This window comes from Nycticebus coucang, chromosome 5 (assembly GCF_027406575.1).
Source record: "Nycticebus coucang isolate mNycCou1 chromosome 5, mNycCou1.pri, whole genome shotgun sequence".
In the NCBI taxonomy this organism is placed as follows: domain Eukaryota; kingdom Metazoa; phylum Chordata; class Mammalia; order Primates; family Lorisidae; genus Nycticebus; species Nycticebus coucang.
The window spans coordinates 18,728,263-18,800,351 of NC_069784.1; the positions used below are offsets into that span (position 1 = coordinate 18,728,263).

Consider the following 72,089-nt stretch of genomic DNA (forward strand, 5'->3'; position numbering starts at 1 on the left):
CAACATAGATTCAAATAGGGATAACAATTCTTTGTGGAAAATAAAAGCATCTTTATATTTATTTGAGTAAACAGAAAAATAGCACAATTGAAATGATTTCCCACCTGCCAAACAAAACGGTTTTCTTTTGTAAGCCATGTTCCATACAGGAGGGTGGTAAAAACCCAAGGTTGCACAAAGGGAACCATGATGTATTCAGCTAGAGCACTCCCCGCAAGAGTTCACTGCGCTCTACCCTGTTTCCCCGAAAATAAGACCTATTTACAGGAAAGATAAGACGTCCCCTGAAAATAAGACCTAGTGCATCTTTGGGAGCATACCTTAAAATAAGACACTGTCTTATTTTCGGGGAAATGGTATTATGTTCCACCTCCATGAAAAAGGGTCATCCTGCAACCACTGGACTACAGGCTCCACTGCATGGCAAAAGGTGTCAGTTCTCTTCTCCAATAGCCATGTTTTCCCTGGGAGTTAATCTGTGGGCATTCATGCTGGTTGAATTGGGCCTAACACTGAAGCAAAACTTTAGAGAAGCTGTGTTATAGGCTAGGTCAAACCAGAGATATTTTTTGCAGCTTCCATTTTCAGTCATATGGATTCTGTCTTAGGGAAAAGGCAGAATTTTCCACTGAAAGTGTGTGCTTGGATCTTGGGAGACTGGTGGTAAGGACCTACAGCCTTCTTTTCTTTGCTGTGGTTGTCTTTAGAGATCTGGCAAAGCTGACCCAGACCCATGAGTACTCTGTAGGAGAAGCCCCAGGGTGCTCTGGAGGACAGGAAGCTGGCCTTCTACACCCTCACACTTGTATTATTCCCACACTATTTTTCTCATTTCTAGGGCTTTTCAGGCCTACTCAGGGGCTTCTGGGTACATCTCCTGGCTCCCTGGGCCCTCCAAAATGTCAGTAAACCTAGGCCTACCTTGATTAAAAAAAAAAAAAAAGGAGACAATTAATGACAATTAAGGTTATGTGGGGGGATGAAAAGCAGAAAGAGGGACGAAGGGAGGGGGGTGGGGCCTTGGTGTGTGTCACACTTTATGGGGGCAAGACATGATTGCAAGAGGGACTTTGCCTAACAATTGCAATCAGTGTAACCTGGCTTATTATACCCTCAATGAATCCCCAACAATAAAAAAAAAAAAAGAAAAAAAATTGCATGTAATAAAATCCATTGTTTTAGGTAAAAAAAAACAAAAAAGGCAACAACAGCAGTAATCACAATCACAGCAACTACCATTTTTTGGCTTTTACTGTGTGCCTGACACTACGCTGATCATCTATTTTACATTAATCTTTATGACTATGTGAGCCCAGCAGCTACATGAAGCAGCTATATGTGTAGTGAATACTATCGGTACCATCTGTAGTTCCTTGCCTAGCCCAGGTGGTCATCCATGGGCCAACTGACATGACAGCTGAGTCCCTCTGTGTGAATGGGTGCCCTGGCTTCACTGGACAGTGGTAATTCAACAGTTAACTAGACATGCTGGGGAGTCCTCAGCTCAGGAGCAAGAGATCCATTGAGGTACAGAAATTCCTGGAAACATATCCTGAGTTCTTCACTTGGTGGGACAATTCTGAGGCAGGGTCCCACAGACTCCCAGAGAGCCCTCCAAGGGATTGAAGCTTTTGCCTACAGTGGTAACCCCGGATCAAAGCTACTTTGATTTCCTTCCCTTCCCATCTCACTCACCCATGCTCTCTCATTGCTCCTTGGGATTACTGCCTGAGCTTGCTCCTGATCCTTGTCTAAGGATTTGTCCTCATGGCAATCCAAACCAAGATACTGCCAGATGGTTCTCATAGAACAGAGGAGAAGCAGAGGCTCAGGGAGACTGACTTGCCTGATGATGTGCAAGCTGGTCAACGGCCCACAGAACCTGCATAAGGATGGACTGTCTCTCAGCATTACATCATTCTGCTTCTATAAGAATTGTTCTAGGCCTATTTTTCTAGTTAATTAATTAAATTAATTAATATTTAGCTTTTTTTCAAAAAGGACTTAAGCTTATTTCCTCCTGCTATCAAACATATTTGATCTATGTCTCATTCCATTGAGACTCGGGATTCAGCTAACAATATAATTAGAGACAAATTTAATAAATTAATGACTACTGCAATGCTATTGTCTGAAAGTGGATAAATGAAGTATGACTCCAAAGGTATTTATACTTTACAGGGGGCTTCTGAAATTGCAATGCCTAAACTTAAAGAAAGGACTCTCAGTGGAATTTCAGGCATTTGGTGATCAAGGGAACCTTCTCTGCATGCACTTCAGTGACTTTTCCAGAGCCCTTTATATCAGGTATCTGGCCATTTACTTACTCTACTGACACTGATGCTCTATCTAATCATTCATAGGCTTCCTCTTGAACTGGAAGGCAAAGTTCAACACTGAATGTGTGCTGGCCTGGCTCCTCCTGAGTGACAAAACCATGCAGCCCTCTCTTCTTTACCTCCCTGGCTCACCAGGGGATGTGGAAGACCTGTTTATCGTGCCTTGGTTTCCCAGTGTTTTCCTGGTAAAGGAAGATAACACTTGCTCCAATTTGCTTTTCAGTCGTTGATGTGAAGATAAAGGTCTACAAAGTTCTCCACATCCTTGGTTGAAAGGTTTTACATGTAAATGGAACACAGCCCTAATATGAGTCAAGTTTAATATAGTGGCTCTTACACCCGTGTAGAGAGTGCAGTCTGGCTGGAAGGTAGGGAAGCTGGGCTTTCCCCTCTAATCATCATCTGGGTGGGCTCACCATCCATCAGCCTCATTTTAGAAGTGCCCATCTATTGTGCTCATTCAATTTGGTTTCAAGAGGCCAGTTAATACAGTTATGTTTTTGCCCTTCACATTCTTCAGATTTGGAGTCATATTTAGAAAACACATACGTACAAATGTTTCTGTGCCACCTAGTTGATGACCCAGCTCCTGGAGGGCCTGGATCTATAACTAGACATTTAAATATAAGTTCTGTGCTGAAAACAATACTCTTGACCCTCAGCATGTTTATATGTGGCAAGATACACAGTCAAGCATCACCCATTTTCAAAACAACAAGCTATACGGTTCTCCTTTTTGTGACAGAATTGGAACTACTGAATTTCTCAGCAAAAGCAAAACAAAACAACCACAGAAAAATACCACCTTCTCTTTCCCAAATTAATTCTTTCAGTTTATGCTCCTAACTCCATAAAATTGTGGTTTAGCTTTTGAAGTTTTTTTTTTTGTAGAGACAGAGTCTCACTCTACCGCCCTCGGGTAGAGTGCCATGATGTCACAGGGCTCACAGCAACCTCCAACTCCTGGGCTTATGCGATTCTCTTGCCTCAGCCTCCCAAGCAGCTGGGACCACAGGCGCCCGCCACAACACCCAGCTATTTTTTTGTTGCACTTTGGCCGGGGCTGGGTTTGAACCCGCCACCCTCGGCATATGGGGTTGGCGCCCTACTCACTGAGCCACAGGCGCTGCCCCGCTTTTGAAGTTTTTATTAATATTTATCATGCCCTTTTGGTGCCCTTGAACCTGATAGAAACACCTATCTTCTAAGTGGATTGTAGTATACCTAAAGTCAACCATAAACTTTGAAGTTTATATATATATATATATATATATGTATGTATATGTTTGACTTTGCTTTGTTTCTCCTGTTTCTTGTTGCAGGAGTTTATTTTAAATACCTTTTTAAGATATAAATTTTAATAACTTACATTTTGATTTCAAAAGTAATGCATGCTTGTAAAACTATACTGATGTGGATATAGAAAAGAAGGAAACATTTCTTCTTCCTGCCCCATCTCTAAAATCCTGATGCCGAGAAGTAATCTGTGCACTGTAAACCCTTTTAAATCTGGGCCCTGTTAGTCTGAAATCACCTTAAGAAGCCGATAACATTCAGAAATAAAACAGAGAAATGTAACTACCCTGTTTCTCCGAAAATAGCTCCCAAAGATGTGCTAGGTCTTATTTTCAGGGGACGTCTTATCTTTCCTGTAAGTAGGTCTTATTTTTGGAGGATGTCTTATTTTCGGGGAAACAGGGTAGTTACATTTCTCTGTTTTATTTCTGAATGTTAAAGCAATAAAAACTAAAGGATTTCAAAAATACAGAAAACTATAAGAAATTAAAATCACTCATAAGCCCATTATCAAAAGGTATCGATTTTTAACATTTTAGTGTATTCCTTCCAGAATTTTCCTCTGCTAATATGAATATACAATGGTACCCAATCTCCCCACCTTCTCCATATTATATTGTGATAATTTTCTAATGCCAAGAAACACTTTTCCAAGGAATGTAATTATGAATAGCTGTAAAATATTCCATAGCAGAACCTCTATAATTGAACACCACCCCACACTGACCACCTCCTTAAGTTGACCTAATTTTCATAGACCCAGACATGCACCACATGTAGGTATCAGTATAGTAGACTTGGTTTCTTATGTTGACCACCTCCTTATGTTGGCCAGTTTGTTACAATTCCATGGGTGGTCAACTTACAGGGCTTCTACTGTACTTCATACTAAATTATTTCCAGATGATAAGGTGAGGTGGGATACGAGAATACTTAGCCTTCTCACCTCATGTTTCCATGGTGAGCAAGGGGTTCCCCTTCAGTGTCCAAGAAGGAGACAGGTAAGGGGAACAGTTGTTTGTCACCTCTCTGGATCTGTCCCTCCTTTCCTCCTAAGGCAGAGTTACTACTCTGGCCCCTGAAATGGGAGAGGTACTAACTAAACCATCCTGTAAAGCCTGAGACTCTGGGGATGATCAACTTGAAGTTGCTGGTTGGTCTCTAGTACATGGCCAGTGTCTCTGTCCTACAAGACTCACTTATTCAGGCATGCTCTTGCTGCTGCGGTGGGCAGGCCTGCAGTTGGGAGCAGAGGTGTTTAATTCTGAAGGAAGAGTAGTAGGCTTGTGGCCATAGGTTGACCTGCTTTTCTGGTCCAGTTTAAGCAACTTTTCAGACTGTATTATGATAAATGCTCATCAACTGGATTCCTGTCTTTGTCTTTTGACTTGTTCCTAACATAGGGGAGGAAAATGAGTTACGAGCAAAAATGTAATAAATTATATCCCTATTCCTTACTTGTTATTACTATAGTTAATATTTATTTAGTGTTTATTCTGTATCAGGCTATATTTTCTCATGTAATTCCCCCAACACCTGCTGTGAGGATGTGATATTATTATTACCATTTTACAGATGATAGAACTGAGGAATGCTGAGAATCTCTAGCAAATGATGGAGCTGAGATTTGTTCTGGCACTCTTAACCACTCTACCCCATTGCCTTTTATTTGTTTCATATTATAACACATGAACATTTTGTACATCCATTGTAGCTTGAGCTTTCAAACTTTACCTGATGCTGTCTGCTGTTGAATGAATACATCTGTCATTTCCTTTACATTATTTTATTATAGTTATTGAATATCTTAATACCATTTGTGGTGACTTTTTGAGTATACAGAAGATTTCTTTTTTTATGCACTTGGATCTATTCTTACTTTCCTGAATGACTTATTTCATTTTAGCTTTGTTGCTCAGAAAGTTCTTGGCTTACAGATTTTCACCTATATTTTATTCTAGATTCCTATGATTTTATTTTAAAAGTATAACTTATATCATCCAGAAATTATTCAGGAGGCATAGTAAGTTGTCTTGTTTGTTTTAAAGAAAAAAAAATCACTTGGCTTAATACAGGCATATTTCTGCTGATCCATGACATGTATACCTGGCCTAATACAGGCATATCTCTGCTGATCCATGACACATATACCTGTCTCTGGTCTCTTGTGTTCTCCATTAGACTGTCTGCTGATTTTTCTGTCATTTACTCTATTTTTATTTGTTTGTTGAAGAGTTTACTACCTTTATGGTATATTTTAATATTTAGAAATAAAATTTCCTCCTTGTTACTCTTATTTTTAGAAACTTATTTTTTTTATCATCATGTGATCATCTTCCAAATGCACTTAAAATTTATTTTATCAAGTGTTTGCCTTAAAAATCTTAATGAAAATTGAATATAGTTTCATTTTCAATTCACTTTGTAAATATTTAATATCTTTATAACATTTCTTTTTCCATCTGTGAACATGTGTTTTATTTATATTTAAATATTTTGTGAGTGTAACAGTAAGGGCACATGCTGTGGTTCATTTTAAGAGATTCAGGTTTCCTAACCTCAGGCTTTCTCTCCTATAATGTAACCCACTGAATGTGCAGGTGTCCACTTGGGCCTGTTATCACATCACCCCCCTGAGAATGCATTGGGGTGGGTCAGGGCACTGCCATATGTACTGATGCTCATTCTGTTTCCTGTGCTAAGAGTAATAAAATCCTTTGTCTCTGACCCCAAAGTCTCATTTCTTCTGCCACACAAAACTGTGGCAGGCTGACTTGTTAGCTTGCAAGTAGGTTAAAATCTCAGATCCTTTATCATTCTTACTATTTAAGAAGTTATTGTTGATAGTTTTCTAGAGATTTACTTATGAATTTATATCTGTACTCATATGTAGTATTGGCTTTTAGTTTTTATCCATTTTATCTTTAAGGTTATATGGCTATGCTAACTTTAAAAGGAATTTGAAAGTTTTCCATATTTTTCTGTACTGAAGCAGTATATGTGATGTGCAAAGTATTCTTTTAAAACTTGCAAAGACTGGTGAAATAGTTTTAACTTAGGAACTTCGTTGAAATTAATTCTTTTTTCACCATTTTCTATTGACAAAAATCTACTTACGTTTCCTACTTCTTTTTTTTTTTTTTGTAGAGACAGAGTCTCACTTTATGGCCCTCGGTAGAGTGCCGTGGCCTCACACAGCTCACAGCAACCTCCAACTACTGGGCTTAAGCAATTCTCTTGCCTCAGCCTCCCGAGTAGCTGGGACTATAGCTGGGACTATAGGCACCCGCCACAACGCCCGGCTATTTTTTGGTTGCAATTTGGCCGGGGCCGGGTTTGAACCCACCACCCTCGGTATATGGGGCCTGTGCCTTACCGACTGAGCCACAGGCGCCGCCCACGTTTCCTACTTCTTATTGAGTGAATTTTAGTCATTCATATTTTCTTGGATGATCAATGAATTAAAATTTAAAAAATATGGTATTGTCTTATAATTTTAAGAGTTTCTCATATCTGTAGTTACATCTCATGTCTCTTTTATTATTTGTTGTTTTAAACTCCCTCCCTCTCTCTCTCTGTTTTTTTTTTTTTGGTGGGAGGGGACTTGCCAGAATATACCTGAAACATATTTTTTATTGTTTGGTTTCCTCTTTGCTTTAAGTTTTGTTATTTTTTCCTACTGCTTTTAAAAGGTATTTTCATCTTCTTCTTAAATTTCATTAAGCTTCTTTTATTTATGGAACTTCTCTAATAAAGCAAGCATACAAATCTGCTTCTCCTAAATAGTTTTAGTTCTATCTTGAAAGATTTGACATGTAATGTTCTAATTATTATTTTCTAAATTTATATGCATAATTTTTATCTTTTCTTCGATCCAAAGGTTTTATATATCTGTATATGTTATATATGTTTTCTAATTTACAGATAAACATTCTGTTATTTTTTTAAATTTTTATTTATTTTTATTGTTAAATCATAGCTGTGTACATTAGTGCAATCAAAGGGTACAATGTGCTGGTTTCATATACAATCTGAAACATTCCCATTAAACTGTTCAATGCAGCCTTCATGGTTTTATTTTCCTAGTTATTGTATGTAGACATTTGTATTCTGCCTTTAGTAAGTTTCGCCTGTACCCATTCCAAGATGCACCGTAGATGTGCCTCCACCCATCACCCTTTCTCCACCCTAACCTCCACACTCCCTTCCCCTTCCTTGGCCCCTTCCCCAAAGTCTTGTGCCATAGTTGGGCTATAGCCTTCATGTGAAAGCCACAATTTAGCTTCATAGCAGGGCTCAATACATTGGATACCTTTTCTTCCATTCCTGAGATACTTTGCTAAGAATAATATGTTCCAACTCCATCCATGTAAACATGAAAGAGGTAAAGTCTCCGTCTTTCTTTAAGGCTGCATAATATTCCTTGGTATACATGTACCACAATTTGCTACTCCATTCATGGATGGATGGGCACTTGGGCTTCTTCCATGACTTAGCAATTATGAATTGGGCTGCAATAAACATTCTGGTATGGATGTCTTTGTTATATTGTGATTTTTGGTCCTCTGGGTATAAACCTAGTAAAGGAATTATAGGATCGAATGGCAGGTCTATTTTTAGGTCTCTAAGTATTCTCCAAACATCCTTCCAGAAGGAACGTATTAGTGTGCATTCCCACCAGCAGGGTAGAAGTGTGCCCTTTTCTCCACATCCATGCCAGTATCTCTGGTTTTGGGATTTTGTTATGTGGGCTACCGTTACTGGGGTTAGGTGATATCTCAAAGTAGTTTTGATTTGCATTTCTCTGATGATTAAGGATGATGAGCTTTTTTTCATGTGTTTGTAGATCGTGCATCTGTCTTCTTTAGAGAAGTTTCTCTTCAAGTCCCTTGCCTGCCCTGAGATGGGATCACGTGTTCTTTTCTTGCTAATACATTTGAGTTCTCTGTGGATTCTGGTTATTAGATCTTTATTGGAGGTATAACCTGCAAATATTTTCTCACATTCTGAGGGCTGTCTGCTTGTTTTACTTACTATGTTCTTGGCTGTGCAGAAGCTTTTTAGTTTGATCAGGTCCCAGTAGTGTATTTTTGATACTGCTTCAATTGCCTGGGGAGACCTCCTCATAAAATATTCACCCAGGCCAATTCCTCCAAGCGTTTTCCCTGCACTTTCTTCAAGTATTTTTATAGTTTCATGTCTTAAGTTTAAATCTTTTATCCAGTGAGAGTCTATCACTGGATAAAAGATTTGGTGTGGTGTGGGTCCAGTTTCAATCTTCTACAGGTTGCCAGCCTATTCACCCAGCACCATTTGTTAAATAGGGAATCTTTTCCCCACTGAATGTTTTTAATTGGCTTGTCAAAGATCAAATAACAGTAAGTAGCTGGATTCATCTCTTGGTTCTCTATTCTGTTCCAGACATCTACTTCTCTGTTTTTGTGCCAATACCATGCTGTTTTGATCACTCTAGATTTATAGTACAGTCTCAGGTCTGGTAGCATGATTCCTCCTGCTGTGTTTTTATTGCTGAGTAATGTTTTGGCTATTCGAGGTTTTTTCTGATTCCATATAAAACGAAGTATTATTTTTTCAAGATCTTTAAAATATGACAATGGAGCTTTAATAGGAATTGCATTAAAATTATATATTGCTTTAGGAAGTATAGACATTTTAGCAATGTTGATTCTTCCCAGCCATGAGCATGGTATGTTTTTCCATTTGTTAACATCTTCAGCTATTTCTTTTCTTAAAGTTTCATAGTTCTCTTTGTAGAGATCTTTCACATCCTTTGTTAGGTATACTCCCAAATATTTCATCATCTTTGGCACTACTGTGAAAGGAATAGAGTCCTTGACTGTTTTTTCATCTTGGTTATTGTTGGTACATATAAAAGCTACAGATTTATGGGTATTGATTTTGTAGCCTGAGACATTGCTGTATTCCTTGATCACTTCTAAAAGTTTTGTAGTGGATTCTCTAGTGTTTTCAAGATACACACGATCATATCATCTGCAAAGAGTGAATGTTTGATCTCTTCTGACCTTGTGTGGATACCCTTGATCGTCTTTCTTCCCTAATTGCAATGGCTAAAACTTCCATTACAATGTTAAAGAGCAATGGAGACAATGGGCAACCTTGCCTGGTTCCTGATCTAAGTGGAAATGACTTTGATTTAACTCCATTCAGTACAATATTGGCTGTGGGTTTGCTGTCGATGGCCTCTATTAGTTTAAGAAATGTCCCTTCTATACCAATTTTCTTAAGTGTTCTGATCATGAAGGGATGCCGGATATTATCAAAAGCTTGTTCTGCATCAATTGAAAGAATCATATGGTTCTTATTTTTTAGTTTGTTTACGTGCTGAATTACATTTATGGATTTACGTATATTGAACCAGCCTTACACCCTGGGATAAATCCCACTTGATCGGGTGAATAATTTTTTTGATGTGTTGTTGGATTCTGTTTCTTAGGATCTTATTGAGTATTTTAGCACCAATATACATTAGTGATATTGGTCTATAATTTTCTTTTCTTGTTGGGTCTTTCCCTGGTTTAGGGATCAAGATGATGTTTACTTCATAGAATTTGTTGGGTAATATTCCTTCTTTTTCTATATTTTGGAAGAGGTTTAGTAATATAGGTACTAGTTCTTTAATGGTTTGGTGTAATTCTGACGTAAAGCCATCTGGTCCTGGGCTTTTCTTTTTAGGGAGATTTTGTATAGTTGATGCTATTTCAGAACTTGATATAGGCCTGTTCAACATTTCCACTTCATCTGGCTACGTCTTGGTAGGTGGCGTACTTCCAGGTATCGGTTGATTTCTTTCAGATTTTCATATTTCTGAGAGTAGAGTTTCTTGTAGTATTCATTAAGGATTTTTTGAATTTCTGAGGGGTCTGTTGTTATTTCATCGTTACCATTTCTGATTGATGAAATTAGAGATTTTATTCTTTTTTTCCTGTTTAGGTTGGCCAAAGGTTTATCTATTGATCTTTTCAAAAGACCAACTTTTGGATTTATTGATCTGTTGTATAATTCTTTTGTTTTCAATTTCATTTAATTCTGCTCTGATTTTGTTATTTCTTTTCTTCTGCTGGGTTTGGGGTTGGAGTGTTCTTCCTTCTCCAGGTGCTTGAGATGTCCCATTAAGTTATTAACTTCCTCTCTTTTTGTTTTCTTGAAGAAGGCTTGCAGTGCTATAAATTTCCCTCTTAGGACTGCCTTTGCAGTATCCCAGAGGTTCTGATAATTCTTGTCTTGATTGTTGTTTTGTTCCAAAAATTTGGTGATTTCCTTCTTAATCTCGTCTGTAACCCATCTATCCTTCAGCATAAGGTTGTTTAGCTTCTATGTTTTTATATGGGTATACAGGTTCCTGTTGTTACTGAGTTCAACTTTTATTCCATGATGGTCTGAGAAGATGCAAGGAATAATTTCTATTTTTTTATTTTGCTGAGGTTAGATTTGTGGTCTAGGATGTGGTCGATTTTGGAGTATGTTCCGTGGGCTGATGAGAAGAATGTATATTCAGTTTTGTTGGGATGAAATATTCTGTAGATGTCTGTTAATTCCAGATGTTGAATGGTTAAGTTTAAATCTAAAATTTCTTTGCTTAGCTTCTTTTTGGAGGATCTATCCAGCACTGCTAAAGGGGTGTTAAAATCTCCAAATACTATGCAACTGGAGGAAATCAAGTTGCTCATGTCTGTTAGAGTTTCTCTTATAAATTGAGGTGCTTCTGATTGGGTGCATAAATATTAATAATTGAAATCTCATCATTTTGAGTATTACCTTTAATAAATATGAAGTGTCCATCCTTATCCTTCCTTATTTTGATTGGTTTAAAGCCTATTGCGTCTGCGAATAGGATTGCAATGCCTACTCTTTTCTGCTTTCCATTTGCCTGGAGTATAGATGACCATCCCTTCATCTTGAGTCTATATTTGTCATGTAATGTAAGATGCGATTCTTGTATGCAGCAGATATCTGGCTTTAGTTTTTGTATCCAGTCTTCCAAACTGTGCCTCTTTAAAGGACAATTTAAACCATTCATATTAATTGAGAATATTGATAAGCCTTTTGAGAGTCTGGTGGACATTTTAATCTTTTTGCGACTGTGGAAGGTGGAATTTGATCAAAATTTTCTGGGTGGATTTACTTTTGTGGTGGAGGATTATGCTGGTCTTTATGGAGGATAGGTCTGAGAATATCCTGGAGAGCTGGTTTAGTTATGGCAAATTTCTTCAACGTGTGAATGTCATTGAAGTATTTAATTTCTCCATCATAAATGAAAGTCAGTTTAGCTGGGTACAGGATCCTGGGTTGAAAATTATTTTGTTTTAGGAGATTAAAAGTTGATGACCATTTTCTTCTAGCTTGAAAGGTTTCAGCAGAGAGATCTTCAGTTATTCTAATATTCTTCCCCTTGTAGATGATTGTTTTCTTTCATCTGGCTGCTTTCAGAATTTTCTCCTTCATATTAACTTTAGTGAAATTAATTATGATGTGTCTAGAGGATGTCTTATTTGGGTTGAGTCATTCTGGAGTTCTAAAACTGTCTGCTATCTGAATTTCAGAATCTCTTGGCATGTCTGGAAAGTTCTCCTTCATTATCTCATGGAGAAGAAACTCTGTGCCTTTGAAGGCATTTCATCCCTTTCAGGGATTCCTGTAATACCAATATTGATTTTCTTCGAATTATCCCAGAGCTCTCTGAGAGAGTGATCTGTTTTTGCCCTCCATTTCTCTTCCTCTTTGAGAGTTTGGGACGTTCGAAAGCTTTGTCTTCAGTGTCAGAAATTCTTTCTTCTGCTTGCTCCATTCTGTTACTGAGGGATTTTACTGTGTTTTTCGGATCTTTGAGGGCTGCAACTTCTTGTCTCAATGTGTCAAAATCTTTGGTCATTTGGTCTTTGAATTCGTTGAATTCTTGAGAGATCTTTTGGGTTATTGCTTGGAATTCTGATTCAATCTTATTTGCTATCCAGATTTTGAATTCGATTTCTGACATCTCAGCTATTTGTTTGTGCATGGGATCTTGTGCTGTGTCTACCCCATTGATCCTTGTGGGAGTTGATCTACTCTGATTATTCATATTGCCAGAGTTTTTCTGTTGATTTCACCTCATTATTGTTTTTTACCGTTGCCTCTGGCCGTCTTCAGAGTTGGGGAGGTGTCTCTCCAAGATTAGACCCCAGCGGGATCACTCTGTTATTGCTGGATCTTCATAGGGAGTGACCCTGTGTAGTTCCTCTGGGGCTGCCCCAGCCAGGGAGTTCTGGTTGTGGAAGCAGGTCCACAGTGTGACACACCCGGATCCAGCAACAGGGCCGGAGGTGGTGCGCACGGTTCTGGGAGTGCCTGGCACCCAGTGACTTTGGCACAGAGCGCCCAAGGCTCCAGCAGTCTCTGGCCTGACGAAGGGCTCTGCACAGAGGCAGGGAGGCCTCCGGAGTGCACGCAGCTACCAGAGTCCCTGGCCAGAGGAGTGGGCCAGTGTGGAGGCAGGGAGGGTACAGGAAGGAGGACGCAGGGTTGCGCGGTTCATGCAGTTCCTGGTCAGGGTATGCAGAGGCCCGGCGAATTAGGGGTCCCGGCGCAGCTCTTATGGAGGTCCAGGTGGTGCCAAGCGCAGGAGTTTGAGGTTGCTATGAGTTGTGAGCCTGGGCACTCTACCGAGGGCAATAGCCAGAGGCTCCAGTGTGCCAAAACTGGTCTCACTCTACCCCTGAGGGTTAAGACTGTAAGGTAGCTCAGTCCATGCCTTTTGGCTGCTCAGTCACTAGGTTACTAGCTCATGCCCGATCATTGCTCTGTGACCCTGAGGGCGGAGCTTGCTGGGGCAGTTCTCTCACAATGGCTCCCTGCAGCCCACAGCCGTCCGCCTCAGCGGCTCAGTCTGGGGCCCTAGACAATGCCCAAAGTTTTTGCACTCCTGCTCAAGCTCTCCCCAAGGCAGTTCATCTGAGTGCCAAGTCCAAAAACATGAAACAGTTCACAGGTAAGGCCTTTCCGGTTTGCAATCTCACTGTTGCTTGTACTTATGGCCACTGGTGGGATTTGGTCGATCGGACGCACGCAATCACTTACCAGTTTTCCACTGCTTTTGTCCTCCTCTTGGGGTCCAAAAGTCCCTTGCTGACTCCCTGTATCCTCAAAGGGATGATTAGAGGCAGATCCTACCTGCCAGAGATGTCTGGAGTCTTATCTCCTCAGACTCACCGTGCCCAGTTGCAGGGAAGCTGTTATTCGGCTGCCATCTTGCTCTACCTCTAATATTTTGTTATTTTTAAACTCTTGTTACTATTTTCTAGTTTATTTCATTACAATTGTAGAATGTCAGCTTTTTTCCTTTATGGAGTTTTTATCAAAATTTCATTTTTGTTCTATTACATGATTAACTTCTGTTATAAAAATATTTCAGAGATGTCTGAAATGTATATTTACTCATGGAAGGATAATAACTGTAAATTATAATAATGTATTAGCTAAAATTATTGGTTCAATCTGTGTTATTTTAGGCTTACTTAATTTATGAAGGAATGAAAACACTGTTTGAAGGCCTCAGTTGTGTGCATACCTGTGTCTTTTAACACCGAAAAGCTATGTAGTTCATATATTTTAATACTAGTTACTAGGCATGTAATGGTTTCTACCCAATAAACTTTTATTGTGAAGTCAAAATTTTTTAGCACTTCATATTTATACTTTTGCTTCATCTAGTGTATTTTGCTGATATTTTGTACTATTGACCTTTTTATTTACATACTCCTGGAAGATCTTTGCCTATCTTTTCACTTTCAATTTATAGATGCAATTTTTAATTCAATATATAGTTGGATTTTATTTCTTAACCCAAGTTAAGTCTTGATCTTCTAATAAAGAATTTTAATATATTTATATTTATTTTCATAATTAATATTTTTGCTTTTATTTTATCAACTGTTTTTATGCTTTCTGTCTCTCTGCTTCTTTGTTTCTGCCTTTTTTTCTTCTTTTGGTATATGGACTAATTTTTCTTTGCTCTTTTTCCTCTTATGATCTTATGATTGGAGTGTTTATATGAAATCTTTTTTTTTTGAGACAGAGTTTCACTTTGTCACCCTCAGTAGAGTGCTTTGGTGTTACAGCTCACAGCAACCTCCAAGTCTTGGGCTTACACTATGTTCTTGCTTCAGCCTCCAGAGTAGGTGGGACTGCTGTCACCCGCCACAACACCCGGCTATTTTTTGCTGCGGTTGCCACTGCTGTTTTAGCTGGCCGGGTTCTAACTGGTGGTTGGTTCTAACCCACCACCCTCGGTATATGGGGCCCGTGCTCTACCCACTGAGCCACAGGCGCCACCCTGAAATCTTAATTAATATATGTAATCCCGCATTTCTCTAATCATGCAAAGAATGAAACAATCTCTTGACCTCTTACTTTGTTAAGTGATGAAATTAGCATGCATCAACCATTTTTATTATTATCTATGTTCTTGAAAAAATAATTTTGTTTTTAGGTGTTTATCATAGATAGCGCTAAGATTTTTGCTTGATTTCAGGAGCTGGCCAATATTGCTAAAATTATAGAAATTGTTGCTAAATCTTCAAAATCATCCATTCCAAATGCATTATTATAGTAAGAAACCACCAAAGCCTTGGTGATAGTATTATATCTAGAAGTCAAGTCTCTTAACAAAACTAGTACTGTGTCTACTATATTATATACTTTATGAGGAGTAGTTGAGACAGTGAGCAAGCTTGAAGCTATCTGGGGTTAGGAAAGAAGTGGGTAGAAGAAGAGCTCTGAAGCTTACAGAAAGGACTGGATGGGGGAAGAAGAGTGTGTTTGATTTAGAAAAGGAGATAATATATGGCTTTTGACTTGAAAGGAAATATAACAAAGATACGTGTTTTCCCTGCCTGCCTCTGTCACCTCAGAAAGAGTTTACAGTTGACAAAGAGTGCTCTAATGTGATAATAAGTCTTAGAAGAGAACTTAAGTCCAGCCTCTTTGGGTTATTTTTGGCTGCTCTTGTGCTCTGGATTTTCCTTCTGTTCATTTTTATTAAGTTATAATAAGAAGCCATCTGGTAAAATATTTTGGACTTAGGTTGATATTTAACATGTAAAGCAGCCTGGTTTCAAGAGCGAATACCCAGCCACTGAATAAAATAAAAAATAAAGAAGACAGTTATAACCCAAATAGCATCACACTTTAATGTGTCCTGGTAGACATGAAGATGCCGGTCAATTATCTTTTGGTCTAGAAATGTTATTTTGAAGGGATGTCAGAAAAGCTCTGCCATGAGGAAATAGGCCAGCTTTTCTTTTCAACATCAAGGGTTTCCAAACTCAGCCCAGTAGACTTAATAAAATATACCCTAAGGGAGGTGGAGGACAATGAAACTAGAGTTCAGCTTCCCTGAACAGGGATACACCCTTTGATCCCTCTGTTTTCATATGACCCTCTGGGCACAGCAGTCAGGCATCTGGTCATCTATGCAGGACCCAGTTTATCATTAAATCTTTTTTCCTTTTTTATAGTATACAATAAATACCTCATGAAGTATTGAGATTAGAAGATCTAGAAGACAGCCATGGCTGATTCTTACAGTTTCTAAACCTTTTATGGGAGGATGTACGGGTGTTTATCCATTTCACTCCTCACATGCCTGTTTCTGACAAGGATTTTAGTGTGGCTGAAGATTATAATTAAGTAATTGTCAAACATTCTATATAGATAGTGCTATTAAGCCCATTTTGAAGTTAATGCTCAAAAAAGAATTGTTCAGGGTCATATATACACTGTGTTTCCAAATTGGAAAATGATCTGTGTGTGTTTACCTGCTGGCTTGCATCGTCCTTAAGTTTTAGAAATGGTGATGCTGGATTACACCGATCTAACCTTTAGCTTTGATAATACGTATTTGCTGTTATGGTCTGGGTGATATTCATGCTTTACAATGTGACCCATTCCTTTCTGGCTGGTGGCATCCTTTCCAATATATGTATGATGTCATATGGGTTTGACAATAATAAATAGCTATAACTCATTTCTTAATATTGGTGTTACTGTGTTGTCTTTGGACTCTCTCCAATATATTTTGCCATTCATGTTCAATGTCATTAATTGCTTAGAAATTATGTCATGATTCTAGCTCAGTAAACCTAGCTCCTGGGGTACAGATTTGGTGCTCATGTACTAAATATATCTTTGGGTCTTATTGACTATGCTTTTTCTTGACTTTAGGTGCTTCTCAAGTTGAATATGATTATCACTATTGGGGATGCCACATTCTAAATGGGTCAATTAAATTGCTTTCTAGACTTCTAATGCAGTTTTAAAATTGACACATAATGATGGCAGCATGCCTTTTTCTTTGGGAAAGTCATTTGTAAAGATTTTTCCCCATTTGTACATCATGTGATAGTATATGGTCAAAAAAGTCAGACCAGTGCATTACAGCTCTACATCATTAATGAACTTGCTCTGTGGGCTAGAGGCCTTGATGTAGGCTTTGGTCACCCTTGTGGTCACAAGGCATGCTGATTTTGCCAAAACTGCAAAGTGGTCCGAAGCAGTGATTCCCAAGGCTCACTATTTATCTGCAGAAGCTGGGAACAGTTCACAAAATACAGATCTTAGCACTTCAACCTGATCAACTGAATCAGAATCCCAAGGGTTGCAGAACATGAGTTTTGAGACAGCTCCTTAAGCAACAGCGATGTTGATGGGTCCTCAGTGGGAAGAACCACTGGCCTGGAGGCTCTCTAATTCTGCAGGTGTGTATGCGTGTGTGAATCTGAGGCACTAAATAGTGGCACCTTAGAATCAGAAGAGACCCTGGGAGCTTTTCTCTCACTTTGTGGGGAGGATGTAGAGGTCTTTGCAGGCCAAGGTGAATTGCTAAGTGAACACAGCTAGTCAGTGGAGAATTATGAAAAGCAAAGGCAAACAAAAACCACGTTTTGGTTTTCGTTAATCCTAATTTCATAGTCTAGACTCATTTTGCTTAAATTATCTTTGATATTTTCATCAAGTGCTATACCATCTATAAGATAAATATTTTACGTAGGAGAGATAAGTTAAATATCTTTCTCCTGTGAGGATTAGAACATAAAATAAAATTTGAAAAGCAATGAGTTAAGTCTACAATGCAGCTTCATCACATTAGTAGTTGACAAATGTTAACTGACTATTCAGAAAGTTATAGGTTAACGTAAGCTGGTGTATCAAGATGGACAGAGACACAGATTTTGGAATCTCATAGGAGTGGGATAGAATCCTGACTCAACAGTGTGATTATAGGCAATCGTCAGCCTCAGTTTCTGAGCTATCAAATAGGTGAAATATTAAGTTGGTGTAAAAGTAATTGCAGTTTTTGGATTGTTGAAAATTTCCATTTGATACTGGAATACATTCTTAAATGTGTATTTCTCACTTTTTTTTTTTTGCTAATGACTTATTTTTTGCCGTTTATTTTATATTTATTTTGGTCTATGGATATGATGTTAGACAAAAAACAAATATGAGCAATTTTCTTTTTCGATTTCGAAATGAGTGGCAAAGCAGTGGAGTTGCAGCACCAACGCATGTGGCCCAGGAATTTGCTACTGAATGTACAGTGCAGTGGGGGTTCAAGAAGTTTTGCAAAAGAGAAGAGAGCTTTGAAGATGAGTGTAGTGGTGGTAATTGGAAGTTTACAACCACTTATCGAGAGCCATCATCAAAACTGATCCAACTTCAAATACATGAGAAGTTTCCAAAGAAGTGTAGGTCAACCATTCTATGGTCATTCAGCATTTGAAGCAAATTGGAAAGATGAAAAAGCTTGGTAAGTGAGTGCCTCATGAGCTGACCACAAGTCAGACAATTGTCATTTTCATATGTCATCTTCTCTCATTCTATGCACAACAGCAAACCATTTCTCGATCAGATTGTGACCTGTGACAAAAAGTGGATTTTATGCGACAACTGGCGTTGACTGGCTCAGTGATTGGACCTCTAAAGCACTTCCTCAAACCAAACTTGCACCCAAAAAGGGTCATGGTCACTGTTTGATGGTCTGCTGTGAGCCTAATCCACAGCAGCTTTCTGAATCCTGGTGAAACCATTGCATGCAAGAAGTCTGCCGAGCAAGTCACTGATAGGCACTGAAAATTGCAATGTCTGCAGCTGCATCAATCAGCAGAAAGGGCCCAATTTTTCTCCACAACGATGCTCGATTGCACATCACACAATCAGGGCTTCAAAAGCTGAACTAATTGGGCTACAAAGTTTTGCGTCAGCTGCCATACACACCTGACCTCTTGGCAACTGCCAGTTCCTGAAGCATCTCGACAACTTTTTGTAGGGGAAGTGCTTCCACAGTCAGCAGTATGCAGAAAATGCTTTCCCAAACTTCATCGAATTCCAAAGCACAAATTTTTATACTTCAGGAAAAACAAACTTATTTCTCATTGGTAATAATGTGTTGATTGCAGTGTTTCCTATGTTAATTAATAAAGATGTATTTGAGCCTAGTTATAATGATTTAAAATTCATGGTCCAAAACCACAAGTACTTTTGCACTGGCTGAAATATCTTTCTTTTGTGGTTGTTATTATGTTAAATAAATTAATACATAAATGGTCCCTGGCTCATAGTAACTAGTAATAATCTCTAGTTTATTGGGTGCTTATTAAATTCCTTCCACTTGATAGGTTATTGAAACTCACACTGACACCACAAGTTAAGTGTTATAATTATTCCTATCTTGAAGATGAGTACTTGAGACTCAGAGATGTTCACTAACTTGTCTAGGTCATGGAGATAGTAGAAGCTGAGACTGGAGTTTTACCTGTCTTAAATTCCCCAGAGGTAAATACAACGTCTTTCAATGAATGACAGCCATTATTATTGTCCTTATCCTCCCTCAGAAGCCAGAATAATTCAGTGGTCATGCCCATGGCTCAGAAGCCAACCTGGGCTGTAAGTGCAGAGAGCTGGGTGCTCCTTTCCTTTTGATAAATGACAGCTTTGTGACCTTGAGTGAGCTACTTAATAGCTCTATTCCTTGGTTTCCTCATTGTAAAGTGTGGATGATAATCCAATTTATGAGTACATGTGTCAAGTTGTTTTGAGGAGATACAGCAAGCTTTTGATATTCTGTTGCTTTTAATACACCAGCCAGTCCCACATACTAAATGAGAGTGAATTCGGGTTTTGTCTCCTCTTGGCCATGTTTTAGAAACTTGTACTAAATTTTGTTTGCTTCATTTTGTTTATGCACTTACCCTGAGTCTCTGGAGTTATTGCTGAAGAGCCATGGAAGTACAGGTTAGTTACACCTTTAAGATTTGTTCGTCAGAGTTTTGTCTCTCCACTAGTAACTTGTAGAACTTCTCTAGTCCTATGGCCCTGAACATCGCTGAGGTGTCAAAGGGGTAGGTGCACCAACATCTGAAAAGCATCTTGCCAGCCCCCTTGTGAAGTGCATGACAGACATGCTTACAGAGAGAGGGCTCAGGAGTTTTGGAATTCTGGCTGCTGTGCATAATGGAGTCAGCTCCAAAGAGGCATTGGTAATGGAAGCTGAAGCAGAGATGACCACTGTGACGTGATAGCTGAGATCCTGGACCACTTATCATGTACTTACCATTTAGAGTCCAGAAGCAGACACTGCATTGCTGCCGAGGAATAACTGTGTGTGTGTTCATGTGCGTGTGTGCTTGTGTTTACATGATTGTAGCTTTCTTTTTGATACTAAATATAAGAAAAAAGCCCTTTAAAGACCTTCTTTATATATTCTGTCGTAACTTTTTTTTTTTTTTTATTGTTGGGGATTCATTGAGGGTACAATAAGCCAGTTACACTGATTGCAATTGTTAGGTAAAGTCCCTCTTGCAATCATGTCTTGCCCCCATAAAGTGTGACACACACTAAGGCCCCACCCCTCTCCCTCCATCCCTCTTTCTGCTTCCCCCCCCCATAACCTTAATTGTCATTAATTGTCCTCATATCAAGATTGAGTACATAGGATTCATGCTTCTGTCGTAACTTTTTGAGGGAGAAGAACTGTCATTGAAAACATGAACTATCACTTACTATATTTTATTTCAGTGACCAGAAATTTTACAAGTTTTCCATAGTTTCAGCTTTCCTAACAGAAGCAATGCACAGATCCACTTTGGGCCTTCCTAACACCTTATTCTTTGTCACAAAAGTACTTTACTACCCCTTTATCACCTTTATGTTCCCCATCAGGTACCAAGATGAGGAGGAACCGCAGCCCAGGGATAGAGTTTCTATCTTAAGATAGCTGTTTCCTGCATTCTCCCATCTCCCCCAAGAACTGCATGCTTGATTGAATTCCCTAATGCCAGTTGTGCTTTACTTATCCAAGTTAAAATATATCTCCTACATGTCAACATTGTGCTGAAAGGAATCATTGCAATTTTATTAAAAAGCATTGCTTTAATTCAGTACTGAAGAAATACATTTATTGGACAGCAATTTTACATACCTATAAATACCTGAGCATATATGAGAATCAGATATGTGATTAGCTGTACTTACAAAGTTGATAAAAACTAGAAGATTACTTAAAATGTGAAAAAATCCTTTTACTTAAATTTCAGTAAAAGTAATAATAATGTCTTACATTTACATAGTGGGAAAAGCTTTGCTAATGCCTTTCACATACATTATCTCATCGGTTTCTTTCAGCATGTCTGTGAACTAAGTGGGGTAGTGACTATTATCTAAATGCTTTATGGGTTAGAAAAAGAGAAAGCATCCTTAGCACATTTGAAATACGATTCTTTTTGTTTGTTTGTTTGTTTTTAATGGAAACAGCTCTGTCACCCATGCTAGAGTGCCGTGATGTTAGCCTAACTCACAACAACCTCAAACTCCTGGGTTCAGGCAATCTTCCTGCCTCAGCCTCCTGAGTTGCTGGGACTACAGGTGCCTGCTAATGATGCCTGCTAATTTTCCTATTTTTGGTAGAGACAGGGTCTCGTTGTTGCTCAGGCTGGTCTTGGACTCCTGAACTCAAGGGATTATCCCACCTTGGCCTTCCAGAGTGCTAGGATTATAGGTGTAAGCTACTGTGCCTGGCTGAAATATAATTACCTTTATAAAAATTTAACTTATCACCTTTTTGGAAAGTACATTGTGAAAAGTATGTCTACTTCTATTTACTTATTTGTACGTCTGGTTAATGTCCTGGTTAGCTATTGCTATGTAACAAAGTACCTCAAAACTTAATGGCTGAAAACTTCATTTCATTATATCTTACTATTTTTTAGTCAGTAGTGTGCATGAGGCTTAGCTAGGTGATTCCTATGTTCCATGTGGGCACCTGAGACCACTTGGTGACCCACAGCTGCCAGATGAGCTGGTCTGGAGATTCCAAGAGGGTTTGGTTTCATTTTCAAATGTAGTGCCTTGGTAGGAAAGTCTGGAGAACTGGTCTTGGCTTGGACTGTCAAATGGAACATCTATATGTGTAGCCTTTCTAATATGGTATTAGGATGGTCAAGGACTCAGTGTTCCAAGAAAACTTAAATGGAAGCTGTTCATTCTTAATACCTGGGCCCAACAACTGATGAAGCATAATGTCTTCCATATTCTGTTGATCAAAGCAAATCATGGAACCCACCCAGATTTGAGGGGGTAGGATAGATAACTCTATCTCTCTGTTGCCAGAGAGAAGTATCATAAGGGTTATCAGAAAATTTATGGTAATCTTTAATTTATCACAGCCCACTCTTTGACCATTAATTATTTATATTTCTTCCTCATGCAAAAATACTGTCACTTTCTTTGAAGAACCCCCAAATTTTCATCTCCTCACAGCACTTGGGACCCAGGCAACATGAGGATCGGGCTCAAGATTTAGCATCTTGTTATCCAAATCAGGTCTAAGAAGGACTGAGGCTCTTGAGGTATGTTTCTTCAAGTTTGGTTGCTCTCAACCTATGCACTAAAGAAGCAGCCCCAGCCAAAAACTGCAAAAAAAAAAAAAAACCAAAAGAAGAGAACATGGCAGTTCTAAGCCTTTAACATTTCTGTAATCTTAATGGCCACATGTCAACATTGTTTGGTTAGTCTTAGCGCTATGTCCTAGGAATTATACAGTAATTAAAAATTAAAATATTTAATTAAAAAATTAAATATAAAATTTAATTATGCAATAATAAAAAATATAAATAACTATTTAACTATAATAATGGAGCAGTTTATTTTTAAGCTACTTTTCTTTATAACATATCATATATGTCTAAACTAAATCACTTGGCACTTTTGACATTCCTATAGGAAATCCAATTCCAGCTAAATCTATCAGTTTCATAAAGTATATTTTCTATTACCTAGATTACTAATTATAACAGTTTTGTCAAAACTGCTGCTGCTTACTAACCAGGGTCACTTTTTTCCAGCCTCCAGTAGTAATTACAGTACTATTTTCTTTTCTTTTCTTTTTTTTTTTTTTTAGAGACAGAGTCTCACTTTTTTGCCCCTGGTAGAATGCTGTGGCATCATAACTCACAGAACCTCAAACCTTTGGGCTCAAGTGATCCTCTTGCCTCAGTCTCCCAAGGATCTGGGACTGTAAGTGCCCACCACAATGCCTGGCTATTTGTTTAGAGACTGGGTCTTGCTCTTGCTTAAGCTGGTCTTGAACTTGTGAACTCAAGCAATCCACCCACCTCAGCCTCCCTGAGTGCTAACGTAATATTTTCTAAGTATTCACAGTCTCCTTTAGGTTCTTCCATTTTCATTAATAGTGTCCTCAAGGTCTTTGCAGCAAGGTCTCTGCCCGTGGTCTACTTCCAAAACCACTGCCACATGTTTTAGATTTTTTTATGACAGAGCTGTACTTCCAGGTATAAAGTTCTGTTATTATTGTCATATTGCTGTATGAAAAATTACTTTAAAATGTAGTGGCTAAAAATAATAATCATTTTGTTATGTTGGGATTTTATTGCTTGGGAATTCAGGCATGGCTCAGTTGGGTGATTCTTCTGCTCCATGGCAAATTGAGTAAGGACACTCAGTGGCTTCAGCTGTCAGAGTGGACTTGTCAGGAGGTTTATTATGGCTTCTCTCACATGATTATCACAGGCTGGAAGGTGGAGTTCAGCTGGGACTATTGACTGGAGTGTCTACACATGGTCTCTTTATAGGGCGCTTTAAGGAAGTAGGATTTCTTACATAATGATCCAGGGGTCACGGAGAGAATATTCCAAGAGGAGTTTAGTTTTTTGAAAATTGCCAGTTTATTGAGGCCTAGACCTGGAATCTGGGCCAGCTTCACCTTTGCTATATTCTATTGGCACAGAGATCACCCAGATTTAAGGGCCTGGAATGTAGAGTCCATCTCTCTGTGGAAAAAGTATTAAAATATTTTTTAGTAGTGTAAAAATACATTTACTTTTTGATTTTGAATTATTTACTAATACAAGGGTGTCTGACTCAATGGACTAACTCAGGTTTGTGAATTAGACGTTTGAGGTTCTGATTCCATTTCTCCCATTACTTGGCTATGCTTGAATTGATGTAAATAATCGTTGTATTCTAGTTTATATCTATGCAAAATGGATATGGTGATAAATGTTGGCATCTACTGGCTTGGGGGAATTCTGTGCCTCTTTTTAAAAAATCAGTATTCAAAAAGTACTTTTCAAAGTGCTTTAGGAAGTAGAATTATAAATTATCATAACTAATTGGACCATTATAAATTCACCATGTTCTTCTATTAAGAGAGAAAATTAGGTCTCAATATTATGAGGTATCAATAGGGTCACAAAGGACTCTGATACACACACAAGACTCAACATTTCAAACATACAAATTTGTGGCATAGTATACTCTTCCTCTGTCTTTCCCGTGTTCAGGCAATGTATGTTTTCTCACTGATCTTTACAGCACCCTTTTGAGAGGTATGTGCCATTATTAATATCTTGATCATGTTTTGTGAAATATTTCTGGAGTTTAAATTCTAACACATCTTTTGCATATTTATACATAATACATCATTTAAAAATCTAATGAAAACTTCAGTAGAATCTGTAGGGGTTTTATTTAAATTCTATGGAAATTTTCCCTTTTTTTTACAAATATACCTGCAAAATGATATAAAAGCAGATTTATGAAGATATCAAAATGATATAACTAAGAGGAGATAAAAGAAGCAGCATCATTAGTGGAAGGAAGATGGATTGGTTGGTACCATGAGAGGAGAGGTGGGCTGGAAGCCAGGCACCTGGCCTTGCTGAGCTATTAGCTAGGGGTACTGAGGGTGCAACCCCTGAAAGATTTTCTTCTTTTAGACCAAAGTTTTCTTGTGTGTCAGATGATAAGGTAAAACTAGAAGAACTCTACAGCTCTTTTTTTTTTTTTTTTTTTTTTTAGAGATAGAGTTTCACTTTATCGCCCTCAGTAGAGTGCCCTGGCATCACACAGCTCACAGCAACCTCCAGCTCCTGGGCTTAGGTGATTCTCTTGCCTCAGCCTCCCGCATAGCTGGGACTACAGGCACCTGCCACAACGCCCGGCTATTTTTTTGTTGAAGTTTGGCCAGGGTTGGGTTTGAACCCACCACCCTCGGTATATGGGGCCAGCACCCTACCCACTGAGCCACAGGCGCTGCCCATTTTAACCTTAATATTCTCTTATCACTCCAAGGAAAGATACACATAAATAAATCCATCTTTCAAGAATCTAAGATGCAGACTAGAGGATAATAAATGGAGTGTGTGTGGGGAAGCAGGATGTAGGGGATTTTGACTTGGAAAATTATAGTTAGTAGAATGATCATAGTAAAACCAAACAGCTGATAAGGAGGGAAATCAAGATAAAAAATAATACTAAGTCCAGGCCTTAGGAAGGTAATTTGGAACAAAGCCTCTTTCACTCATTCAGAAAGAGTTTTTGAGCCTCCTATGTGCCAGGCCTTATTTTAAGTATTTAAGTGCAGTAGTTAATGAAACTTCTTTTTCTCATGGAGCTTACATTCTAGGTTGGGGGATACAGGCAATAAATAAACTAAGTAAGTGCAATATATGGAATGTTAGATGATCAGAATTACTTAGCTAAAGACGGAATGAGGAAGGTAGGTAGAGCATGCTGGGGGGCTTTGCAACCTCAGATAGGTTGGCCTGGGAAGACTTCGCTGAGAAAGGATCTGAAGGAAGTAAGTGAATGAGCTATAAATGACTTTGCTTCCCATTTCATGGAGAAAATTAAAGTCTTTCCAGGGAAAGGGAAGAGAATAAAAGTGCTGAAAAGGAAGCATGTCTGATTTGCTTAAAGAATAATAAGAAAGCCAGAGTAGCTGGAATGGATGGAATAAATAAGGAGGAAGATAGCAGGAGGAATCAAGGGAAAGATTTTGGAAGATGCTGAGCAGAGAGTGCCATCTGGAATGTTTTAATGACATAACTTTATTCCTATATAGGGAATCAACGAAAAAAGGGCAAAGTCAGAAAAGGAGCAGCAGTTAGGACTATCCAAGGGAAGACTCTGGTTGCACTGATCCAGGCAAGAGATGATAGTGGCTCAGACTAAAATGGTTGTGGTAGAAGCAATGGGATTCTGGCTGTATTTAGAATGTGGAACCAAGAGGATTCGATGGATGGTTAGGAGGGAGGTATGAGAAAAGAGGAATCGAGGAAACTCCAAGGGGTTTTGACTTGAACTATGAGTTGCCAACTGCTGAGATGGGAAAGATTGTAGGAGGAAAAGTTTTGATGGTGGAGGTGGTGGCTGTTAGGAGTTTATTTTTATTTATTTTTGTTATTATTGCAGTTTGGCTGGGGCTGAGTTTGAATCCTCCACCCTTGGTATATGGGGCTGGCGTCCTACCCACTGAGCCACAGGCACTGCCCAAGGAGATTAATTTAGACATGTCTATACTGTATCCAATCTGTGCATGTGTCATGTGTCACAGATCCATGAGTGTGGATTTTAGGAAAAAGAACCAGGTTGGATGTATAAATTTATGAGAGCCACAACACTGGATGAGTTTCCCAGTGGAGTAAGCGTAGCTGGAAAGGACAAACTCCAAGGACTAAGCCTAGGGACTTTATTTTGCAGAGGTGAGAAGAAACATCAAAGAAAACAAGAGGAGTGACCAAACGTGGTCATAAAACCAAACAGAGAGTCCTAGAAGCCCAGTGGGAAAAATAAATGTTTCAAAGAAGAACGAGTAATCAGATCCAATACTACTCATTGGTTAAGTAAGAGGAGGACTGACGAATGACCACTGGCTTAGCAAAGTAGGAGTCTTTGGCATCTTGATAAGTGGACTGTCTTCAGAGAGGTGCTGGTGAAATATTGATCGTAGTGAGGTCCAGAAAGAATTGGGGGAGAGAAATTAGAAACAGAGGGTATAGACACTCTTTTAAAGTGTCACTGTAAAGTCAATGTGAGAAAGGGGAATAGGTAGAGGGGATTGGAGCAAAGAGAGCTTTTTAAAGAGTATGAATACGGAACATGTATGAATGTTGACAAGACTGATCCAGATAAAGAAAATAATGATAATGCAGAAGAGAGAAGAGAGAATTGCTTGAGCAACGTCCTTCAGTAGAAGAGTGGAACAAGATGTGGCAAGTGAAGGGTTATTCTTGATTGAAAGCAGGGTGAGGTGAGACTGAGCATTGAGCACAGTTGCAGCGAGGCTGCGTAGGGCTCATGTTTAATTGCTATCATTTTCTCAGTGAATTGGGAAGCAGAGTCATCAGCCCAGAGTGAGGATGACAGAGGTTCTCAGAGGTTGTGATACAGGAGGAGCAGGCAGCAGTGTTTTAGGGGAGTAGAAGTATGATATCAGTGTTGGAGGGTATTAAAGACACATCTGAGGTGAACATAGAGCTCTGTGGTTTCCTCAAGTTACGATGGCTAGTTCATTTTCAGTCTTCAGTTTTCAGGCTTTCAGAGAAAGATATTCCTTGCATCGCCAAATGAGAGGAAAGCCTGAAAGTGAATACAAATCCTAAGATGCAGCTGACAGACCGTAAATACTTCTTCTAGAACACCACCAACACAGGGTATCCATAAAGGTCATGCTTTATGGACACCTTGTATTTCTCTGAAATTTGTTTCCCCATCTCCCCCTCCCTTCTGATCCCCTTCCTTACTTGTGCTGACACATAGTTAGATTGCACATGTGTGGATTTCAAGGGCAAGCCCATGCCCTGTTTCACTTTTGTATTGGGCAGCCTTTTCTATGTTATTCTCTGGTAACAAATGATTGTCAATTCTCAGGGGCTTACAATACGTCTGATTTATTTCTCCCTCTGGTTACGTGTTGGTTATCAGTTAGTTGCAGCTCTGCTCCCCATATCTTCATTCTGGGAACTGAGGCTAAAGGCAGAGCCCACATTTAGGTCATGTTAGTTTCTGGGAAGAAGGGAAAGGAGCAATGGTAGAACCATAGGATGGCTGTCAGAACTACGGGTTGAAAGTGGTAATCACCACTTTTGCTCACATTTCATTGGCTAAAGCAAGTCATTTGGCCAAGCTTTATGTCAATGGGATGAGGAAGTACACATTTTAGGGAGGAGAACAAATAATTTGGAACAATCATGTAATTAGTTGCAACTTTTTCCATGTGTGGAAGGAAAAAATCATCCATCCTTAAGCAATACAATGGAGCAAATTACCTCCTCAGCAATAACCTCAACGTGATTAGGCACTTGGGATACATTTCTGGGTGCAACTTTATGTCTGGCCCTGTGGGTTAGGCCATTTAGCTTTATAATTTAGAAAATACCTTACCTTTGGGGGGCAAGTCATATGTTTTATCATGTACATTGCAAGGATTATATTATAATAGTAAAAGCAACCAACCTAATTTTAAGATGTTTTATAAGCTAGAAGTGAGACCCATCCAGATCTGTCTTTGGAAGGCTTCTTGAGTTTTACATACTCAAGATCAGTTTTATAATAATATATTACAGTATAACAGGGGAAGGACCTCTGCTTTGCAACTCAGTAAAATTAAAATTCAGATATTATAGACAATTCCATATCTCCTTGTCTAGCAGGAGGAATTTGTAAGTTGAGAAGAAGCTGGGATATTTCTCCAAGACACTGTGTAACCACACGTTGGGCCTATGATGCATGATTTCCCATACCAAATATGGTGCCCTTCAGGAAGCAATGGGTTATCCTAAGTGACTGCCTTGCCATGGTCTGAAAGAGATGAGAAACTCAAAACCAGCAATGAAGGCATCACGGCTGGCACAAATGCTTGGTATGTTGGCTTAAATGTTTCCGAGTTTCCTCTGTTAACGCAGAAGGGGCCTGGCTCTGCTGCTGTGTGTTCTTTAGTTCTATTTCCATGAGTCTTTTTCTTCTTTGTTTATGAAAATGTGATTCTGACAGCTGACAAAAGACATTCCAAGAACTTAGCTAGGGCCCAAATTGTGTACTGCTGTGGGAATTTCTCCTCATAGATTTGTCCAATGACCCTGTTCTGGAGAAAACACTCAGGTAATGCATTCCCAGTGGTAGCTCAGTTCCCAACAACTCACCACTGGTGCCCTCATTAGGGTGTTTTTCTTCTTCAGAGATTTTTTTCCCAGTCCATCTTAACCTCCCACCACAGTGAATTTAGTGTCCGTGAAGGGGACTGGGTAGCCATCCCCTGAGAGTACGCTTGGTTTATTTTTAGTGCAAGCAGTTTGGAAAAAATACTTTCCCTTGCTGACTGCACCAGGACTGTCTTAACTCTGACTTAAAATTCTGTACTTCTCACACTGGATTAAGAATGAGTAGGTAATCCGTACCTCCATCGTAAAGATGGAGGAGCCACATTACATCGAAGATAAAAGATTTGCCTAGAGCTACCCAGACATCCAACTGTAAGAGTGTTTTTCTTTGTCCTATTGGTCTCAGATCTGTAAGATGTTTAACGGTGTAAATTGCAAGTTAGTTTGACTAAATTGGACAGATTGCAGGTAAAAGTCCCACTCCCTAAGTCCCAATTGTTCCCCTGAGCCATTCATACTCCCTAAAAGTGTTATTATTACTATCAAGCTACATGCTCAAAAATTATTTCCCCTGGGAACACACACCTAGCCCAGACTAGATTACTTTTTTTTTTTTTTTAACTCACTCAATACCTTTATCCTAGTTATCTTGTTTGTTCTTTTCTTTCTATTTTATTTCTCATTCAATATTTTATCAAAAATGCTATAATCTCTCTAGTCCTCTATTAGGTCGAACCACATGAAATTGATAATATTCAGCTGTTTTTGAACCACAAAGGTGGCAATTTCATACAGTTCAAGGTAACGCTATTAGAATGAAACAGTGAATTGTGAAAATTCTCATGCGGAAAAGTGCAAATTATTGATCGAGTCAGCTATAACTGACTTGATAATATGGAATAAGGTGAGGGTATATTCAAGCTTTCAAACAGTCTTTTATAATAAAATGGAGGCAAATTAGCATATTATATGAGATTTCAGTATTTTGGAATATTGGAAGAAAATTTCAATTACTGATAGATATGAATGTGTAACTGAGATGAACGCATGTGTGTTAATGTGTGAAGATTCACTCTGTGCAGTGACCATGACAGCTACTTGGCAGTTCACTCAAGTCTTTGGAAAACCGGCTCTTTATACACTTCCTCTTTCTTCCAGTCTCTCTCTCTTTCTCTCCCTTCCTAGCCTTTCATGGTCAGACTTTTTAAAAGAGCAGTCCATACTCACTTTTTCCACGTCCTCTCTCTTATTCATTGTGTACCATGCCGTCATCTGCTTTCTGTCCCCAACACTCCACTGAAACTGTTTCTGCCAGGTTCACTAATGAGCTTTGATTGACAAACTCAATGGAAGCTTTTTTGTCTTTATCTTATTTAACTTCCTTGTTTCATTGGCTAGAATGGGCCAAGTCTTGCTTCTTAAATATTTTATCTCTTTCCCTGACTTGAATTGTCTCTTTTTCTTTTGATTTACAGATATGTTTCCCCCAACCAGACTTTTCAGCCTCTTGAGGGCACAGGCTGTATGCCTTATTCAGTTGTGTATCCCAGGCCTAGCTTAGTAGAGGCACTGGGGTGGGGGTGGGGGGTGGGGTACTGATCTACATTTACTGAATGAATGAAAGAGTGAGAATTCATGAAATTACAGCACTTTCTTAATTATTAGTCATTGCAAAGATTTAGTTTCTCTTTGGTTTAATTCCCACTTCCAGTAACTTCTCTGCCTGACTCAACTGCCGTACCCATTTTTTATAATGTATAGCTGGCAAGGAGCCACATTCTTCAAGTTGCCATCTCCAAAGTCCTACTACATAGTTGGGGGCAAGGCAGGTAAGACTGTGGTATGTACTGGCTCCTTCTCACATGGCTTCCTTGAATTCTGAGCAGTTATAAATAGGCTGGGTCATCAGTCACGATTTTCAGTAACTCCTTACTCTTAGCACAAAGATTCATGTCCTTTTTCTCTTTTCCTCCCCAGGATGTATCACTTAGAGATCCAATAAAGTGTATCCAGCAAACATCCACTTGTTGCTTGTTTAAACATATGACCTGACAAAAAAGGGGGGAAAAAACCCACACGAACTCAAACACAAGAACAAAAGAAATGCGCCAATAGGAAATGTGATACACACACACACACACACACACACAGGAGTTTATGCAAGTTTAATTTCTGTTGTTTTGGTTGGAAAACAGCTGCAGGTGTCCTCTAATTATAACCCCATTCTCACAAATATCAACTGTCATATTTAATCTGTTATATTCACCATATAGCCTACTGTTACAGCACATTTCTTTCATTACAAATTTAGTAGTAGAGTTCCGAATGCTCAAGCTAACATTCAGGCTAGTCAATTAATGCATTATTTACAAGTTAAATGTTATTAAAAACAGGTTCTTAATTTGCTAATGATTTAGTAGACCCAAGGCAATATTCCAATTTTTTTTTTTTTTAATTGAAAATGAAAGAACAGAACAGTTGGGGTAGGAGGGATGTCAGGGATGTTTTGGCCTCCCTCATCAATTTTTCAGTTTCTTTTCTGCATTCTTCTTTATTTTGTACTATTTCTGATGCCTGTTTTAACCAGTTGCAGCATGATTGAGAAGACTTAGGAAAAACAAAAACAGCATAAATACTATTGTGAGTGGTGTTTTTAAAAATCACCAGGCAGTTTGAAATGACATAATATGTCGTATATAAGTCCCCCATGCAATTGGGTGTGTTTTGATTTACAGTCCCATTCCAGCAGCACAGCAGGTTGAGGAGGTTAGAAGTCAAGGAAATTAAATGTTATTAGCATTCCACTGTTGTCAGGATGTACAAACTGAATATATATCTTTTCAAATACAGGTTGAAAAAATTTACACTTTCTGAGATTCTAGGCCCTGAGAATCACCCCAACAATCTGCATCTTGTTCTTTGTTTTCCTTTTTTCTTCTTTTCTGTTTGATCTTGATCACGTTCTAAATCCATATCTTTCATGTTTCATAATTCCATGGCATACTTATGAAAGATAACATGGGGTGAACTCTTTGATGAAGAAGAACTCAAGCGCTGAAGCCAGTTACCCCATCTTTATTCCTTTCTCTCCAGCTGTTTTCTTGGCCTAAAGTCGTTCCTTTTCTCCTCCCCACTTTCCTCTTACAGCTTTTTAAAAACTTAGCTTAAGATTCATCTTTTTAATAAAATTTTGTTAATGTTTTTTTTTTAGACAGAGTCCCACTCTGTTGCCCTCAGTAGAGTACTGTGGCATCATAGCTCACAACAATCTCAAACTCTTGGACTCAAGAAATTCTCATGCCTCAGTTTTTCTACTTTTAGAAAATGACTTTTAGAAAATAGAGATGCGGTCTTGCTCTTGCTCGGGCTGGTTTCGAACTCCTGAGCTCAAGCAATCCACCCACCTCGGCTCACACCTAGGATTACAGGTGTGGTGGCTCACACCTAGAGGTGATTACAGGTGTGAGCCACCATGTCTGGCCTTTAAAGTCCTGTTAAATTTAAGTTAGCCTTGCCACAACAATTGTTACTGTCTCTGAATTCTATTTATTTACTTTTTTGCTAATTTATTTATTCTAGTGTATAAACTCAAAGTGTAAAATGTGATGTTCTGACACATACATAGTGAAGTAATTACTGTGATCAAGGACACTAGCATCATAGTCACCCTCCCACATAGTTTCCCTTTCTTTCTTTGTAGTAAGAGTACCTTAAATCTATGCTTTTAGCAAATTTCTGGTATAAAATTCAATATTATTAGTACAGGCTTCAAGTTGTATGATCCCTTCTCTGTATAGTTCTTCACGTCTGTATCACACACATTCGTGCAAGTGTACATCACATTTTCCTTACATTAATTGTTGTCTCTCTATAGGACAAGCTATAAAGTCGGAAGGACCTTCTATGTGCTGTGACCTATGGAAAGTTATTTCTTTTCCCTGTGTCTCACTTTTCTCCTCTCTTCAATGGAGACATTAAGACTTGGTGACATAGTGTATGTGAAGAATCTGGTTAAATGTTAAGAGCCCAGTCAATGGCAGCTCCCTGGCCATAATCAAATAAGACAATATATATAAATTGCCTAGTACAGTGCCTAGCTCATGTTTGGCCCTCAAACAAATTTAATTCCCTTTGGTATGATACGTAAATCATTGGCATTTCTTTATTTCATTTTCACTCGTAGCAAAGTTTTCTCAAGGGTAAGGACTAACTTTATTTTTTTAAGCTGCTCAGTTTGTGTGAACTCATGTTCCATTCTCCCTATGCTGGTAAGGCATTCTTTTCCTGGTTCTTCCCCATCCCTTGTTTCACTTTCCCTGTTCTCCCCACACCTATAATCATCTTCCAAATAAACTACTGGCACCCAAACCCTTATCTCACACTCTACTTTTGAGAAGACCCAAACTAAGTATGGAAAAAGATTTAAATGACAGAAAATGATGATACCTGTGTGCAAAATAGCAGAAGAACTTTCAGCATTGCCCAAGGCATTTAAGATGGGAGATGTTAAGTGAGTGAAGCTGAGAATAGAATTCATTCATTTATTTATTAAAAACATATTAGCAACTACTATATACCCTACATTCTTAGGGCTTGGGGTATGTTGGCTTATATCCCAGAACAAAGTGGGAGAAGGTCTTTCTGCCCTCATGACATTCATATGATGGTGAAGTAACACACAATAAACAAAAAATCAACATGCAAAATCATGTCAGGGCAGGAAAGGAGCTTTGAATACACAGATGACAGGGTAAACGTTAGATCCTGTGCAGGAAAGGGTGCTGTTTTAGATAATGTCATCTATTTAGAGTGAGTGAAGGCCTGCCTGGGAAGGTGATATGGGAAGAGAGACCAAGCCAGAGTAAGATTGACCCACCTTTTGCTCATCTTCTTTTGGAGTAAACCCAGAAAAAGTTCTGTGTGCTAGCCTGAGGATGGGATAATAAGACAGGATCAAAATCCTAATGCTTAGAAAAATGGGGCTGAGAATTCTCAGGGTGCAGTCTCGCAGGCTGAGTGCTAGGCTGCTCCGTGGTGGCCCTTAGGACCTGACCTTTGCCTGCAGCTCCTGTGAAAGGCCTTCCTGGAGGAACACCTGTAGGGCCTCCATCTTATTATCCCTCATCCTTTTATCCTGTCTTTTCTTTCTTTTTCCAGGTGTCTTCAATTTCTCAGAAAAAAAGAATTTATATAATACTTTGGTATATAGAGAGCATACTCCACTTCATTTAATTCCTACATAACTTTGTTAACTACTTCTATCCTTATTTTATATAGGAGGCAACTGGAACTTGGGGGCTTTGTTTGAGGCTTCCCAGCTGTATGTACTAGTAGAGCTAGGACTCAAACTCCATCTTTTGGCATCTGGACCCTTGCTCATTTCAAGGCTGAGTCTGCTGGCCAGTAACTCTTCTATACCTCCTCTCTTCTCCCTTGGCTGCTGGCAGCTGGCGTCCCTGGGCTGGTGATCCTCTCCTACAGGGGCCCACCACTCTTACCTTTCAATCAGATTTCAGTAAACCTGGAAGTTCAGAACTGGAAAGTCTGAGGATAACTCTGTTGAGAGACCCTGTCTTCAAAATTCTAACTCAACCTACGTGCTGTTCTCTTGATTGTATTTTCTCATTGTCACATTAAGACATCAAGAGTTTTCTAAAATGTAATATTGATCTTTACTTACGTGCTAGGGTGGCTGATCCCTAATGCTCCTTCTTCTGAGAAAACTTGAGGAAGAATCAGACAGGGTTGCTTCTGGTCTATTCCACTCTACCTCGTGGACCTCCCACCCTACCCCGTGGACCTCTCACCCTACCCCGCAACCCCCTTTTACCTTCCAGGATGTCCACTTGATTCTGAATCTATAAGAATCTTTTCCTCAGAGGTGGATGCTCTAACATCTGGGGGGACTCAGACAATTTCTTCTGTGGGTTGAAGTCTGCTTTACAGTTTATGATGTCAGGCTGAGTGCTTCCTTTGGGTTGCAATTGGAAACACTAGACTTTAAAAAATTTAAAAGCCACTGTTGTCAGTATTCCAAAGTATGTCTGAGAAGCTACTGCACTTTTAAGGAGATTGCTCTTAAAATCTCAGAAATTCAACATGATGAATATCCACATAAGAACATTTCTCCTGATGTACAAGTTGGCAATGCTGAATATTTGTAAAGGTCCTTTTGGTATACAAAAGCCCTCCAGCCAGTAGCTTTTACTCCTTACAATAATTCTGGGTGAGGTAGGTGTTTTCAAGTTCCCATTTTATGCTTCAGTAGCCCTTGCTACTTCTCCTTCAAAGCACTTTGCTCACTCACAATTATTTAATAAATTGGTTGGTGTAATTATTTGTTTAATATGCAGAAGTGTTAAAAAGGCAAGCTTTGGAATGAGACAGACCCAGTTATGATTCCTGGCTCTGAAAGCTGTGCTCCTGTGATTTTAGGCAGGTGTCTTAATGTTTCGCTGCCTCAGTTTCTTCATCAGTAAAGTATAAACAACAACAGTATTAGCCTCATAGGTTGGTTTAAGTTTTCCAAGTGGCTACACAGACAGGGATCAGTGTGATGCCTGGCCTGCTGTCCCCACTCCATGACTGCTAAGCATGGTTGTTATTATCATTGTTCTATAATAAATAGTTGTCACATGTCATGTTCCACCAGGGACAGGCTCATCTGCCAGTTGCCCTGCCATAATTATTAATAATGTCCTCTTTGCTCTCAAAGGTGTGCCATTGTGCAAAAAGTATAGAAATGGAGGGCAGATTAGTAGTTGCCCAGGATTGAGAGGGCAAGGAGAGGGTACAGAGGAAGATGTGGTGAGAAAGGGCAGCATGAAGGATCCTTATCATGAAGATTGTTCAGCGTTTGGTCAGAGATGGTGGCTATATAAACCTAAATATGTAGAAAATTGCAAAAAACTAAATACACGCACAAATCAATGCACATTACACTGGAGAAATCTGAATAAGATTTGTGGGCTGTATTAATATCTATAGCTTAGTTATGGTATTGTAGTATTGTTTTGTAAAAAGTTACTGTTTGGGTACACTGGGTAGAGAGTACATAGATTCTTTGTATTATTTCTTACAACCCCATGTGAATTTACAAGGTCTCAGAATACAGTTTGATTAAAATGTTCTGGTTTGCAAGGCTGGTGCAATTACCCCAATAATAAGTGTTCCTTCAGTGTCTCCCCATATTCTGTAAAAATAAGTGCCTTGATTTCCTTTATGTGGCTTTGTTTTTACTTATAGTACTTACCTCTATGTGGCATTTTATATTTATGTGTTTCTTCTTTCAGCAAATATTATTGTCTTCTAGCTGTCAGGCTTATGAGCCAGCAATGAATAAGATCTTTGTGAAACTTACATTCTAGTGAGAGAAATAAATAACAAATCAAAAATGTAATGATAAATTATTTAGTATGTTGCAAAGTGGAAAGAGTTATGGAGAAAAGACACAGAGCAGGTGTGCTAGGGCTCTCTCCACAGAACTGGAACCAATGGTTGGCTTACATGATTATGGAGGCTGAGCAGTTCCAAGATCTGCAGCTGGCAAGCTGGAGACCCAGGAGAGCCAATGGTGTGGTTCCAGCCCAAGTCCAAAGGCCTGAGAAGCAGAAGAGAAGATGGTGTAGTTAGAGTCCCCAAACCAAAGTCTAAAGACTCCTTTAGCCAATATTTCAGTGTGAGCCCAAAGGCAGGAAGGCTCAAGCAATCAGGCATTAAAGTTCTGTCTTACTCAAGGGTCAGTTTTGTTCTATTCAGCTGATTGGATGAGGACCATTCACACAGATAACTGCTCAGTCCACTGACTCAAATGTTAATCTCACCCCAAACATCCTCACAGATATACCCAATGTAACGTTCAGCCAAATATCTGGACACTGTGTGGTTTGATCAAGTTGACACATATAATTAACCATCTTAGGCAAGGTGTGGTGGCTCGCTTCTTTAATTCTAACACTCTGGGAGGCCACAGCAGGAGGATTGCTTGAGCAGGAGATACAGTCTAGGCTGAGCAAGAGCAAGACCCCATCTCTACTAAAAATATAAAAAATATCCTGGTGTATTGGTATGCGCCTCTAGTCCCAGCTACACAGGAGGCGAAAGAAGGAGGATTGCTGGAGCCCAGGAGTTGGAGGTTGCCGTGAGCTACAGTGACACCACTGGTCTCCAGCCCATGTTAGAGAATGAGACTCTCTCGTTCAAAAAAAAAAAAAAAATTCACCATCTCAGCAAGATGAAAAGGGATGGATGCAGGGTGGTCATACAGTCCTGTTGAGAAAGGAACATTTGAGCAAAGATTTGAAGGAAGTGAGAGACTAAGTCACATGTTGGCTCATTGCTCATCTTCTTCCATCAGAATGAAGCTTTATGAAGCCAGAGGCTGAATTTTTATATTATATCCCTGGTGCCTGGTGCATAGCAGGTCCCCACAAATTATTTGTTGGGTGAAGTGAATGAGTGAATGATTGAGGATAGGGACTGTGGTTTGTGTCCAGTAATAACCCTTGTCCTAGGCACAGTGCCCAGCATATCCTCAGCAATCCAGCGTGTTAGTTGTGTGGTTGTTTGTCTTTGATTTCTCTGTTTATAATGTACAATGAACTTCACTGAGGACATGGACTTCCTGCTTTTGTTTGATATTGTGTCTGCAGCTCTTCAGCTCTTAGAACAGTGCCTAGAACACACATACGAGTTAGTCAATAATTGTCATTGACCAAATAGGCTCCTATAAGGAGACCAAGGCTCAGATATGTTAAATGACTTGAAAGTGATCTTATGGCCAGGAAGCGACAGAGCTAGGGGCTTAACCTTGGCTTTCTAACTCTTAAATCACAATATTTTATCTATATAAAACTCTTTTAAAAACTGTCTGGGGTCTCTGGTTGGGCCATGGCCTTTCTGTCACCTTCCTGCTCTTCCCTTCCTTGCCTGTACCAGGCCTTGTTGTGCTGTGATGTCTCCATGAGTGTCAAGCAGGCAGGTCGTGCTGAGCTGTCAGCACACACACCTCCAAGAGGACAGCCGTGTCCTCCAAATACCACAGTGTCAGGGAACAGACAATGTCTCTCACATCACAAGGGGAAGGTAATTCAACCTTTGGGTGGCCACCAACTTTGTCAGACAATGGTGCTGTTTAGTTTGAAAGACTCCACTGGGAAGTTGCAGACTTTTAAAACTAATTTGGTGTTTATTCAACTTTGCAGTCGCTTCTATGTACTATCAGTGTTTCACACACCGTGAAACAGCGCTACACTGTGCAATTGAATTAGTTGTACAGTGACTCAAAGGCATTAAACAATGACTTTGATATTTTAAGTACTGACTAGGAGGGATTTTTAATTCCTTCCTCATAATGAAAATTGCAAAAAAACCCAGTTACACAACCCTGGAACACTTACTCTCTTTTCTATTCTGGGTGGACCCCACTGAGACAGAAAAAAACCTCTGAGCATTTAGTTTGCTTAATGGCAGAAGAAAAATTAAACAAGCATAGACGTGCAACCTTAATGACACCCAGCAACACTGGGATAACAGTTCCCAGCTTCTAAAACCTGTTATTTAATATAATGGGTAAATCTTGTGGGAGTTTTTCCGGTGCTGCTGAGTCTGAAAAAACAACAACTTTGTGAGGAGGGGTGGGGGCAGAAGCAGGAGAGTGTCTTGCTCGGCACTCTCATGTCATAGATGGGTTGCAGGGTGAAGTATAGCGCTGGCAGGATGGTCCCTGAAGGCCGTGACCCTTCTGCACACAACATCATGGCTAGTTGGGCACCAGTGTTGTCAGCACTCCCAGGGACCATATGGGACTTTTCATACAGAGCCTTTCTGAAGATGGTACTGACAGAAAGGAAGAAGACAAAAAAAAGAGAGAGAGAGAGTAAGAGAGAAAAGGAAGAAGAAAAAAACCCACAGCAAGTGAATTAGTGCCATGAAACTGTAAGCATTAACTGCTAATAGTTCAGGGCAAAGCACCTAAGTGATGATTCACATCTGACAATAAATACATGAATAGCTGTTGAAAGCTTGTTTGATTTTCACAAAGAGGTTTAAACAAACATTCGTTTGTTCATTAGTCTTAAGCAACACTTTTATGGCAGGGGATGCATTAAACCTAACATATGTCTGCGACCAAGATATTTGGTGGTTTTAAAGTTGAAGACACAGAGCCATGCATATGGGTTATGCAGAGCAGTCTTGAACTACCTGTAATGGAGTGAGATACAGTTATTATGGATTAATGCTGTGAATCTTCATCCGGAGAGGGAAAACAGAACAGGGAAGAAGGAATGCCTAGTCTTCGGTGATAAAGACTTAGAGGCCTTCATTCTGCATTTGATTTCAAGTTTGCATAAAGTCATTTTGTTGTTGTTGCTGTTGTATAAGTTTTAAAAATGCAACTGGTTTAAATCTGTTCCAGAAGTAATTTATGCTAAACCAGCATTCTAACACCATAAATTCCCTGCTTATGGCAATCTCTGCTTGGGTGTCAGGTTGGTCTAGGTTACTGAGCAAATGGCCGCTTCAAAATTTTTAGGGTAATTACCTTTATAACTTGTGTAGCATAGGCCTTGTCAGGGAATCTGTAATTGTCATTGACGCCCCTGTTCTCCTTTCCCCTTTTCCATTTTTCACCACACTGTTGCTGCACCGAAGGCCACAGTCCAGGGCTGCATGTCAAAGCCCTTGCCCATGAAAATACGATGCCCTCTCCAGGTCCTGAGAGTGATGATTGGTTGAGCGTGTCTCTGCCCCAGCCCAATCTCTAGTCTAGCCTAAGAAACCATCCATTGGTTGAGAGAAGACAGGTTAAGACAATGCAGTTGGGATATAATGAAGAGCAAATTACCATTAGCCCAATTCTCCATTTTTTTTTTTTTAATGAATGCTGGGCTGGTATTGCTTTCTCTCAGAATGGGGTAAGCGATCTCAGCACCATCCTTCCCTCTCTTCTCTCAGCTTATGTGTGTGAACATGAAGCCCTGGTAGGAAGACTGTCACTGGGACCGTACACCAGACTCACAGCCAAGAGCTTCCCTTGATATATCTCTACGTGTGGGGGTTTTGCATCATAAAATATGTTAAATACTCAACTCCTAAATCCAATTCATTAATTATCTTGCTTAAAATATACTTCAAATATATCACATTTGACATTATATGTCACTGATAGTAAAGGGAAATGATAACACTTAAAATCAATAAATGTTTTTAATTTATTTTACTTATTATGGTTGTCATAATATTTTGACATGGAGAGCTGACATGTCGACTACGCTGTTATCGGGAGGTAAAGCAATGGCATTAAACTGTCTCACCGTCCATGCTACTGTTTCAGGGTAAAGTGGGCCCAAGGGGAAAATCTAGCTAAAATCCCTGAGGAAGCATCTGCTTATAAAGTCAATACAGGTCATCACGAAATAAAGCAGCCTGAGCTCAAAACAAAAGCTGAGGAAAGAAGTTCTCACTCTAATCTGTTATCTTTTCTCCCAAAGGATTCAAAAATAATAAGAGCTAAAAAGTGTGGAGAGCTTTTTGCGTGCCACACCTGTGCATACTTCTCGTATATTTTATCTCATTCCCGTCTAAGAAATGCAGTAGTTTAATGTGGCAAAGCCCAGGTTTGAATGAGGATCTGTATGATTCAGTGCCTGGGTCAGTTCTCAGATGCCAAAATCATCATTGTTCTGTTTGGTTTGGAACTAAAATGGCTTCTGACTTCTGGATTATCCCCATTACTTCTCCTCCCCCTCACCCCCCCCAAGAATCCTGCCTTATTCTTGGGTCCGCACCATCTCTTATTGCTGGATGATGATGTAGTCGGATGTGAATGGGGTTGGGTTTTACAAAATGTTTTCATACTCCTGGAGAGTATAGGCTTGAAGGCAACCAACCCTCTTCTCTTTGTCTCTAAATATTAGAGATTAAAGGCAGATTCAAAAGACATTACAAGAAAGGAGGGCTTGAGAGCTATGCTTTTTTCTGCTATTTGGGACACAGGCAAAGCCAGATTTTTAAAAAAGGCTAAATGTAGGTTTGACCCTGCTTGAAGTAAGCCCTAAAGCAATGAGTAATAGATGGGATTTGGAATCCTGAACAGCAGCAGTGCTCTCTATGCCCCGCTAATTAAGGTCCAATAAAGAGCTCTGGTGGGCAGGCCTGATGTCTCCTGTACCTCAGTTCCTGTGTTGTGCAGAGTGGGTACCCAACCAGTATTTGTTGAATGTGGTTGTTCATCCACAGCCAGAGATCAGCAGCTTGTTCTTCTCTTAACCCCTCTTTTCTCAGTGATTGCTTTGCTTATAGCGTTTTTGTTTTTCTCATGGGAGGAGTCTAGTTCCTCATGGGGGGAACTAGCCTGTCATTCACTGAAGTATTACTTATTTAGCATTATTTTTATAGACAAGACTGTGTGTTAGGCTCTAGGGTTAAAGCAGCAGTGAACAAGAAGGACAAGTGTGGGAAGTAGACATCAGGTCACCGATTAGATGATTATCTACTTACTGTGGTGATAAACATCACAAAGATATAAAGGTATAAAATGTAATGGGTGCCCATCATAGGAGAACTTTACCTAGCTTGAGAGAGATCTAGCAGGCAGTGTAGGGAAATGGTAGGAGGGAGAATGATAAGTGAACAATTCTGGTAGACAGGGGCAGTGGTGAGAACAATTTGCTCAGTAGCAAAGGAAGTTCTAAAACAAGAGACCAGACCACTTTGACTAGAATGTGGGGTGGAGAACAGTACAGCAAGATAAGTGTGAGTGTGTGTGTGTTAAAACTAGCATAAAGGAATTTCATTGGTTAAGTAAACAGAAAAGTCCAGAGGTAGGCTGGCTCCACTCATAACTTCATTATAGACCTTTTCTCCTCTCTGGTTTTCTTGGTCCTAATCTTCCCCACATAATGATTTCTGTCTCCTAAGGTAGCAAAGTAGCTGCAGCAGCTCCAGTCTCCTATCTGCCTTCCACACTATCCAGAAGATAGAGAAAGTCATTACAGCATTCCTAATCAGAGGCCTGGGATTTACCCTGACTGGAACAGTAGAGGCCAGATGCCCTTTCTGGAACTGTGCCCTGTGTTTAGGACAATGGTTCTCAACCTTCCTAATGCCGCAACCCTTTAATACCATTCCTGTGGATCATGACCCACAGATTGAGAACCACTGGTTTAGGAGGCAGGAATGACCTGCTTAGCCTGTCCTGGTCTATTTCTGGAACTAAGGGAATAGACAGCTGAGATTACAGAATAGAAGCCAGGGCTGCTGGAAAGTACAGATAAAATGATGGAGAGGCTATGGTGTTCACTGCAAGGCTGAATTGGTGACAGTAGGCCTGTGCACTGGGATTTGGGACTTCTTAATACCACAAGGAGTCACTAAAGGATTTTCAGTAGGTCAGTAATGTCATTAGATTGGTTATTCAAAATCATTATTAACACCATCTTTACATATCTATAGTTCCTAAGAAGACTGTTGTCAAGTAAATAAATAAATCATTAAGTTAGGAACAAAAATGAAAATCATTTATTTTTCTAGTTTTCCTAATTTAGCCTACCTAATGTTAATAACAACTAATAATAGTAATGAGCTAGCCACTATAACAAGAGCTTTGCAAACCTTATTTCATACAGTCTTGACTATAATCCTAGGAAGTAGGTCCCATTAGTACCCCACATTACTGATGGGGAAGCTGAGAGAGTAAATAATTTGCCCAAGATTACATACCTAGTAAATAGCAAGGCAACAGCTGTGTGAATAAAAACATTATGTTATTTCCACTAAATTCTGGGATATCATAGGAGTGGGGAAAACTGCATTTTTATTTACAGTTGTCCCTCAGTATCCTCGGGATCAATTCCAGGCCCCCTAGATACCAGAATTCTTGATTCTCAAGTCTTTCACATGAAATGGTCTGATGTTTGCATATAAGTTTCTGACATCTTCCCATATACTTTAAATCATCTGAAGATTGTGTAAAATACCTAATACAACGTAAATCCTATGTAAATAGTTGTTATACTGTATTTTCTATTGTTGTATTTTTACTGTGTTTTTTCCTTTTTGAGTTTTGAGTTTGGCTGAATCCCATGATGCTGAACCCTTAGATAGGAATGACAAACAATTATTGAACAAAACCTTGTACCAGGACTCAAAAGTCTCAACTGGTCAGCGATATTGGGCAGAAACTGGTAGAATTAAAAAGATATTATTATGAAACTTGCTCTTTTAACAATTTTTAAGTATACCATTAAGTGGCATTTTTGCAATGTTGTGCAAGCATTCCCACTTTTGTTTCCAGAACTTCTGCTTTAGCAATGAACAGCAATAAATTCCTATTCCCTTCTCCCCATTTATCTCCTTGTCTACATTCTATCTCCATGTATTTGCCTATTCTAGATATCTTTAAGTAGAATCACACAATACTTGCTTTTTCTGTTTGGCTAATTTCATTTACCATAATGTTTCCAAGATCCATCCATGTTGAAGCTTGTAGGAGAACTTCATTCCTTTTCATGGTTGAATAATCTGCCAGAAATTTGACAAAACTATTTTTGTCAGTACAGTGATTACAAAATATTTGAAGTTGAGTAACTATAACTTTAGCAAGCATTGCTCTCTCTAGTTTCCCATTATCCCCATGACATCCCATTGTCTTTAAATTAGCCACCTGCTTGCACTTATTAATGTTGTCTGCTCAACTCTAAAGGCATCTGTGGCTGCAACAATTGTCCTCATGATCTGGGCTGACCAGCTCTTGGAAATTCATTATACCAGGTCCTTTCCTGAAGAAAGTAGAAACTTGTCTCAATATTCCTTTTGGCCAATATCTACAAGCACTCTATTTTACATACCAGGTGCCTAATAAATATTTGTGGATTCACATTTAAATTCAGTTTCTCAAATCTTCTTCAAGTGTTTACAACATTCCAAGCACAATGCTACTGGGCACAGATACAATAGGGGGCAGAAGACATGGTTCTTGTTCTCTTGGAAACCATGCTACGGTGGACAATGATGATGGTAAGAGCAGGTGACCTTAGAAGTACCATTGTCTTCTATTTGTATAGCTTTTTGTTTCCAAAGCATGTTCACATATAATTCACTGATTTAGTGCTATGCTATTTGACTTACGTTTACTTTGAAAACTAATGGCTGTTTTTGTTGTTGTTGTTGTATATTGCAAGTGGAGCAAATTGGAAGAGTTTATTGATTAAGACTTTAAGATTTGATTTCATGGGATGATTGTCAATGATGAATTAATTCTTTCAGAACAAGATTCCTTTAAATCTAAAAACAGTTTTTACAAAGGACATTGTTTCTCAGCCAAAGCAGAGATGGACAGTGGACCAATTTTTGCCATGCCCTAAGAATCCTCACCAATTTTCCTGCCATTTCATGAACCTACTCTTTTGATAGCTCCAGGATTTAAGCTAAAAAGGTGCCTTACAACAAAACCCATGGCGTAATATTACCCTTGTTTTTTCATGGGTACTATATGTCCTTAGGTCAGTGACTGATAGCTGTGAAGGCGCTTACAGGGTGGACAGAATTTCAGAGCTTTCTTGAGTATAGTTTCCTGAGTTCACCAGACTTGCTGTCACCTGGAACTGTCCTGTTTATTTGGTTGTCAACGGTGTCCTAGTGGAAAAGAGAATAATGCACAAATAGCTGCCACACAGACTTCAACAACTGTAGCTGGAAGTGTTGGTCTCTGTCTAATTTGTCACAAGTCTCCCCACTCTGGATATCAGTGGAAAGGACAGAAATAGAAAGAGCCAGCATTTTGGTCAGTAATGTGATGGAGATGAGATGATGTTTTTCAGAATTTTCTGTTAAGTACTTAGTCCCATGTCATTACCAAAGAAGGATTAAAGAGGCCCACAGAGACTAAGGGAGTAGCATCGTTTAAAGGATCTAAACGTAAATCACAGTTACCAAAGTGCTTTTTGTCAGACATTAGAAAAGAAAATATACTACATTTGAACAAACCTACCTAAGAAAATGGTGTAGAGGGCAGAGAAGGCTCTTGGAGTGGGAGGAAATTCCAGTTCAGTCTGGTTTATAGAAACTTCAACCACAAACTCTTTTTAAAAGGGTATCAGGATTCAAGCATTGCATCACCTAAAGAAATTCTCATTGGATGTCCAGTCCCAGACAGGCAGGAATCTGGTTCCTATTATTTAACCCCTTCGCAGCTGGGACACTGTCTCTCCTAACTTTGGAAATATACTTTTCATATTATTTGCAGCAGAATTTAGCTTTTGAGCAGAAAGCATTTGAAACAAGTTGCTTTTTATAGACCCCTCACCTTAGTTTTAGTTTTTATGCTTAGAGTGTCAAAAGTTATTTCAAATGCTTTGTTGCTATGTAATTGCAAAAGCAGCACTACTGAGAGAAAGGCTTCAATAAAAGCCTTTGGGAAATAGAGAACATCAAGCCATTATATGATTACCTTCCTCACACCTAGGTCCTCTTTCCCTTTTAACTATGATGCTCCTACCTTTTGGATCAACATTTATGTCAGATTATGTGCTTTACCTAGTAATTATGGGTAGATATTAAAATTTCAAGCTTATAACTAAGCAACCATTTGCAAAAACTGAGGTAACATACCATGATCACCAAAGAGACATGTGAATATTTTCTCTAAAGGGGTGATGATTTAATTTGTGTATTTCCTACTTTATATAAGGAAGGGAATTGATATAGTTAATGATTTCAAAAGTATACCACTTCAGAATTGGCCTGCAATCTTCCCTTCTTCCTGTTGGATGCTAAAATGGAATCAGATAGACACAGACCATAATTGGGGGTCAGATTAATAAAATGACTCATCATAGCTTGGGAGTTGTGAAACTTAGGGCTATTATCTTGATTTCATGTCACTTTCCCTCCCTTCTCAAGGTGTTAAAGGCAATATATGTTTTTCGCTTAATTAATTAAAATGCTCTCTACTTCAGTCATTTTTGCTTTTCATAACATACCTGGAGGAAGATACACAGAGACAACCCCAGGTATTACAGAACCAGAACAAGAATCATAGGTTTAGAAGCATGAAGAATTGTCCAGAATGGGGACACAGGGAAGAGAACAAGGGCAGTGTGATCTCACATCCTTTTGCAGGAGGGCTGATTGCTGAGGCTTTACCATGCCAGCCAGCACAGTGGAGGGTGGGGTGTAAGGAGCTATATCTTGGATTTGTCAAACATGTACTCACTCTCCCTTTTGATTCTATTACTATAAAAACATCATAAGAGTTTACCTTACCAATCAAGATTTGGTCTCCAAAAGTTTGAAGAGGAAGGGTGGGAGGGTGAAACCCCCATGGCTAGCTTGCAAAGGAAACAGGAAGCTGAGACAGAGTGGTGATGGGTAGTTGGGAGCATTAGCAGTCTTTTTACCTTCCTCCACACAGGCACCTACTTTTCAACTGATACAGAATTGGCAGTTGGTTCACAATGACATAGTGTTCAATACTGTGAAATTAATTGTGTTTGAAAGAGTGAGGCTTATATATTCTTTACTTCAACAATGTTCTCTTGTCACCTGTGAAAACCATTTTTTAGAATGCAGTCTCCTTCTAGCTCAAAGCTCAAAATTATCAGTCATACTGAAAAGAATAAAAACAAGCTAACACACTGCTATGCCTTTGATTCTACTTCCTAAATCCATTATCTTTCAAATGTCCATTTGTAAGTCACGTTTCTCAGGAAGTAGATTCTGAGAGAATCTGTATTGGGTGGTGCCCTGCCTTTGCAGAGAAGAGAGGGAGAAGGAGAAGTCAAATAACAATCCAGTTATGACAAAGGCCCCAGGGTCCTCTGACCCTGATCCTTTGGGTATCTGTGGAATTGGGACAGCCCTGCAGAGTTGCCCTGAATTGGGGCTAGGAGACTACAAGACAAGTCATGGGATGTGGGTGTCCCCTAGGGGATGGGGTGTGATCCTAGGTTGAGGTGTCTCTCTAAGGCAAGTCCCAGAGGGCGACTCAGCTGAGAACTGTAAGTGGTCAACCCTTCTGATGGTGAGCGAATGAGTCTTAGTTGCAGAGGTTGGGTTTGCTCAGTGTTCCATAGCATCCACTGGTGGTGAAGAGAAAGGAGCTCAGCAAAATTCTAAGATTGCACAAAATTATCTAAGATTATTTAAAACTCTAAGATTTTTCAACCCTTTCAAATGTTGCCGAAGTAAACTCAGGGTGATAAAGACTTCACAGAAATCCTCAATAACCCAGAAAGATGTTACATTTCTTAGAAACCATAAGGTGAAGCTCTTGTTTGGACTCTTTCAACCAAGGCCATCAAATGAATGGCTTTTCCAAAAAAAAAAAAAAGAAAGAAATAAGTTTAGTTTGAACACAGAGGTTGTTCTGGTTTTTGATCTATAGATTGGTAGGGGATGTGTTAGGAGTATAGCAGTCTCCATCACAATCTGCTTGGAGGAATAAAATGTAGTTGGCTTAACCTTTACTACCCCAGCTTGAGTCCACATTTTTTGAGGATGAGGTAAAGGCTTCATTCTGGATCTTTCTGTGTAAGAAGGGGAGAAATCTGCTGCCAAGTATGGTAGCATTGGAGCCTTGAAATGGAATCTAAATACTGGTTGTGGATTTGGAACAAGGCCTTATATGGCAATCCTGTTCCGAGCCACTTTGAGGAGTTAGTAGTTCATTGTGGCATTGGTTACAAATAATCAAGGGCTGTTTGAGATTCAGGAGGTGAAGAAAGAAGATATGTGTGCCTAATGTTGAAGAAAAGCATTTTTATGTCTGTTAACATTTATGGTATCTGATTGAGTGGGTTAGCAAAATAAAGACAGATGGCAACAGATTAATGTGGACACGTAGAATACCTACAATATTGCACCCACTCCAGCTGAAGCTCTCCAGCTCAACTTCCTCTGCAAGTCACAGTCATGTCACTTAGTGACCCTGAAGAGAAGAGCAATTTATGATGGATCAGGAATCAGGATTAACCATACATTTATCATGGAATGAGGAATCAGAAACTTCATTTAATGTATAACTGTGATGTTTGTCTGGGGCTGGTGGATCATTACTTTGCAATCACTCCTTGTGTTAGGAAGCAGGAATTGATTAGCCCAGGGTCATTAAGTCCATCCCCTGCCTCTAGGCTGTACAGTTTGTGTAAATGGTTCCAGCTGGATATGGCTTTATGCTATTCTTAAGGAGCTCCTGAAGAGGAAATTACTAGATATCCCAGAGGGGCAACTTGTAGGGATCTCACAGCCTTAAGTGCCAAGAAGTTCTTTTCCATATTTGAAGAGGCTTGGACTAGTGACTCATGAAACTGATAGGCTCTCCTGTCTGTTCTGAGACTTAGTAGCAATAGCAATTAGCCCTGGGGGTAGCTATTCTTTGACTTGGTTTTTTCATTTGTAAGATGAGAAGAAAAGTATTTCTCTTGACACCTCCACAAGACTGTTAGTAGGAGAAAGGAGACCATGATATGTAGAGACCACTGCATTTCTAAATTACGTTGTGATTTACCAATTCAAGGATATGAATTGAGGTGCATTAGATACGATTAAAGACGGATCAGGCCTATGAAAAGCAGAGTGATTGAGAATGAAAAGCCTCAGGGCTTTCAGATGGAGAGAACATTATAGAATGCAGTCTACCATGCTTAAATTTGGACAATAGGCACATTGGACTTTGCCATGTCCAAGCCTGTTGTCCTTATCACAGTGTGATGCCACAGGTTACATTCTTTGGTGTGGCTATTGCCACTGTCGTTGTTGGGTTTAAGTAACATTCAGAATAATTTTTGTTTCTAGCTTTATGATGCTCTATGACCTGGAGTGTACTATCCTGTATTCAGCTGAATCCAATTACCAGTAAGATAGCGTGGGTTTGCTGTTGAACCAGAAACCCACCCACTCATTGCACATGTGTTTCCATAGCACATAATGAAAAATACATTGCAACTCCAATCCTTTGATAAATGATGGTCAATTTTTTTAACATTGGAATTTTTCTAATGTCTGATAAATGTCTTTCATAATTCACTGAAGCTTTTTGAGTACAAGTGAACATCCATTATAAAGCAGATATATGAATTTTCCCTGAGTATCCTGCTTGATGTGACCTACCCTTGCTTTGTTTCGTTGTGTCTGCTCAATGGGCTGTGCTGCTGCACTGGAAGAGTTGTGACCTTCTCTCTCGAAATACTTGGACACAATTTGTCCTGTCTCTTTCCCCTTGGACAGCCTCACAGCTGGTCTGCATGATATCCAGTATCATTTTTATGATAAATGAAGACCTTTCTTCAAGTACAGTATCTCTGCCCTGCTATGGTGTACGAAATGCTTCCTCCAAGGACAAGGTAGATCCTGTTAGCTGCAGTGACTACACCGTCATTTCTGCTCTTTGGTTTTTCTCCTTCCCACAATTTGGGTACATTTATTTCCCTCATTTTCTACGCGATTCCCAGTAATAGTCTCTTACAGCAGGGCAGCAGAGTTTGAGGCTCTGGTCGTTCAGAGATTTTTTTAAAAAGTGCTTTTAAAAAATCTTTTTCTTTTTTATTTCATATTAATATGAGGGTAAAATGTTTAGGTTACATTGTTTTTGTTTCTAAGGTAAAATTCAAGTTGTAGATGAGCCCTTCAACCAGCGGGTTTGCTGTATACCCTTACATTTTGCACATTAGGCGAGAACTTGCCTATCTCCCCCTTCTTTTCCTTTTCCCTCCTTCCCCTCCCCCTCATTTAAATATACTTGTGTTTTTCTTTAGGGTGGGCATGTAGTTGTCTATATTTTGGTTTCATGTTAATATTGAGTCCATTGTTTACTTGCTTTTCCATTCTTGCAATACTTTACTAAGAAGAATGTGCTTCAACTCCATCCAGGTAAATACAAAAGATGTAAAGTCTCCATCTTTTTTAATGGTTGAATAGTACTCCATGGTATACATATACCCCAGTTTATTAATCCATTCATGGGTTGATGGGCACTTGGGTTGATTCCATGTCTTGATAATTGTGAACTGAGTTGTGATAAACAATCTACTGCAAATGTCCTTGTAGTAAAAGGATTTTCTTTTCTTCTAAGCAGATACCTAGTAATGAGATTGCAGGATCAAATAGGATGTCTACTTTTAGTTCTTTTTTTTTTTTTTCTTTTCTGAAACAGAGTCTCACTATGTCACCCTCAGTAGTGCCATGGTGTCACAGCTCATAGCAACCTCAAACTCTTTGGCTTAAGTGATTCTCTTGCCTCAGCCTCCCAAGGACCTGGGACTACAGGCACCTCTTATTTCTTTTGTTGTAGTTGTCATTGTTTTTTAGCAGGCCTGGGCTGAGTTTGAACCTACCAGCCCTGCTGTATGTGGCTGGTGCCCTAACCACTGAGATGTGGGAGCTGAGCCCTTTGTAAAAATTTTTGAGTAATAAGTGGAAGCATAGATAAACAAATTGTGAAGAATGAAAATAATGTAACCATCTATGACATTTGGAATAGCATCTTCTCATTTACAAAGTACTTTCATTACCAAGAGTAGCTCTTATTTCATTTATGCTCACAACAATGCTGTGACGTAGGTCAGGAGAAAGATCAAAAAACTGGGGCTCAATGGATTTAAGCGTTTTGTTCATTTTTTATATTTCTCACAAGCAGTGGTGCCAGTATCAAACCCAAGTTCACTGATTATTCATCCTTTTTATGTCTTTTCAACTTGACCACAGTGCTTAGAAATAAATAAAACTTACAATGATGTTTGACACACTTTTAATGACATGTGGGGACATGTCATGTGGGGACATGTCATTAAATGTGTGTCAAACATCATTGTAAGTTTTATTTATTTCTAAGCACTGTGGTCAAGTTGAAAATAATAAATACCCCTCTCCAACATTGGTTTAAGGGCAGGATCTAAAAGGGCATCAGACAAAATTAAAAGAGGGTAATTCCCAAAACATAAATCTACACACACTCTCTACACAGCATGTGGGTGCTATTGCTCAACTTTGCTGTGACTGGTCAGGACAGGGAATGCTGATGGGAAGGCTGTGAGTGGCAAGAGCTGTCAGGGCACATTAGGAGTGGGAATAAGGAGGCCTAGGCCAGATTCTAACACGTGGGGTTTTGAGCAGTCATAGAACAATATGAAATGAAGTGGGTATGGAAATGAGAGCAAAGTAGAGAGGAAGAGAGAATGTGGGACAGTCACCCTGGGAGGTAAGACAAGGGCATACAGAGAGAGCATTCTAAGATGTTGCATTTTGCCCTGAGTGAACCCTGCTCGCTTTCCTTTTGGAGACTGAAACAGGTGCTATTGCACTTTGTCAAATCAAATTTTACCTTACTTTAACTCAAACCACAAGCATTTATTCAGCCATTTATTCAACACATATTTATTGAATACTTACCTTGTACCAGACAGTGTTCTAAGGTGTTAGGGTTATAGCAGTAAACCAAGCAGGCAAAATTTCCTGCCCTCCTAGGGCTTCCATTCGTGTGATATGCCATGGTGCTGGGCTACCCATCACAGACAAATAAGCTCCCCTCCTATACTTCAGGCCATGGCTCCTACTCTACTAAAAGCCAAAATTCTGAACAAACTTATAGTCCAAAGGTAATTTACAAATTCCCTATTAATGGTACAAGGACAATATAATTCATGGTAAAGGATTTGAGAGAATGAGAATTACCCTCTCCTAATTGTTTCACCCCCTTTGGGATCCTGCCTTTAAAACCATGCAGTCACATAGTGCCTAACATCACAAACTGCCTTTGACATCTATTATCTCACTGTATATTCTGAATAATCCTTTCAGTTAGATAAAACAGATAATATTATCTGCCGATTTGAGAAAATAAATGCTCAAAGGTGAATGTACTGTTTTTATACAGAATTCTGTATTTGCCTTTCCATCTTATGTGGGAACACATGTCCAGACTTTTCTGATCTTTCCCCACTAGTGGAAGAAGTTGCAAGAGACTGGGTAAGCCAGTGGCTGTGTACCCAGTGGCAGTGAGCTGGCTCTGAGGTTACTCATCACAGCTACATGTGGGTGCAAATGGAAGTATGTTGTGATGGGTGCAGGAATGGTATTTTGTTCTGTAATTGGCCATGCATGCCCAATTTATGTGTAATGCAATGTGGGGGAGGAGTGTTAGAGGATATTAAGAATTTCTAGGGAACATTCCCCCCCCTCCACCTACAGACAACCTTTAATGTGCACAGATGTATGGTTTTTTCCTGTCAAGCAGAGCTCATAAAGAGGAGGCTGAACATTAAGAATGGAAGGCAGCCAGAAAGAAAGAAAGGGGCAGGCTTCCTTGCAGTCTTCTTCTGGGAAGGTGTTCCTCTGTTTTCCATAATATGGGGGCAAGAGAACCAGCCCTCCTGGGATGTTCATACGACAGACCCAAGCAATTGCTGTAGTCCAAAATTCAGAGAGACCACTAAACAGGGACAGATTTTCCTCCAGCAACATGTTTTTACTGGAGTTTTCCAGTTTCTTTTAACCTCAGCATCATCCTTAGAGGTGGGGTGGGGGGCAGCTACTGCTGTCCCCACTTTATAGATGAGAAAATCGAGATCTGGGTCTTAAGTAGTCTGTAGAGATTACGAATGAGTTACAAGTGGAATGAAGATTTGAATTCAACTTGGTCTGACATTTAAACCACAGGTTTCCTTTTCTATGTTATAGTTTTCCCTTCCCCTTGAATAAAAAGTAAGGAGGAATTGTGGATTGATTGAATTAAACATGGTTACTAGTTACATATGCATGTAGATTTTATTACTGCAAGGCAGCATAAAATTGACTCACAGTGCTATTTTAATTGTTCTCAACTAATCATGGCTTGCAGTATCTCAGGGCAACACTTTTCAACTTTGCTGCCTATCTGGAACTTTTCAAAAGTACAGGGTGTGTGTGTGTGTGTGTGTGTTGGGAGTTGCATGGACACAGATAACTATAGCTTCTGTATTTAGTCAAACCTTCTAATAAATGGAATATAGGAATTCTTAGGATACTGATGAACAAACAGCTTTGGAAACTACTATAAGGTCTGGTGCTCTAGCAGAGTTTAGCTCTGATGTGAGGCTTGACCAGGTCTCTCGAAATGGTGTCCAAATAGTGACCAGGCTTGTGTATTCTCCTAGCTTATCAAGGCCCACACCTGGTCATTGTACATGAAAGAATCTGCCTCTAGTAGACAGAATTCTGTAGTGACTTTCAATGGCCTATATCTGATATATTCCTCTACTTGAAGTGTAAATTAGACACTTAATTCACATATTAGTGAATATGATGGGATAAAATTCACTCTATTTTTTTATTGTTTTTTGTTTGTTTGTTTTATTGTTGGGGATTCATTGAGGGTACAATAAGCCAGGTTACACTGATTGCATTTGTTAGGTAAAGTCCCTCTTCCAATCATATCTTGCCCCCAGAAGGTGTGGCATGCACCAAGGCCCTGCCCCCCTCCTTCCCTCTCTCTGCTTTTCCTTCCCCGCCCCCATAACCTTAATTGTCATTAATTGTCCTCATATCAAAATTGAGTACATAGGATTCATGCTTCTCCATTCTTGTGATGCTTTACTAAAAATAATGTCTTCCACTTCCATCCAGGTTAATACGAAGGATGTAAAGTCTCCATTTATTTAAATAGCTGAGTAGTATTCCATGGTATACATATACCACAGCTTGTTAATCCATTCCTGGGTTGGTGGGTATTTAAGCTGTTTCCACATTTTGGCAATTGTAAATTGAGCTGCAATAAACAGTCTAGTACAAGTGTCCTTATGATAAAAGGATTTTTTTCCTTCTGGGTAGATGCCCAGTAATGGGATTGCAGGATCAAATGGGAGGTCTAGCTTGAGTGCTTTGAGGTTTCTCCATACTTCCTTCCAGAAAGGTTGTACTTGTTTGCAGTCCCACCAGCAGTGTAAAAGTGTTCCCTTCTCTCCACATCCACGCCAGCATCTGCAGTTTTGAGATTTTGTGATGTGGGCCATTCTCACTGGGGTTGGATGGTATCTCAGGGTGGTTTTGATCTGCATTTCTCTAATGTATAGGGATGATGAACATTTTTTCATGTGTTTGTTAGCCATTTGTCTGTCTTCTTTAGAGAAGGTTCTATTCATGTCTCTTGCCCATTGATATATGGGATTGTTGGCTTTTTTCATGTGGATTAATTTGAGTTCTCTGTAGATCCTAGTTATCAAGCTTTTGTCTGATTGAAAATATGCAAATATCCTTTCCCATTGTGTAGGTTGTCTCTTTGCTTTGGTTGTTGTCTCCTTAGCTGTACAGAAGCTTTTCAGTTTAATGAAGTCCCATTTGTTTATTTTTGTTGTTGTTGCAATTGCCATGGCAGTCTTCTTCATGAAGTCTTTCCCCAGGCCAATATCTTCCAGTGTTTTTCCTATGCTTTCTTTGAGGAATTTTATTGTTTCATGCCTTAAATTTAAGTCCTTTATCCATCTTGAATCAATTTTTGTGAGTGGGGAAAGGTGTGGGTCCAGTTTCAGTCTTTTACATGTAGACATCCAGTTCTCCCAACACCATTTATTGAATAGGGAGTCTTTCCCCCAAGGTATGTTCTTGTTTGGTTTATTGAAGATTAGGTGGTTATAAGATGTTAGTTTCATTTCTTGGTTTTCAATTCAATTCCAAGTGTCTCTGTTTCTGTTTTTGTGCCAGTACCATGCTGTCTTGACCACTATGGCTTTGTAGTACAGACTTAAATCTGGTATGCTGATGCCCCCAGCTTTATTTTTATTACTAAGAACTGCCTTAGCTATACGGGTTTTTTTCTGGTTCCATACAAAACGCAGAATCATTTTTTCCAAATCTTGAAAGTACGATGTTGGTATTTTGATAGGAATGGCATTGAATAGGTAGATTGCTTTGGGAAGTATAGACATTTTAACAATGTTGATTCTTCCCATCCATGAGCATGGTGTGTTCTTCCATTTGTTAATGTCCTCTGCTATTTCCGTTCTGAGGATTTCATAATTTTCTTTATAGAGGCCCTTCACCTCCTTCGTTAGGTATATTCCTAGGTATTTCATTTTCTTTTTTTTTTTTTGTATTGTTGGGGATTCATTGAGGGTATAAGAAACCAGGTTACACTGATTGAATTTGTTAGGTAAAGTCCCTGTTACAATTGTCTTGTCCCCAAAAGGTGTGGCACACACCAAGGCCCCAACCCCCCTGCCTCCTTCCCTCTCTCTGCTTTTCCTTTCCCCACCCCTCCCTCCTTCTGTCTCTCTCTGCTTAAAGAGTCAAAGTTGGTGTCATCCAGAAGTCTCACTGAGGACTGCAGGCGGGGGCTGTGGCCCTGGAGCAGCGCTGGCGGACTGTAGTCAGCACAGCATTTCAGCCCACTGCTTGTGCATAGGTAGTGGGGATTCAGAACGTGCAAAATCACATTGAACTTGCTCAGAAGTTACATTAAAGCAGAGCTCCATCAAGGGGTGGGTGTAGGAGAACGTCTGGTTCTGGATTACAGATGCACCATCACTCACGTGTAGGAATAGGCAAGGACTAGGGTCATTTATCTTCTTCTTTTTTTTTTTTTTTATTGAATCATAGCTGTGTACATTTTCTTTGAAACTATGGTAAAGGGAGTTGTGTCCTTAATTAGCTTCTCATCTTCACTGTTATTGGTATATACAAAGGCTACTGACTTGTGGACATTGATTTTATATCCTGAAACATTACTGTATTTTTTGATGACTTCTAGGAGTCTTGTGGTTGAGTCTTTGGGATTCTCTAAGTATAGGATCATGTCGTCAGCAAAGAGGGAGAGTTTGACCTCCTCTACTCCCATTTGGATTCCCTTTATTTTCTTGTCTTGCCTAGAACTTCCAGCACTGTGGTGAATAGTAAAGGTGACAGAGGACAACCTTGTCTCATTCCAGTTCTAAGAGGAAAAGCTTTCAGTTTTATTCCATTTAGTAAAATATTAGCTGTGGGTTTGTCATAGATAGCTTCAATCCGTTTTAGAAATGTGCCACCTATGCCTATACTCTTCAGTGTTCTAATTAGAAAAGGATGCTGGATTTTATCAAATGCTTTTTCTGCATCTATTGAGAGGATCATATGATCTTTATTTTTGCCTCTGTTAATATGGTGGATAACATTTATGGACTTGCATGTGTTAAACCAGCCTTGCATCCCTGGGATGAAACTACTTGATCATGATGTGTGACTTTTTTGATGATAAGCTGTAATCTATCGGCTAGGATTTTGTTGAGAATTTTTGCATCTATATTCATGAGTGAGATTGGTCTGAAATTCTCCTTTTTGTTTGGGTCTTTTCCTGGTTTTGGTATCAGGGTGATGTTTGCTTCATAGAATGTGTTGGGGAAGATTCCTTCTTCCTCGATTTTTTGGAATAATTTCTGCAGTACAGGAATAAGCTCTTCCTTGAAGGTTTGATAGAATTCTGGTATGAAGCCATCTGGAACAGGGCATATTTTGGTTGGAAGATTTTTTATTGTTTCTTTAATCTCAGTGCTTGAAATTGGTCTGTTCAGGAGCTCTATTTCTTCCTGCCTAAGTCTAGGGAGAGGGTGTGATTCCAAATATTGATCCATTTCCTTCACATTGTCAAATTTCTGGGCATAGAGTTTCTGGTAGTATTCAGAGATGATCTCTCTTGTATCTCTTTGGGATCAGTTGTTATTTCCCCTTTATGATTTCTGATTGAGGTTACTAGAGATTTTACTTTTTTTTTTTCTCGTTAGTCTGGCCAATGGTTTATCTATTTTATTTATTTTTTCAAAAAACCAACTCCTTGTTTCATTAATTTTCTGAATGATTCTTTTGTTTTCAATTTCATTGATCTCTGATTTGATTTTGGATATTTCTTTTCTTCTACTGAGTTTAGGCTTAGATTGTTCTTCTTTTTCCAAGTCCATAAGATGGCTTGTGAGTTTGTTGATGCTCTCTTTCTGTTTTTCGAATGTAGGCATCTAAAGTGATAAATTTTCCTCTCAAAACTGCTTTTGCAGTATCCCACAGGTTTTGGTAGCTTGTGTCTTCATTGTTGTTATGCTCAAGGAAGTTAATGATTTCCTGTTTTATTTCTTCCTGCACCCATCTGTTATTCAACAGAAGATTGTTTAATTTCCATGCCTTTGTGTGGGGTTGAATGTTTTTGTTAGAGTTGAGTTCCACCTTTAGTGCCTCATGGTCTGAAAAGATACAAGGTAAAATTTCAATTCTTTTTATTCTGTTGATAATTGTTTTGTGTCCCAGGATATGATCAGTTTTGGAGAATGTTCCATGGGGTGATGAGAAGAATGTATATTCTTTATCTTTGGGAAGGAGTGTTCTATATGCGTCTATCAAGCACAGTTGTTCTAGGGTCTTCTTTAAATCTCTTATATCTTTGTTTAATTTCTGTTTAGAGGATCTGTCCAGCTCTGTAAGAAGAGTGTTAAAGTCCCCTGTTATTATGGTATTATCAGATATCATATTGCTCAGACTGAGTAAGGTCTGTTCAAGAATCTGGGAGCATTTAAATTGGGTGCATAAATATTTAGAATTGAAACGTCTTCTTGTTGTATTTTTCCCTTGACCAATATAAAATGACCATCTTTGTCTTTTTTGAGTTTGGGTGCTTTAAATCTACATGTATCTGAATATAAGATTGCAACTCCTCTTTTCTTCTGAATTCCATTTGCCTGAAAAATTGTCTTCCAACCCTTGACTCGGAGTTTTAATTTGTCTTTTGAAGCCAGGTATGTTTCTTGCAGACAGCAAATGAATTGTTTGTGTTTTTTAATCCAGTCAGCCAATCTATGTCTCTTCAGTGGGGAATTCAAGCCATTAACATTTATTGAGATAATTGATAAGTGTGGTAGTATTCTTTTTTTTTTTTTTTTTGTAGAGACAGAGTCTCACTTTATGGCCCTCGGTAGAGTGCCGTGGCCTCACACAGCTCACAGCAATCTCCAACTCCTGGGCTTAAGCGATTCTCTTGCCTCAGCCTCCCGAGCAGCTGGGACTACAGGTGCCCGCCACAACGCCCGGCTATTTTTTGGTTGCAGTTTGGCCGGGGCTGGGCTTGAACCTGCCACCCTCGGTATATGGGGCCGGCGCCTTACCAACTGAGCCACAGGCGCCGCCCGTGTGGTAGTATTCTATTCATCTTATTTTGTTAGAGCCCATTGTTTAGTTTTATCTTTTGCATCAGTGTGGAGGTTAGGTTCTGTCCTTTAATTTCTGAGTTCTTACCTTGCTGCTGATCTATTGTGGTCAGTGTGTAGAATGGGTTGAAGTATTTCCCGTAGAGCTGGTCTTGTGGCGAATTTCCTCAATGTTTGTATATCCGTAAATGATTTGATTTCTCCATCAATTTTAAAGCTTAGCTTAGCAGGGTACAGAATTCTGGGCTGGAAATTGTTCTGTTTAAGTAGATTAAAGGTAGATGACCATTGTCTTCTTGCTTGGAAAGTTTCATTAGAGAAGTCTGCGGTCACTCTGATAGATTTGCCCCTGTAGGTCAACTGGCGCTTACTTCTGGCAGTTTGCATAATCTTTTCTTTTGTCTTGACTTTGGACAGGTTCATCACAATGTGTCTCAGAGAAGCTCGGTTAGAGTTGAGGCGACCTGGGGTGCGATATCCCTCTGAAAGCAGTGTGTCAGAATCTTTGGTGATATTTGGGAAATTTTCTTTTATGATATTCTCTAGTATGGCTTCCATTCTTCTGGGGCATTCTTCTTCCTCTCTGGGATTCCTATAACTCGTATGTTGGAATGCTTCATAAAGTCCCATAATTCTGACAGTGAACGTTCTGCTTTCTCTCTCTTCTTTTCTGCCTCTTTTACTATCTGAGTTATCTCAAGAACTTTGTCTTCTACCTCTGAAATTCTTTCTTCTGCATGGTCTAACCTGTTGCTGATACTTTCCATTGCATCTTTAAGTTCCGTAATTGACTGCTTCAGTTCCTTCAGCTCTGCTATATCCTTTCTATGTTCTTCTTATCTTTTATCTCTTATTTAATTCTGTTTTTGGATTTCCTTTTGGTTATTTTCCACTTTATTAGCAGTTTCCTTCATTGTTTCCATCATTTCCTTCATTGTTTCCATTATGTGTATTCTAAATTCCCTTTCTGTCATTCTTAACATTTCTTTATAGTTGGAATCCTCTGCGGTAGCTACCTCATGGTCTGTTGGAGGGGTTGTTCTGTACTGGTTCTTCATGTTGCCTGGAGTTTTCTGATGATTCTTCCTCATGAGTGATTTCTTTTATCACTTGCCCTAATTTTCCTTTCACTTCCTCTTGCTCTTTAAGTTCCCGTGCCTGTGGAAGCTGTCGGCGGGATTAGGCCGATTGAACACAAGCGACCACTTGCTAGTTTTCCACTGTTTTTGTCCTTCTCTTGGGGTCCAGAAGTCTCTCGCTGACTCCCTGTATCCTCAAAGGGATGATTATAGTCAGATCCCACCAGCCAGAGATGCCTGGAGTCTTATCTCCCCATACTCATGGTGCCCAGATTCAAGGAAGCTGTTACTTGGCCGCCATCTTGCTCTCTCTCCTTCACTCTCTTGATTGGGGAATATGAATGACAAAGGTGGGTGGATTTTGCAAATGTGGATAAGGTCCCCAGTCAATTGACTTAAGTTAGTCAGAAGAAAAGTTATCTTGGATGGGTCTGACCTAATAAGATGAGCCATTTAAAAGAGAAACTAGAAGTCAGAGTCAGTAGAAGCAACAGAAACAAATTGCCATTTTGTAGATAGGGTCACATGGTATAGAAGGGCAGTGGCTCCTAAAGCTAGTTCTTCATTCCTACAACCTCAAGAAACTAAATTTTAGCAAGAGCTAGTGAATTTGGCATGGGACTCTCAGCCCCAGAGAAGAATGGAAACTCTGGATAGCATCTTGATTTCGGTCTGGTGAAACAGCCAGCAGAGGATCCAGCAAACCAGTGCCTGGACTCCTGACCCATGAGAACTATTTTTTCAAGGCTCTAAGTTTGTAGTAATTTGTTACACAGCAATAAAGGAAAAACAAAACAAAACATTATACTACCAAAGTCAAAAATAAAGATTTTTCTAGGATAATGGCTAATAAAATTTGTAAAAATCTTGGAACTATTTCAATGCTTTTGTTCTTTTATTTATTCTAGATAAAAAAGAAGAACCCCATAGTGGAAAAAAAATGCTTTAAGGTCAGACATACTTGCATCCAAATCTCTACTTGCTTCTGATCCAACTTGGTGTGTGTGTGTGTGTGTATGAAATATGGATAATCTAAAATGTATTATAATTTTTAAAATTGAGATATAATTGACATATCACAAAACTAATTCTTTTAAAGTATACAGTCCACTAGTTTTTAATATGTTCGTAGGGCTGGGCACCTATTATCACTATTAAATTCCAGAATATTTTCATCATTCCCTAAGGAAGCTGTCAACTCTTTAGCAATCATTCTCTATTTCTCCATCTCCTTAACCCCTGCAACCACTTATTTACCTCTATCTCTATGGATTTGCCTGTTCTGGACATTTCACATAAATGAAATCAAACAAAATGTGGCTTTTTGCATCTGACTTCTTTCATTTAGCACAATGTTTTCAAGATTCATTTATTAAACAATAAAAAACATATACTTTACGCATTCTATTAATATTATTCAGCCATAAAAAGGAATGAAGTACCTTTTGCTTTATGGATTTTGCCTTTCTGTTGATAGGTGTGTATATGTTATAATTATTATATCATTTTGATGGGTTGACACTTTAATCATTCTAAAATGTCTTTGTCTGTGGTAACAACTTTTTTCTTAAGGTCAATTTTATTTGTTATTAGTAAGCCACTCCAGCTCTTTTCTGATTACTATTTACATGGTATATATTTTTTTCCATAGTTTCACTTTTAACCTATTTTCATCTTTGAATCTGAAGTGTGTACATAGCATATAGATGGATCATGGTTTTAAAAATTCATTTTGCCAAACTTTTACTTTTATTGGAATATTTAATCCATTTACATTTAATATAATTAGTGCTAAAACAGAATTGATGCCTGACATTTTTCTATGTTTTCTGTATGTCTAATATATTTTTGTTTCTATCTTTTCCATTAATGACTTCTGTGTTTTCTAATGTAGTATCTTAATCCCTTTGTTGTTTGTTTTACTAATTTTTATTATTTTCTTAATAATTGACAGAGATTAAAATTAACATTTAATTCATCACAGTTCAGTTTATATTAATACCATCTTAATTTCAATAATATATAAAAATTTTACTCCTATATAACTCACTATTTACTCTCTTTTGCCATATTATTGTCATACACATGACATCTTTATACATTGTTTGCCTGTCTTTAAGCAGTTGTTTTTTAAATCTTAGAATAAAAACTTACACACAGAAAAGACATTTATACTTATTTTGTTGTCTTTACTAGTACTCTCCATTTCTTCAGGTAGATTGATTTAATGTCTATTGCTTTTTAAAAATTTCATCCCCAGAAGAACTTCCTTTAGTGTCTCTTGTAGGTCAGCTAGCAACAGATTCTCCCAATTTTTGTTCAATAGAATGTTTCTATTTCTCCTTTATTTTTAAAGGATAGTTTTGCTGGATATAAAAATCTTGTTTGCTAACTCTGTCAGGTCTTTGAATATGTCATTCCACTGCCCTCTGGCCCCCGTGGTTTCTGACGAGCAATCTGCTGTTAACAAAAATACATAAGACATACAGAAATGATGACCCCTTGTATTGGATGAGTCACATCTTACTTCTATAGTGTCTCAAAGCTACCCAGAGGTGAGCCTTTTCAAGTCTGACCTGGGCATGTGTATACCCCTATGCATGTACTTGGATTTCTCAATTCCCAGGAATGTCTGAGTTTTTCAAATCCCTACTGAATAGTTCATTCTGTAGCTTTTTCTTGTGAGATTTTCAGTTAGTTTCTTGTTTATCCCAACTTTTATGGTGAATTTCCTCATGTAAAATGCTGTGCAGACTAAGTGAGCTCTGAGTCAGGTCTAATAAAGACATATTTTCAACTGGGGGTTTCCAGGGAACTGGTAGACTCGTCAAATAGTGACAACTCTTTGGGAATCCCCCAGTGGATTATAAAATGCTGATTTTCACTCTAACTGAGGGGCTGTTGGGTTTCAAGGCTATATCAACACTGGGGAATGAGGGATAGAATGGGGCAAGTTCTAATAATTGAAACTTGCTTTTCTTAGAGGTTCAGCTTTTTTTTTTTTTAATAAATATTCCTTAGCTTATTATAAATCTTTGGTTAATTTTCAGAGTTCTGAATGGTTTGACAATTTTGCCAGTGTTCTCTTTGTTTCTATGAAGGAACAGATTTTTGGAGGTCCTTACTCAGCCATTCCCATTGATGTTATTCTGTCTAACTCATGTTTGTCCTTCTATAAATTTCTTAAGATTTTTCATTTCTTGTTTTTGTAAGATACAGTAATAATAACTGATCTAACTTCACTAGGGGTTTATGGTAAGAACTACATAGAATAATACACCTGACATATAAAAAATTCAAAATAAGAGCAAGTTGAAATAGAACATACACTGTTATAATACTTTCATTATTTGTCAGTTTAGTGCTCTGGCAGAGAAGCTTAGCTCTCCTCAACATTTGTGCTTCCTCTTCCAGAGTGTAGAGGTATTATAAGAAAATGATTTTCTTGGTCATGGACTATACTTTTAGCTCCATGTTCCTTATCTAAGGGATCATGCAATTGCATTTTACTAATGCATTATAAGTAGTGTGTTGGTGCTGAGTCTAAAAGGTTAAAAAACAAGTGTGCTTCTCTTTCCCTTTCTCTCAGTTTGATGCAAAAGAGCATGTTGACCTTGGGAGTTGTATGTTGAAGGTAATGGAGCTATAAGATGAAAGGAGTCTGGGACCCTGATTATATTTGGAAGAATACTCATTTTGAGATTTTTTGATTGATAAATAAATTTTTGTTGTGTTTGATCCATTAATGCATTTCTGTGTTGTTTTGTTCAAGCAGATAGAGTTACCCTAATACAAGAGGCAGTCCTATAAAAATCTCTGATATTATAGGATAAAGCATCAATACATGAATACGTATGCAGTAGTGACACTTGGTAAAATTATTTTCCATAATCACAAGTATTTGAGGATCCATAGTAGAGGGCCTCCACTGTATAGCCAGCCAATCTGGACATGCCTAGACCTGTATATATGGACTGGCATATGGAGCTGGTAAAATTCTTCCTGGACAGAGAGGAAAATTCTTAGCTGTCAGGTTGGGGTTGATGATTTGTCCCCCTGTACAAGACTTTTCTAAGAATAAGTGGCTTTCGTAGATAATGTTAACTTTAACATTCGATAAAGATAATGTTAGACTGAGGAAAAATGGGTTCTTTTTATGTAGGTGCAGGAAAGCTTCTCTAGGCCAAGGTCAGACTCTTAAAAGAGATTATGTCAGGGTGAAAATATCTGGATAGCAGATTGATGTCAGTTTTAACATCTGGAGAGTCATTCTGGGAGTCAGAAATGTCAAGAGAAAGTTGAAAAAATGTCATGAGGTGGGAGCAGAGGACACTTGCAGTGATTTGGGACACATGTGAGACACACCAGGGATCCCTTGAATCAGAGGGACATGGGCTGGGGATTCTGGAGATTTTGCCAGTGAGCATTATATAAGGCACAGCTCTTTTGTTTCTTTATTATTATACACATTTCTGAGTGAACCATCAGCCTTTTGAAACCTGAAATGCAGCCTATACATATGCTACGATGAGCTGGGTATGCAGCTTATAATGGAGGCAGAAAAAGATGCTGTGATTTGTGTCTGTCCTTTGCTCATTCTCTTTCATTGTCTGGAGTCCACTTTTTTCCCCTAATCGTATGACCACTGGGACTAGAGATCCCACAGATGGAGTTCTGAGAAATCCAGGGGAATCTTGTAATAAGAAGCTGTGTCCTATTGATCTTCTCTCCTCCCAGTAAGCTCTGTATTTGGGTTGCTTTGGATGTGGGGGGAATGGGGCAAGGGCAAACATCTAGTAACTTCCATTTCCAGGAGCTTTGTGGTTTATACTCAGAAACTCAGTGAACTGATAATGATGGCAAGCAGAGGTTAAATCCCCATCTCATCATCAAACTGGGAAGAATAAAGGATTTGTATTCAGTCACACAATGTGGAATGAGGGCAGCTCTTAAAATGATTGCTTAGGGTGCTTTTTTTCGCACAGTCCCTGTCTATCTGTATGTGGTAAAGGCTGCTTAAAAAGAAACTTTTGACTAGATATATAATAAATGAGAAATGCCCTTGGGAAAAGGGAAACACCTGTTTTTCCCCCCACTCTGCTCAATTCCTGCCAATTAATTCCTCAGGAATATTTAGGTGGCAGACATCAAGAATATAGTACCCTCTCTCTCAGCCCCCCACCCAACACAAGTGCCCTTTGGCATTGATAATTAAGAATTATTTTTCTCCTTTGGCAAACTGCTTTGCCTTTCCTCTGCCTCTATAGGGCCATGGGAGTAACCTGTCCCTGAGTGTACACAAACCCAAGCTTGATAAAAGCCTGATGTGGGAATGGTCTGTAGGAACAAGGGAAGATCTTTGCTTTTGACCATACATGGGTCTTGGCACTGCATGTGGGGAATTTTCCTTGGCTGTTACACAGCCTCAGCCCTGTGCCCTTGGTCGACAGGCAGCTGTGCTTTCTTTAGCATGGATGATTTTGGAGAGTGACTGCTAAAAAGCTCACATGGTTTCCCCGCACAACAGAAGGGCCCCATGCCAGGATATAGCCAGAGCACAAATGACCCCAAGGGAGGTGTCTCTGAACATCCTCACCCAGGAAATCCACCTCTATTCCTCACCACAGCTTTGCAAGAACCTCTTTCAGGACCTCCTCTTTCCGAAGTTCAAAACATTTTTCTTTTCCACTTAATTTACTTTCCAACGTCTTACTCATACTTGGCTTCTGTCTTTATTTTACTTGTGCAAGAGTTGAAGGTAATAGTATGATTTAATAGTTACATATACACCTTCCAACATGGGGATTGCATCCTTGTTACATCGCAAGTCCTCAGCTCCCTATTTTATTCCTCGAAATGAAGAGGAAAATCCCCCAGAGAACATACTAGATAACTTGCTTGGCTACTGTTTTCTGCAGAACACATTTTTGGTTGGCATGGATCTTTTGCCTCAGTAGAGGGGGCGGTCAGAATGACAGGCCTGCTACAGCCAGACCCCAGCTCCCTCACCAAAGGCCTTAATTGTTTATGAATTAAGCTTTTGCCAAACAAATCTACACATTGTCTAAACCCTCCACCCCCAGACCACATTCCAGCCCGCCCACGAAAGTGTAGTGTGGGGGCTGCTGTGCTCTGAAAAGTCTCATTCCATCCTTTGGCAGAGTTGGTTGAGATTCAAACTTTTTTTTTTTTTTTTAACTTTTATTGGCAGCACCAGCTAAATCTGGGATTGTTTCTGATCCCTGTTAAATGACAGCACAGGTGTCAGCAAAACTGAACTCAGTTCAGCAAAACTGAACTCACATCTCTGCCCCATACCCCCGATAACAGAGTCCCTTTCTGTTCCACAGCTAGTCTCCAGCTCTGAAAGAAAGGAAATCCCTGGGGGAAACGCCTTCCAAACACACAGTGGATGGACTAATCCAGCAGGAATCAGCCAACAGTTGTTGCTTGGTATTTGAACATCATTTAATGAGTGCCCAGAATTCATCTGTAAATGCACATTGTTAATTTAGGGCCTGCTATTCATTAATTAGGGGTTTAGTGGCAAGTGCCATCGAGCTATCTGCGATGTTTAAGGTTACGTCAAGCCCTAGTAAATGGCTTGCTGATAACAAGATGCATCCATCTTCATTATTCGGCCACTTCTGTCTGACTTTGCTCAGCATCTTCGAAGGGCTATGCTTCTTGGAACTGAAGAATTAAACTTTTATCCAAACCAGATTCTGCTCTTTCACCTCTTCTGATTCCTTGAGTACTTTCCCATTTATTTTGCCTAAATGACATCTGATTACCTAACATGGAGTGGAGCAGGGTCTTAACCTAAAACAGTCTGCAGATCTGAATTCTCAGCTGGAAAGTTCCAGTGGGTTAACACCAAGAAACCCTCACATTTCCATTTCATCTGATACTAGGCTCAGTGTAAAAAGAAATAGTTTCTGATTTTTCTCCTCATAATGTTGTACTTCCAATAGAATTTTTTCAACCCAGAGAAATACAGGAAATTAATTTTAAACCTGAAGAATAAATGTCCCCATTGGTTCGCTTGCACTTTTGCAGTGTTTCTCTCTCTGAAAATACATATTATTTGAAGTGGTTGTGGTGTCAAATGAAATAATTTCAACCACCGAAAGAGCCCTCCATGTCGATTCTCAGCTGTACGAATGGAGTCCTGTAGGAAGTATGTGCTGAGTCACCAGAGGGGTGTGAACCTGGACTCCTTTTCTATTTCTAGGCCTGCAGTCAAAGCAGGCATCTAGAGAGAATATTTAGGGAGATTCTACTCTTAAATAAAATTACAGAAGTACAAGTTTGTTTTTCCTTCAAACGCTAGGTTAGAGGACATGCATAAAAACTAACTTCCATTGACAGATGGTCTCTATAAGTAGTTGATTCTGAGGAAGGAGACAGCTACCTGGCATGGCTGTTTAACACATTAGGGTGCTTGCAGGGAAAGCCTACTGCTCCCCTGAACCATGGTTCAATTTTAAGCATCACTGACCGGGATGGGTTATTGTAACTGTGTTGAGAACTGAGCTTGAAGAGCCTTGATACTCAGTGTGTGCAAGGGAGAGGGGAGGAGTAAGGGGAGGAGGAGCTGCCTCCTGGAATGATAGCCCAAGGGAGGGTATCTGAAAACCTTTGCACCACTGAGCTGGCACACTTATCACGGGGTGACAGTCTATACCGGGGGCCTGCAGTGCATTGCTGTTTGTGGCGTGTGCTGCCAACTGGCTTAGAAATGCAGATTCCCCTCTCAGATAGAGAGAGTAGGAGGCAAAATGTCAGCTGACTGACATTCCCAACAATAGGTCTTCCTCGGCTCAGGATGTGGGAGTGTGGCTTCCAGCCCGTCTGTGGGTGGGAGGCAGCCCTTCTAGAGAAGGTTTACCTCCCTTAGCTCCCGCTACCGGGTAGCATTCAGCTGGGGCCTCCCATCCCTTCTCCCAGGCTGGCAGGAATGCCACGCTCTTTAGATGGTTGGAATTATTTCATTTGGCACCACGATTCCCTCAAATAATATGATACATATTTTCAGAGAGAGAAACACTGTGAAATTTAATTTTGTAATTAAATTCTACAAACACCAAGATTCAAAAGGAAAAGGTGAGTTATATATGTGGATCATCTTCTTCTGTGTTTTACTAAACACAAAATAGAAAATTGCCCAGAAACCGTGGTGAGAAAAAAACAAAGCAAATAATAGGCTTGGTTTATAATATTTAGTCATGAAGTTACCTACATTATATGTGATTCAAAGAGATGATCTTAAGCCGAGGATTTCTTAAATTTACCAGAATGATGTGCTGGACACTTGAAGTAAGAGCCCTTTGAAACTGATGTGCTGTGGGATAAAGCACATTCTTTCTTCAGAAAAGAGAAAGCCAAGATATTGTGGGGCACCAGGAACAATGGAACCAATGAAACAGAGGTCAGAGCTGAAGGTTTCTGCTAGACGCAAGCTATATACAGGTATTTTAATTTTTTTCATTCAGACAGAAACTCTGCTTTAGGTCCCAAAGCATTGCACACAGACTGCTAGTAAGAAAAGTACTCAATTGTTCAATTTTTATCATTCAATATTACATTAAAAATTTTTAGGCTCTTCAGGTCAAGGCAAGTTTTAAAGGTTAAAAGCTATTCAAAAAGGGTTAGCATATCCATAAAAGCAAATAAGATTAAGCCTAAAGACTGATGGAGGAAAAACAATAATTTAGATAAACTGCCACTGCCTCAAAATGTCTTGACTTTTACCAGGGAATGGGAATTCAAAAATTCTTGGATCGGTTGTCATATCAAAGGAAGATTCATTAAACATGAAGCAATTATTTTTGCACTTTTTGTTGTTCGATGCTTTTTAGCCGAGGTTCCACCTTTCTTCAGTTACATTCTTCATAATGGTTCAGGAGATGTAATTGCAGGGCTCCAACTTCCATCTGTCAACTATTGACCTTGAACGTTGTGCATCTGTAACATCAGACACTGTTGTCATGGAAAGAATTATGATGTTTCAATCGAATGTATTGCAAAGTTAACAAATCCATAACATGATCTGGATCACATGCAAGGGTTTAGAAAATGTGCTTCAGAGCCCTCAGAGAAAAGCAAAAAAAAAAGGGCATCCCCAGTAATGTTTCTTTCTGCTTCTTGCCATTTATTGAGAAAGATACTGTATTGCAACAAAGGAACTAAATCTGAACCTTCAACTCTTCTGAAGTGAGGACTCCAAATCAAAATGTGGGGTTCAGCAACTGAAACAAAAAACATGAAGTGCTCCCGATAGGAAGTTACGCAAAGTCACACATCCGTATCACTGATTGACCAGGTGGCAACTACAGCACTGCTGTCTTTGTTGGGTCTCTTTAATTTTTGCTCAAAGCACTTAAAAGTATGCTTTAGTCTGGTTTTTGTCCTGAGCACTGAAAACAGAATCTGCTAGAAGGTGAATCTGTTAGAGCTGGTAGATCACCCAAAGAAGGGATTGCAGCAGTCAGGGCTAGCTGGTAAGTGCCCAAAGATCTAAGATTATAAAATAGCAAATTTATTGACAAAAAAGTGAGCAGTGAGTTGATATAAAAATATAATTTGATCTGCTGTGAAAACTAGGTCTTGTCTGACCAAACTCAAACAGATAGAAACAGTATCCTTGGCACTTAAATTTTATTTGCATTGTCCTGCATCTGAACAAATAAGTGTTCCACTTAAGTAAGAGGGGCTAAAATTTTCATTTCATGAGAAATATTCCTTAACAAGGAGTTTTTTTGTGCCAAATACCTTTCACTTTTGTAAATTCTAAAAGGAGAATGGTCGTTATAGACATCAAAATAATTGGGTTTCTTGGATTACAAAATGGCAAAGCAAAGGTGGTACATCTAAGCTAACAAAAAGACAACATGGTTGGGCCTGCCTGAAGAAAATTTACTATGTGAAACCAAGAATTTAGAGATGAATAAATTAAGGGATGATTATTCATATTGTAAAAGAGTCTTTAAAGAATTCCCCTAGGATTCTTTTAAAGGCTGAGCTCCACTAGTTCATGTAAGTGTTTGTATGCAGATCATTAACTATTTGACAGGCAGGCTGGAAATGCAGGTAGAGAGAACCAGGGAGATGGGGAGGATGTGTGAAAAGCAGAGGAATCACTGCCAATCTCAAGATAAACATGGATAAAATAATAATGAAAATCAAAGCAAAACTATCATGTTTACTTACAAGATGTGCTTTATACACAAGAGCTCTTGTAGGCAGACTACTTGGATTCAGATGCTACCTTGGCCACCTATTTAGTTGTGTGACCTTGGAGAGGTTATACAACTTCTCTGAATACCAACCTCTTAGGATTGTATAAGAATTACAGGAGTTAATTATGTAATGCATTTAAAAAGTGGCCCCGCAGGTAGTAAATTGTGTGTACCTGTTTCTAAGATGATTCTGGAAAAGGTATTATAAAATACCAAGTATTTTCCAAAGCAGAAATTATAAGCGTGATCATGAGACTGGAAATGATTTCACAAAAACAAAATAGTCTCTAGCTCCAAAATGAAAAAAAGAAACATGGAGAAAGAAATACTATTTTCTCTTTGGATTTCCCAAAGAAGTCAATCTGAATTTAATTTTTGAAATTACTCTTCTAAATTTTGTTCTGTAATGTTTTGGCGAGTACATAGAGTCAGGCAGGCAGAAATGTAGTATCTGTTGATTTTTCTGGTAAAAGGCTTTGATTCACCTATTACATTTTTCATCGTGAGTAGAACAGTACACAGATTAAAACATAATTTTCTTATTTGTGGGAAAGAAATCATCTTGCTTGGTTGACTTCACTTGGTTCACACAAGGATGTGCTTGCCCCGTGTATTCTATTCAGAGCATCTGCTCACATAGAGTTTTCATCTTGGAATGGATGTTAACTGATGCTTTCCAAAGGCACAGCCAGTAACAGGTGTCTAAGTTTGTTCTCCTGGTCTGACTAAGTGGTTGAATTTACCAGGTTGCTAAACCAGAAACAATAAAAATTGGGCATACAAATTGGGGTCTGTGAGGGATAGTATGCTGCTGGGAATCAGAGAGTCAGGACGATAGAAGGAAGGAAGAGAGCGGGCTCCCTGCAGTTGAGGTGGGACCCTGCAGTCTACAGTTGACTTTACCATGGCACAGTCCTGACATGGCACACGAGAAGGCCCGGACTGTCTTAAGGGCAAGCAATGATTCTTTTATTAAATTGTAAACTGATCTCCTAATTATTTAATGTTTTTTCCTTTTATCCCCCTGAAACTGCTCTTACTCTCACCACAGGTTTCCCATCTGGCTAGCCCTCTGGATATGTCATCAGAGGTTCTACTCTCTCACACTCTATTCCATATCTCAGTTGGATATAGGTTGAATAAAAATATGCTTTCTGCTCCTCACACTTAGTTTACATGAGTGAATGCTGATGGAAATGGGTAAGTAAATAGTTTTTAAGTGCAGGAGATCAAATTACTTCCTTCACAACTTGAAGTTCTTGACAGCTCTGGAAATACTATGCTTTTCTCAAACGTTAATGTGGGTTGATCTTTACCTGGCTTCACAGCAGATTGCCAGACCATCAGCTTTCAATATATTAATTTGGGGAGAAAAAAATTGAAGTGATTTGATTCGTTTTGGAGGGAAATTGCTCAAGATTAGAAAACTTAAAATCCTAAATATATATAAGTGCTCTGATTTCTGAATTAAAATAAGGGACAGAACTTTGTGTAAGTGGGGGCTCTTTTAGTTGCTTTTAATTAAACAACAATTTCTTCTTGCTGGTTACCCCTCGTGTCCATTGGCCTGTTATATGGTAGTAACAGGAATCTAAATTTTGTTACATTTGCTTACACAGTTTCTCCCAAAGCAGTTTGGTCTCCCAAGTTATATGTATTTTCTCACAATACCCTTATCTTTCACAACATGTAACACCAGTATAATTGAGCAATTTATTTGTGCAGTTATTTGTCTGTCTTAATGTCTGTCTTTATGGATAGACAGTAAGCTCTCTCACTATAAAACATGTCTTTTTGATTCATAACAGACCCAGAACTTAGCACGGGATCACACACAGTAGTTGCTCAAGAATCCTGGTGACTAAACAAACAGATATTAGTAAATTTTCTGTGTTTATTCTGCTTTGTCATAATTAAATATGTCTATCATGTAGGTCCCATGAAATTCTTTGGTATTTAAAACATTTTACTTTTAAACTTCATATATGTATTGGTTAAAATATTCAAACTTGTAGGGAAGGCAAACGAATGAAAAGTAGAATTTATCCTCACTGCCTCCTACTGATCTCCAAAAATTTCCGGAGATAATGATTCTAACTGCATCTCTTTTTGGCATTCTGACATTTACCACCATATTGCTAAATAATGTTGTATTCTTGATTTTTCTTAAGACTTTAGATAGTTTCTACTTATTTCCAAGTGAAAGATGAAGAATTTCATACACTTACACATTTTCCTTTCTTCTTTATACCCTCTAAGTTCTGATTTTTTGGTGGTTTGCTATTGTTTTAGTTTTTCAGTTGATTCTCTTTATTATTTAGCATTAATTGTACTTATGTTGTTCAATCCCCAGCTTTCAACGGGGTCTGTTTTCCCTATATTAGGAAAGATGAGAAAATCAGCTCACCTACATGTCTTTCTTCTTTTCATCCTCCCTCACCAACTTCTAATAGCTGAATCATTACATTTTGCTTTTAGAGTTTAACACAATTTACACGTAAACATGATTATAATTATTTACACCTACACATTG

At 39.0% G+C, this 72,089-nt stretch overlaps 1 long non-coding RNA gene across 1 annotated transcript; it reads right to left on the reverse strand.

Annotated features, from left to right (window-relative positions):
* Positions 1–30,784: 30,784 nt before the first annotated feature.
* LOC128586158 (uncharacterized) lies at positions 30,785–43,630 on the reverse strand. Its single transcript, XR_008380196.1, has 4 exons — positions 43,560–43,630; positions 34,938–36,707; positions 33,984–34,035; positions 30,785–31,155 (listed from the first exon to the last, which is right to left on the reverse strand). It is a non-coding gene; the product is annotated as an uncharacterized LOC128586158 (long non-coding RNA).
* Positions 43,631–72,089: the final 28,459 nt, after the last annotated feature.